At 42.4% G+C, this 72,089-nt stretch overlaps 2 protein-coding genes across 2 annotated transcripts; one reads left to right on the top strand and one right to left on the bottom strand.

The window, feature by feature from the left end:
- Positions 1–5,628: 5,628 nt before the first annotated feature.
- On the top strand, positions 5,629–8,991 carry LOC136503754 (uncharacterized; the record flags this gene model as incomplete). Its single annotated transcript, XM_066498734.1, has 6 exons — positions 5,629–5,714; positions 5,794–5,944; positions 6,106–6,474; positions 7,565–7,693; positions 8,236–8,307; positions 8,833–8,991. Coding segments are annotated over 6 exons (966 nt in total), but the record flags the coding sequence as incomplete, so codon positions are not given.
- A 20,552-nt stretch (positions 8,992–29,543) lies between these two features.
- LOC136502645 (aspartic proteinase nepenthesin-1-like) lies at positions 29,544–30,905 on the bottom strand. The gene has a single exon (XM_066497901.1). The coding sequence runs from the start codon at positions 30,903–30,905 to the stop codon at positions 29,571–29,573; it is 1,335 nt and encodes a 444-aa protein (XP_066353998.1). The 3' UTR covers positions 29,544–29,570.
- Between the last annotated feature and the right edge of the window lie 41,184 nt (positions 30,906–72,089).

Genomic DNA, 72,089 nt, shown 5'->3' with positions numbered 1-72,089 from the left:
ATGTAGGTGAGTCAGAATAGTTCATCATTATAAATAGGAAATGTCAATCTCACCTCATGCGACGGAGACACTGGTTCATCGGCATGTTCTCCTCTGGGATCTCCTCCGCCGCGCGCTTGCCTCGGTTGTCCTCGCCGGCCATGAAAATGTTTGGATCTATGGAAGGGAGAAGGAAAACCACTGTAGGGTTTCGGCAGGAGGAGAAGAGCAAAGGAACAGTTGCAGATGGAGATGTGTTCAAGGCTAAAGCCATTGGCTGGTATTTGAAGACATGAAGCAAAGAGGTGGACGCATTAGGGCGCGCAAAAGGCAACTGCAATTAATAGAAGGCGAAGTGCCACTTCACTAATGCCGATGAGAATACGGCGTTGGGCAACTGAGGGTAGGAGATCGAAGGACTCGCCTAATAAAGGCCATGTTTTCAGACTTGATTGGATTAAGATTAGAAGTCTGAGATCGGCTGTATCAAATCGGCTCTTTAGCCGAAACAAAAGTGTAGTTGAACAACCGAGAGTACGATCGATTCTACACAAGATACGCGTTAACATGCAGCTTTCAAGCCTGGAACATTCTAGATCACTCTCAACACTTCTAGCCGAGTGGCATCAGCTTCTGCAATCCGTTGTTTGTCTTCTTTAGCTGATGCTCTCGATGCTGCTTCAGATGGCTCTACCTGCTCTGGCTTTGGCCAGCGGTTCCTGTTTCTTTTGTTGAATGACATCAGGTATTTGAGCTAGGATGGAATTATGACAATCAATGGCAATGAAATTCTGAAAAAGACTGGGGATGGATTACCCTTGAGGGCCAAGAGCAGAAGAGCCGAAGAATTTGTTAGCCGAAGTCTACAAAATTTTTGTGATGGATGACTTAGAAGACTTGAGTTGCCTTCGGTTGCGTACTCTCGAAAACATTGAAGCCGATAAACTGAGGATTGCAAGGTATTATGATTAAAAGGTCAAGATTAAGCAATTTTTTGAAAGAGACTTAGTCTGGAAAGTAGAATTGCCGATCGAGTCAGAGAACAGCAGGTTCGACGAATGGTCACCTAATTGAGGAGGACCTTATTGGATCAAGCATTGTGCGCCTGGTAATACTTATATTTTGGAGATACTGAGAAAAGAAGAAGAATTCGGCAGAGCAATCAAATGGGAAATATTTGAAGGAATATTATCCTAGCATTTGGATTAATACTTGACAACCAATTTACTCGGTTGTCAACTCTAATAGCCGATACCAGAAGAGTATCGTCACTAGCGTGAAAATAAACCCGAAGGGGTAAAAGCCGATACAATGCGTATTGCTTATAGGAGCAAAGCCAACATAGACAGAGTGATGCGTACAATACGAAGTACAAAGCGAAGGAAAAATCACTCAAGATGAGGAAATTATTTGCTAAATATCACCTATTACAAGTTATGGGTCAGAAAACACTTTGCCTACTATATCATCGGCTAGGGTGTTGAAGGCCACGGAGTTGGCGACGCTAAGGAAGTCCTCAACCAAGCGCTCATGATCCCCAGGGTGCACCGCGTCTGGAAAACCATGAGGAAGAAACCGAAGATTGTAGCCGGAACGGGCCTGTGCAGCAACCAACGCCATGAAGAGTGACCTCCCTGATGTGGTTCGGGATGTCGTACAGGCGAACCACTAGGACGGCGCCTCTGGCGTTGATGAATCCCGTCGCGTGCTCCACAGCCAATTGAAGGCTCTCCAGTTGGGCAGACAAATCTAAAGAATTCAAAGGGGAGATAATCAGAGTCTTGAGGATGAGGTTGAAAGAAAGCAAAGGTTATGACAAATGTCTCACCCGTGATTCTAGCCTCGACCTTGGCCAACCTATCCTCCACCAAGTCGGCCTCAGGAGGTGAACCATGGCCAGAGCTGATTCTACAAGGGAGAGACACTCAGCAAGACCCTGGCCATGCCGATCAATAGAGTCAAGCAGATCATCATTGCCAATCCGTCTCCTTTGATAACAAGGGAGCTAGCGACGAGCCATTGACGAAGAAGACCCTAAAGGCCGAACGGAGTCGGCCCTATCCCCCGAGGTAGTGGAGGCATCATGAGTTGCACCCTCCTGACAGTGAAGGCGCTGACGCGATGATGTAGGTCCGTTGAGGGTCTCCTCAGCAAATCTCTTGATGTTCTCCATAATCTCAAACCTACAAAGAAGCAGGGGCTAATACTAAGGATGTGGAAGGTTTGAGACGAAGCGAGTTGTTTTTCGATCCCTAGCCATGGCCTGTATATATATAGCCCGGGAAGACGAGGGGATAGATTTCGCCAGGGATGTGAAATTGAAATCAGATACGGAAGCGGATCAATGCTCCGGAAATTCAGAGGACAGATAACAAGGAGAATAGCGGATTCGGACTTATTGCTTCCTCAAGTTACAAGAATATTGTGGGATGAATACAAAGGATTTATATTGACCAGCAATCAGCCCACCAAGGTTTCTTTGGATTGAAGAGAGTCCGGATCTCCACAGGGCCGAAAGTTATCATAAGACGAATCACATCGACCCGTTAATAAAATTACAACGGAGAATGGGAAAAGCCACCTGCCCAACAGATATCCGGCTGATTTCTCGGTGACTGGAAAACGCTGCAAAGAAGCTTGTGGCTTCCCCAATGGGCATTTGATTAAGCAAATAAGGGGAAGGTGTCTGCACATGTTAGCCCTTGCAAACACTAGAACAGCTCTGCGAGCATGGAGAGAAGACTCAGGTGATATCACAAGAATTCTTCTAGCCACAATAGTTGATCCTCTTGCTCGACAATGTGCTAGAATGAGCGACACAATCACCCTATGCACAAGAATTCTTCTAACCACTCAAGATCTTCATAGCAGAAGGATAGACCATGGAGGGTCCAGCGGGGCTAGAAGAACTCGGGAAGGCAGATGGAAGAGAAACATAGCTGAATTGTTGAGTTGCTCTCGCCAGGGTCGGATAGGCATTTTATAGCCGGCCTGGAAGGTTGAACCCAAGTGCCCGTGAAGCAATGATGCTCTCGTAAAAGTTGGGAAGCATGGGCTCATGAGCTGACATAGACGACGACAAACAGTAGACCCCAGATCAAGATTCTCTACCCATGACTGTAGACCCATCGGGGATACAGACGCGATAATTTTGGACAAAATTACTTTTATCCCAAAATTTGGGAGCATGTGTTTACACTAAAATTTGGAAGAAGAGTTGCAGGGACTTGAAAGCTCCCGAGATCGTGTCATCAAGGAATCAGTTGCGTGCAGATCAGAACCGGCTGTTCGTACGGCTGCATCGATCTGGTCGACCTCCACTGCGACTCTGGTATAAGTTAGGTATCGATTCTTGCCTAGTTCAAGTATGGCTGCATCGATCCGGTCGACACCCACTACATGAACTAGATCAAGGTCAAGTTATCGGCTCTACATTAGAATGGCAGTCTTTGGTAGATTCATTAAGTTACCGATATTGCTTAATATTGCTTTCATTATTTATCCAAATTACAGCAATATCACTCTGCCCGATTGGGATTGATCTAGATCGGCCTTATATCTTGTTTAGCCCATCGTTTGTTAATCTAAAACTGATCTAATCTACATGTTAAATGATAAGTTTGTTTTATCGGCTGTTTTACGTCAATCTTGATCGTGCATAGCGTGCGGTTAAAGCATGTTGCGTCTTGAGTAGATTTATTGGCTAGCGAGAACCATTCTATGGCCCGTTATCACGGCTTGTGTGATTCTGCCTCACACCCCACTGTTAGCACCGTGGAGTAGGGATCATTATTTGGTAGATCTATTCCTGATAAGGCATGACTTTAACTGTGCGCTATGCCTGAATCGGCTGTTTTAGCTTATATCGAATGCTTCCACGAACAATTCGCATCATGAGACCATTGAAGTAAAGATAGGTTGAAAGATGTGTTAGCCCCATGATCTTATTATTGTATTACGGCCTACATGATTCTGCCTCATGCCCCACTGATATTAGTAATGGGTTAGGGTCGTCGAGTCTATTGTTATTTCTACGGCCTGCATGATTCTGCCTCATGCCCCACTGATCATAGTGATAGATGAGATCTAACATGTTCACTAGATTTATCTTTATTAAATGGTTAAGTAGTGTTGAATTGTTTCTTTATATAAAAAGGGGTTCGGTTACTTGTAATCATTGGCTCAGCATAAACCAATCATTGTTGACATCTTATTGCCATTGATTAATATTTGTTCAAATAATGACATTTATCCTGAATGTTAACCGATTCTTCTTATACCACCCAATGAGCCTTAATCGATTTATTCTTGCGAAGATGTTGGAATTGAGTGTTGAGTCGATCTCCTTTCATATCGGCTCTAAGAGCCGCACATTCGGGACTGTCTGGCAACACCGACACGTTCCGCCCTTAATTACTAATAAACTTTCTCTCCTTGTCAATTATAGGGTCAAATTGACTGGCACATCTCAGGAGTAGTGTGTAGGATCGACCATCCCTGTGCTGAAGCTAGGCGGATATACAGCTCCATCGAGCAGACCCTTCCGGCTTGCTACGTGTGTCCTCGGCACGGGAAAAAAATTCTGTGTCGACAATATCATAAAGATAAAATGGGAGGGCAGTATTAAACTAGAGTTGGTTTTGTTTTATTGCCACTGGTTTGATCCAACACCTAATGGATTGAGGCGCATAGAAGACCTAGGCTTGGTAGAGATCAAGCATGCAGCAAGATTAAAAAGTTTTGACCCATTTGTGATGGCTAGTCAAGTTACTCAAGTTTACTATCTATCGTACCCATGCAAGAACAAGGAGCTGTCACCATGGTGGGTTGTGTATCAGGTTGCTCCACATGGATGTGTACCCCTAAATACCGATAATATCGAGTCAATGAGTTCTGAAGAGCCAATACATGATGTCTATCAAGAGGAAGGATTGGATGGTACCTTTGTTATTGATTTGGGGGATGCATTGGACACCATAATCTCATTGGGCTCTGACGAGATAACTTACCCAAAAGACTTAGAAACAATAGAGAAAGCTGCTGTTGAAGATGAAGGATATGATGAAGAAGATATTAAGGAAGAGTATGAAAGCACAGACGAAGAGGAGGAACCAATGGATGAAGAGGCTGAGGAGACTTTTGATCCAAATGATTTCTGATCTAGTCATAAACTGCAATTTGGAAAAACTTGTTGTTCCAATATATAGTCCTAGTAAAAGCAATGTGATGTAATGCAGTGTGTTATGTGTGACAATAAAAAATGTTGTCAAGGACACTTCTTCTATTGTTCAATCTACTATTATTACCTGTGTGGACTATTCACTTTTAGCTTGTTGTTCACTTTTTCCATTTATTTGTTGTTTATTTACTTGCTGGTTATTCATTTCATCCATTTACCTTTTGTGCAGACTTATTGTATTGATTATTTATTTCCTGTGCAGACTTAACTTTTGTCCTAGTTATTTATTTCCTATGCTAACTTACTATACTTTTTGTGCAGATGACTCATTGTATTCGCCATGTTCGAACCAATCGTGCTACTAGCAGTCGTGGCTCCCATGGCAGTGCATCTCATGGTACTGGTACAACCTCTGCTAGTGATGCCACCCAAAGGACCAGAGGTGCTCCTCCCCAAGAAGAGCCACCTAAAAAAGAGGAAGGAAGCCGGGGCGCCAGACAGAATTAGCACTACCTAAGCTAGGTACCAAGGTGGCTCTTAAACCAAGTGGTGACGAGTGAGTACATTACTAATTGATGGTTCATGTTATTATAAATATTTGAACACTTCAATACACCAAATATTTGTGACTGCAGGCAGTTTAGCTATGTTAACTATGACAACAAGAATCCCCCTTACAAATACACGACTCAACTTGGAGTCATTCTTAAGAGAGAATACCCTAGTGTGGTTGAGGATAGAGACGAGAATGGTGCACTCATTAGGAAGCGTGCAGCACTAGACTGGGCAGATTATTTTTTCTAGATCCTAGGAATCAATCGGGAGTGTCAAGTGCATTCGTGTGCTTTCTGAATTTTGGGTAAGCAACACATTATTTTTCAAGGTAGGAGTAGAACTTGCATAAATAAGTTGCTTTTGTTGATCTAGCTTGTCTTGTACACATGCAGCGCTTGTTTGAAGTCAGTATAGAAGACCAAGGAGAGGTTGATCGTGTTCTTGAAAAATATTTGAAGAAAAGGGTGAAGGACCTGATGTATCAAGCTTGTGTGGATTGTGTGAAGGAGTACTACAGGGATCCCAATGGCAACACAATTGATGATGCACAAGCTCGCCCGATACAATTGCAGTATGTACAATACTTGGCTGGTAGGCTGAAGTGGTGTAGTGATGAGGTGTGGCCTAAGCTATGTGCTTATTGGTGCACAGATGATTTCAAGGTAAAACGAGCGAGAGCACAGGAATGTCTCTTCAAATCACAAGATATTGCTCAAAATCATGGAGGATCTAGGCCATTTACGGAGACACAACAAGTTCTGGTATTCTACCCTTGCTAATGAGTGTCTTGTTATGATATTATGCTAGAAATATAGGCATGGCCATGTGGTGTTGTTGACTAGAATTACTAGCTTATGAATGATCTGAAAATGGTTATTTGGCCACTTGTGCTAAGTAGTCGAGGTGCTGATTGTATTTCTGTATGCCATAATCAGCTGTTTTTTACTAGAAATCTGCATGTCTACTAGAAATCAACTGGTCAGCAAGTTTTGTGTTTCTGTATGCCAAATCTGCATGTTCAAAAATACACCACATGGTGGTATGTGCAGCTCTATTCCTCGCCTTATTAGTTATTTAGGTCTGATAATCATAACAATGATTGTGTAATAACAAGTAAATTATACTGAAAATTAGATGTTACTGACTTAAGGTTGCATACAGGATTGGCACGTTAAATTTACTCCCTATTTTCCGATTCTCTAGCCTAGATAGTCAGTTGAGTAATCAACGGGCAGAGATACAGCAGCTCGACGAGGCGAGTCGGCCCTGCTGGCTTGGCCTTGGCGGCTGCTTCTTCCTCTGCACACCTGCTGCAACGAACCTGAAGGTGAAGGGAGAAGGTGTTGGTACCTGTGCAGCTTCACTGACCTCACTGTCACACTACTAATACAAGCATTGCATTTTTTTAATGTGCTCGACTGCTTACATCTCTTTCTAACGCACCAGCTATCAGGAGGTAGTGCACACTCCTGCAACTTTTTGAACACTACAACTACAAATTACAAACAACGTGCAGCTGCCTCGCAACAACAATCGCTTAGGTTGCACTCATGTCATGGCGTCATATAGTCTGCTGACAAAACATATGCTAGCTAATGATCTTGATATGGCCTCACTACTGCTACATGTTTTCTTCAGTGCCTTCCCAGTTTTCACTATGTCCCGTACTCCCACCACAATATTTCTGCCTTCCTTTAAGATTCAAATATTGTCATACTGGGATCAGTTCTTTTTAGACCCTATTTCAGGAGTAGCCTTCCTTCGTTACGCACTTACAATACATACTTAACCTAAAGTTTTTTTCTATTTCTTTGCTCATGTTTACATTGAAAACCTATTCTATCTTTGTAGGAAAAGAACTTTGGTCCAGCAAAGGCAACACCTATGAGCACATTTGCTGTGATGAAATCTGGTTTCAAAAGTGTGGATAGCACTGGCAGTAGTGGTCCAATTAGTAGTCAGAAAGCACAAAAGCTCATTGTAAGCACACTCTACTTTGATATATGGAAACCATTTACTTTTCAGATTCTCCTTTTATAGTGCAAGTGACTACTTTATGTATAAACATTGTTTCTAGGATGACTATATATGTCAGATGTTAGGAGGGTTGCACTCCCAAATGAAGTGGATGGAGAGCTTGAGCACATGGAAGGGGAAGGGGATGTGGAAGAGGAAAGCCAGCAAATGCATGAGCAAGAATTGAATGGCAAGGTCTTGTATGACCTCTCTGGTGGCACACCCCATGGACGATTTGCCATTGCAAATGGTGCTATTAGGGCAGCTGATATCAGGGCAGTCACGAAGGAAAACAATATCCGTCCATCAAATTCAGTTTCTATGCAAAGCATGGCACGAGAAGTTGCACACCTATGACATGAAAATACAAGCCTACAACATGAAAAGGACACTGCAGGCAAAGTGGCAATAGGCTTGATAGTGGTATGTGCAAATATTTGAACCTATGATTTGTTGTCTCGGACAACATTTGTTCACATTAACATGAGGTACATGTTCGTGTGCAGCGACTTTATCGGCGCCTGGGCGAGGAAGTTCCAGAGGAAGCGCTAAGCATTCTATCAGTAACACAACCAACTGTGAGTATATAAACAATATTCTATTTGCTGCAAACCTTAGGTGGAAAATAATAAAAGTGGAAGGGAATTTTACTCTCCATTGTATGGCATACAATTTAGGCATTTGGCTCCTATGTAAGATTGTTTCAGTTAGCCTAACTAGAGCTTTATGGTATTCAGAATGGCAGTACCCAGTGCACTAGCGAGGAAGTGGCCTTATGTTGATTCTTTTGTAGCTATGGACTTTAGTTGCATAGAATCATGTAACACTAAGATTCCAATGTTCACTACTTGTGGTAAGGTAGACATTCACACTATTTCGGTTTTGCTGCAACACGATTTTCTATTAGCTGAATAGATTCTGGACTAGTGATAGTAAAATAATTAGTAAGCTATTAACATGTCTACCTTGGTCAGCAACACATTGTTAGCTGAACATCTCTTGTTTTCAGTTTAAACCTTTGTTTTCAGCATGTTTTCTAAAATCCATACAAGAGGTAGGAGACTATTGCTAGAATTAATAATTTTGAACTTATTCACATGCAGCCGGTGACTGGATCATCTCATTTGGGTTCCGAATCGACTTACGACGATGTTGCAGCAAATGAGGGACTTCATTGTGGAAGTAGAGTTGCATTGGAAACCAGGAACTATCATAATGAAGCCACATGTGCAGGTGTCGGTGCTTGTGCTAGTCTCACCTAAGACTGAATGGTTGTGTAGCATGTTGCTTGTTTCATCTTTTGAAGCGTTTGCCTCTGCATACACTTAGGTTGGTACTAACCTTCAGCTAGTAATTAGTGGTGTGGATGTTGAGCTAGTACTAACCTTTAGCTAGTAATGGTGGTGTGGCAGACTGCTATGTTGATGCCAAATGTTTGGAGAAGTTATTTTGGGTAGATGGGTGCTAAATATTTGGACATTACCTAAGTTGATGCAAACAAGACATCTATGTATGTAATGGGTTTATGCTAGACTAATCTATCTATCTATATATATATATATATATATATATATATATATATATGATGGCGTATTGTATTTATGTGGGTATATCTCCATGATTTTGTGTATATTATATTAAATATATTTGTTTTAAATTATATGGAAAAGGCTATTATGTCATTTTTCTGTGGATGATAGTTTTCCGGGCGGTTTAACACCGACATGGAAAAAATTCTTCTGATGATCCCTGGCTGGGAAATTATCACCGATAGGAAAAATATGTTTCCCTGATGGTTCGAAGTCGACAGGGAAAAACAAACACCGATAGGGAAAACATATTTTTTTGATGGTTTGACGACCGCCAGGGTAAGTGTCCATATACCTTGTCGGTTTTACACCGCCAAGGAAATTATTTTCCCTGTCAGTTGTCTACGTTTTTTTGACGGTTTTAACCGACAGAGAAAATATATTTTCCCTAACGGTTTTGTAATTGTCCTGTCGGTTCTTCACCGTCAGGCAAAGTAAAATGAATTTCCCTGACGGTCCACCGTCAGACATTTTTCAATTTCCCAATCGATCTAGCCCTGATGGTTATTCCCTGGCGGTGTACCGTCAGGGAAATTAAATTTACATTTTCCTGATGGTTTTTTCAATTTTCCTGACGATAATCGCACCGTCAAAGAATTTCAGCTTTCCAGTAGTTCTCTTAGGTTGTGCCTCGCCATCGTTTGGTGCTCCGCTGCTTACTACATGCAGGCAAGTAGGACAAAGCAACTGCCATCACCTGGCCAATTCTTATTGCTAGGATTTGAAAAAGGAAACCAGCGCAACAACCCAACCAGGTGTCTAGCACCTGAACGACGTGACATGAAACTAACTCCGACAAAGCAAGAGCATCCTCACCTACCCTCGAGCACCCAAACTCTCCTCCTCTGATCAATGTGTGCGCAATGTATCAGCTACATACTGTAAGGAAAATGGACCCTAGGCCCATTTACTTTGGATTTTGGTGTTTGATGACCAACACAACTAAATTGGACTAATGAATTTGCATGTGATTGTTTTGTAGTTCAATAGGGTGCAAGACGTGACTTGGACGAAGGCGATGTGATGATCCGATGATCAACACCTTAAGCAAGACCCTAGAAGCACAAGAGAAGACTCAAGATATCAAGCAAAGACCAAGCATGAAGATAGGAACCAAGCCGGATGCAAGATCGCGAAGAAAACAACTCACAGAGGTGACCGGACGCTGGACCGGACGTTGATAGCACAGTGACTGGATGCTCCGATGAAGAGGCTCAGCAACAGGCGTCAGCAGCAGCGACCGGATGCTGAACAGTAAAGTGACCAGACGCATAGATGGTACTGTTCATCATCACCGGCAACACATTCAGTACTGACCAGACGATGGTGGCAAATCGACCGGACGCAGGACTGCAGTGTCCAATTGAGTATAGAGAGGTTCCAGAGCGGCGAAATTGTGACCGAACGCGCCCGGTAGCATGTGACCGGACACTGGCAGCGTCCGATCAGTTGATCGCAGCTCTAACGATCGGGACGACCGGACACGTCCGGTCAGTAGCAGAAAAGCGGGATTTCATCTCCAACGGCTACTTTCTCAATGGGGCTTATAAATAGACCCCCCAATTGGCTATTTGGTAGTAGTGGAGCTGAGGAAACATATCTAGGGTATTGATACACCATTTTAGTGATCTCCACTTGCATGCTTAGTGATTCATTAGATGATTAGTGTAGGTGCTTTGCGAAGTGCTTAGGTTGATTAGACCACCGCTTATGCGCTTGCTCTAGGTTTAGGCCTAGTGTTTAGTGAGGTTTGCATACCTCTTACCACTAGGTGCTTGCGTGCACCATTGCTGTACATCAGAGGGGCTTGTATTCTTGCGAGATCACACCAACCGCGTTTGTGGTGTGGCCGCCACCATGTACTGGAGGGAACAAGGCCCATGGCATTTCGGCCAGAAGCTTGATAGTGAAGACGGCGGGGAGCATCCAGGATAGGCTTGTCGGAAGGCACGTCAGAGACCCACTTGCGCGTGGGGAAGGCCCGAGGCTATCCACGGAGTTACCCGACCAAGAGCTTGGCCCTTGCGAGAGATTCCTTGTGAGGATCTCCAACGAGTACTAGGGAGAAGCTTGCGCGCTTCTCGATACCTCGGTAAAAACATCAGAGTCATCGATGGAAGTTTGCATATCTCTATCTTGCTCTTTAGCTTCCGCATTTACATTGTTTACATTACTCCTTTTGCGGTAGAGATAGCAATACACTAGCAAAACCGTAGTTGCATATTTAGATAGTTTATCTTTTGCATAGGTTTTGCTAAGGTTAGAAAAGGAGGCCATAGTTTAAAAGTAGAATTTTAAGTTGCCTAATTCACCCCCTCTTAGGCATCACGGTCCACTACAAGTGGTATCAGAGATAGGTTGGCTCAATTTGGACCTTTGGCTTAACCACCGTTGAGCCGACACTATTTAGAGCGGTTGGGATGGATACCTCTAGGCCTCCGCACTTTGACGGCACTAACTTCTCCTATTATAAAGCTAGAATGGCTTGCCACCTTGAGGTGGTTGATTTGGGTGTTTGGAGAGTCACTCATGATGGAATGAAACCCATTAAGAATCCCGATAAACCCACAAAGAGTGAAGAAAAGGAAATTCATTTAAATGCTAGAGCTAAAATTGCTTGTTTGAATCATTTAGCATGGATGTGTTTAACCAAGTGTTTACCTTAAATATGGAACATGAAATTTGGTTAAAACTCCAAGAGCTCCATGATGGCACAACTAATGTCCGTGAGCAAAAACATTGTCTAGCTAAACAAAATTATGATTCCTTTGAAATGAATGATGATGAGCTTGTTCGTGATATGTATTCACGTTTGAATCTAATTATCAATGAGCTCCATTCAATAGGATTAACAAAGCTAGATGATGCGGACATCGTGAGGAAGATCATCTCCGTGCTACCACAAAAGAAATATGCGAGCATCATCACCATCTTTCATAACATGGAGAATTTGAGCACTATGACCCCGGCCATAGTCATTGGCAAGATAGTGGTATTTGAAATGTCAAGCAAGATGGGTCAAGAAGAAGCCTCTTCATCAAGCAAAGGCAAAGCTCTTGCATGTAGCAAGAAAAAGAAGATGAAGGGCAAGCAAGTGGAGACAAGCTCAAGCTCAAGCTCCTCAAGTGAAAATGAAGAAGAAGAAGAAGAAGAGGATGATGGTGATGATGATGAAGATTCAAGTGATGATGATCAATCTTCCTCCTCCACCTTCGACCTTGATGAAGAATCAATCAAACTTATCAACAAGGTGGAGAGGATGATCCAAAGGCTCAATGTCAAGGGTGTGCCCATCCAAATTCAAGATCTCATTTTCACCAATCAAAGAAATGAGCAAAGAAAGAAAGGATGCTATGGATGCAGTGAGTTGGGGCACTTTGTGGAAGTTTGTCCAAACAAGCCCACACCCAAGACAAAGAAGAAGGCGTGCAATAACCAAGCCCTCACATCAATAAATTCATGGGATGATTCTTCAAGTGAAGAAGAAGACCATCACAAGAGGCGAAGTCACAAGCACTCATCATCAAGCTCTTCTCGTATGTGCCTTATGGCACGAGGTAAAGAAAGCTCATCCTCTAGTGAGAGTGATAGTGATGATGAAATGCCTTCTTATGATGAAATTGTGCAACAAAATCTTAACTATGCTAAAGTTTGCACTAGTCAACAAAAGAAGCTCGAAAAATTAAAAGAAAGGCTAGATAGTTCACAAGAAGCATATAAAACCTTGCTTGAACAATATGAGACATTTGCTAATCTTAATATTGAACTATCTACTAAAATTGAGCAACTTGAGGCTAGTGCAACAACAAATGCATGCACAATCAATGATGGGCAACTTGTAAAGAAAAATGAAAATTAAAAGAAAAGTTAGCTAGCTCACAAGATGCTTATAAAAGTTTGCTTGCTAAAATGGAAACCATGTGCAAACATTGTGATGAGGTAACTAATAAAGTTTCTAATCTTGAAGCCATTGGTACCACCCCCACCAAGGCATCTAAAAAGAAAAGTTCTATCTTTAACATGCCTAAAAAGGATGCTTCCACTTCTTGTAATGATTTATGTTTAGACTCACTCTTGTGCAATCAAGTTTGTGTTGAGAAAGTTGTTGTAGATACATGAACACAAGAGGTTGCAAAGGAGAATTAGCAACTCAAGCAAGAAGTGTCTTGCCTCACCAAGGACTTGACTCAAGTGAAAGGCAAGGCGAAGCAAGCCCAACTTCATCAAGATAACACCATCAAGGGAGTGAAGAAGCTTGATGAAGGACAAACCATGGTTTGCTATGTATGCCACAAGGAAGGCCACAAGTCCTATGAGTGCAAGGTGAAGAATGGGGGAGGAGCAAAGAAGAAAGAGAAAAAGCAAACAAGCTAGCTCTCCAACACCTACACCAACAAGGTGGACAAGAAGGCCTCCACACCATACTTGTTAAAGAAGAAGAAAAATGACAAGGTGGTGGCCATCAAGGTGAACAAGCAAGCCAACAATGGGGTCAAACGCTTTTGGGTGCCAAAAGAGATCATTTCAAATATGAAGAGTACCAAGAAGGTTTGGATCCCGAAAGGGAAGTGAGAAGTCCAATGGACATCGGGGAATTTGGAGACTTGGCAAAGTATGGGTGCATTTCATGGGGTGCATCATTATGGACAAAGTCATTGCCAATTGGGTTAGTGAATACTTGGACCCAAATTCCCCTTCCCATGTTAGGTAACTAGATTTAATTTTCTTCAAGTGGTATAAGATTTAATTTCCTACAAGTGGTATCTTTTAGCATCTAGTTACTTTTCATGCCAAGGTTTGCATTTGCATGCTTATTTCTTTCGTCAAGCATACACTAGGTATATCTTATGGTAGGCTTGCTCGGTTTCAGTCTTAACCCTTGGAGCAAACCTACATGGTTTAATTTGTTTAGGAGCACGACAAATAGCTTGTTTTAGAATTATTCATCTAATATGTGCCAAAGTCCAAATTGTAAATAATTTCTCCCGAATATCACCCTCGAAAATGATTCTCACATTCATGTGATGTCATCTTTCAAGTGGTATTTTTTATTCTAAAATCAATGTGCTTGTCTTCTACAAGTATTCCATGCTTGTGTGCACAAATTTAGGGGGAGGTTACTCTACAAGTTGGATGCTTTGAGACTAACGCCTTTTCAAGCTTACCATGTGTGTAGTAGTCTCATTGCAAGGAAAATGGAGTCCCCAGAGTTAAGCATCATATTTCAAATATCCACCACCTATTGCAAGTGGTAGAAATCAAATTGGTTTCCACATGTGATATTTATAAACCAATATCATCATGTTGATTTCATTTTGATATTTATATGCTCTCTCCATGCATTATATAGATTAAACTCCCTTGAGCATCAATTTGCCAATTATGCATAAACTTCATATCCATTATATGTATGCATATATTTAGGGGGAGCTTAGTCTATGTAATGTGAGAGTCAAATTTTGTGATCTATTCCACTCCACATACAAAGGTTCACGAAGTTTGACCCTCCCTTGTGCTATTAAATTCTTTCTTTCTGGTGTTTGATTTCAAAGGAGGAGAATTTAGAGGACCAAAAGCAAGCATTAATTTGTAAGTACCAAAAGCAAGATCATAATAATTTACAAGTGGTATTGGTCTACAAGTGGTAATGGTCCGAGAAAGGGAGGATAGTGGATTATGGATTAGTCTATGTAATGGGGAGAATTTGTAGGACCAAAAGCAAGGCTTAAATCCATAATACCACATGGGGACATTTGCAAGGGCAAGATAAGTTTTCAAGTGGTATCTTTTAGTCTTACAAGTAGTATCTTTTAGCATCATATAACATGGCCTCTTGCATTGCATCCTAGCAAGTAGATAGTTTTTAAATTCCAAATTTTTATTATTTGCTTGTTTTGGTTGTGTTGTCATCAATCACCGAAAAGGGGGAGATTATAAGGAAAATGGACCCTAGGCCCATTTACTTTGGATTTTGGTGTTTGATGACCAACACAACCAAATTGGACTAATGAATTTGCAAGTCATTGTTTTGTAGTTCAATAGGGTGCAAGACGTGACTTGGACGAAGGCGACGTGATGATCCGATGATCAACACCTTAAGCAAGACCCTAGAAGCACAAGAGAAGACTCAAGATATCAAGCAAAGTCCAAGCATGAAGATAGGAACCAAGCCGGATGCAAGATCGTGAAGAAAAGAGCTCACAGAGGTGACTGGACGCTTGATCGGACACTGGTAGCATAGTGACCGGACACTCCGATCAAGAGGCTCAGCAACAGTAGGCGTCAGCAGCAGCGACCGAACGCTGAACAGTAAAGTGACCAAATGCACAGATGGTACTATTCATCATCACCGGCAACACATTCAGTACTGACCGGACGCTGGCGGCAAATCGACCGGACGTAGGACTACAGCGTCCGATCGAGTACAGAGAGGTTCCAGAGCGGCGAAATTGCGACCGGACGTGTTCGGTAGCATGTGGCCGGACGCTGGTAGCGTCCGATCAGTTGATCGTGGCTCTAACGGTTGGGACTACCGGACGCGTCCGATCAGGATGACCTGAGCGTCCGATCAGTAGCAGAAAATCAGGATTTCATCCCCAACAGCTACTTTTTCAGTGAGGCTTATATATAGACCCCCAACCAGCCATTTGGTAGTAGTGGAGCTGAGGAAACATATCTAGGGTGTTGATACACCATTTTAGTGATCTCCACTTGCATAGTGCTTAGTGATTCATTAGGTGATTTGTGTAGGTGCTTTGCGAAGTGCTTAGGTTGATTAGACCACCGCTTATGCGCTTGCTCTAGGTTTAGGCCAAGTGTTTAGTGAGGTTTGCATACCTCTTACCACTAGGTGCTTGCGTGCACCATTGTTGTACATCGGAGGGGCTTGCAGCCTTGCGAGATCGCACCAACCGCGTTTGTGGTGTGGCCACCACCGTGTACTGGAGGGAACAAAGCCCACGGTGTTTTGGCCGAAAGCTTGATAGTGAAGACGGCGGGGAGCATCCGGGAGAGCCTTGTTGGAAGGCACGTCGGAGACCCACTTACGCGTGGGGAAGGCCTGAGGCTATCCACGGAGTTACCCAACCAAGAGCTTGGCCCTTGCAAGGGATTCCTTGTGAGGGGCTCCTACAAGGACTAGGGGGAAGCTTGCGCGCTTCTCAATACCTCGGTAAAAATACCAGAGTCATCGACGAAAGTTTGCATATCTCTACCTTGCTCTTTAGCTTCTGCATTTACATTGTTTACATTACTCCTTTTGCGGTAGAGATAGCAACACACTAGCAAAACCATAGTTGCACATTTAGATAGTTTATCTTTTGCATAGGTTTTGCTAAGGTTAGAAAAAGAGGCCATAGTTTAAAAGTAGAACTTTAAGTTGCCTAATTCACCCCCCTCCCCCTTTTAGGCGTCACGGTCCACTACACATACATTGTATGAGGATGGAGAAAGAGTGGATGTAGGACAATGACGAAGAAACATATTATGGAAAGATAGATAGGCCCGTGAGGGTATTATATGTGAAATAAAAAAGTGGTTTGGAAGAACACTTCTCTCGTGAAAGGATCAAGATGCCCAAGAGGGGGCGGGACAATTGGGGCTAATCTAAAATTCTTGCATAATTAAAACCTATCGCTTAGCCTACTTCACCCCTTGTGCTTAACAAATAACAAGTGTTTCTAGCCTACCGCACAAAGTTTTGCAACCTAGTTCCAATCCTAGTCTATCATGGCAACTCTAGTAATGTAAGAACATGAAAGTAATTGCACAAATGTAAAGGAGAAGAGTTAGGAACATGGTGATATTTTTTCCAAGGTATCACAGAGTCGGCACTCCCTGCTAGTCCTTGTTGGAGCACCCGCTCAAGGGTGTAACTCCCCCGTGATCCACGCAAGGACGACCAATTGCTCTCTATGGGTTGATTATTCACCACTTTGGTGCGGTGAATCAACCACAACCATATACACCAAGGGTTGGGCCTATCACAATCACCTCCAAGATATCACCAAGCTCCCAATCGCCATCAAGCCATCAAGGTGATGCAGATCACCAAGAGTAACAAGTACAAATAAACTCACACTTTACATAATCAAGCCTAATGAGAAGAGTGGATGCACACTTGTTATTCCCTAAATGATAATGGAGTCCTTAATCTTTGATTATGAATTCCAAATTACTCTTGGCCTCAAGCTCTCCCTTGGACACCAAAGAGTGTTTGCAACCATATGCCAAGAGAGCTCCAATACACGAGATGGAGGGGTACATATATATAGGGACAAGCCCAAAAACTAGCCATTGCCCCTCCACTCAGTACAAACATGAGCACCGGAGACCTCCGACGTGTGCCTCAAGTGTTTGCACTAGAGAGATTCAGTGACACTCCAACGTTTAGTTCAGAAACTAGCCATTACTATATGCCATAGCTCCAGTGGTCCACCATAGAGCACCGGTGGGGCCTTATCCCCTTTGCAAATGTCTTTCGTAGAATATTCCAATACACAACTCCCGTGTGCACCGGACAGCTCCGGTGCCTTGTCTTCAACAATTTCAACCCAGAAATCCTCTCTAGCAGAATGCTCCTCCGGTGCACACCAGAAGTCAAGGTGCAACCATTGTTTTTCATCCAAAAATGGATAGTGAATTGTTGCTCTAGTGCAAACTTCGGTGGGCACACCTTGGAGCTCCAACTCCGATGCACTATAATCAACACCAAACTCGTCTGTTTTGAACACCTTTGAGTTTGGTTTTGATTATTCCATTAATCCTTGGGCATTGTTTGTACTACCTAGTGTTAGTTTCACAAGTGTGCATCACATCCACTCACTAGACACCACTAGGTCAAGCTACCCATTCAAACCCCCTTAATAGTATTGCTAAATGAGAAAACAAAGATCCTATCACTACTTTAAGTGTCTCTCAACCCCACTGACACTTCGAACTAGTCAATCCTTAATCTTGTTTTCATCTTTGAAAACCGAACAGAAATCCATTCATAGAGGTATATGAAAAACATTAATTGCCCATTAATCAATCATCATTGTTACTAACTTAGAATGTCTTTGCAAAAACACATGTTAGTCACAATGATTGTATCATCCTTAATTGCCAAAACTGAATTAAAATCCTAGATGCTTTTAGTCTCCCCCTTTTCATGATTGATGACAAGATAACCTCTTGAGCATGTGTGTAAAGGTAGGATTTGAGGTTTTCAGATTTGCATGAACATGATACAATAAGAACAAAGGGGTTAGAGCATGTTCATGTGAACCAAGTCCACAACATATATGAAATAAGCGTGTGTATGAAAGAAAGGTAGCTCGTTAGACATAAAATTTAGCAGAAGCATAGAAAACGAGTAACACAAGTGATGGGACAAATTTGGATGGTTCGAACGATAATTTGGATGAGGAGTGACAGGTATGATGGTTCGAGACAATAAGTTGGATGAGGAGTGCCAGGCAGATGGTTCGAGATGATAATTTGGACGAGCAGCACAAGTGTTAGGCATGATGGTTTGAGATGATAATTTGGATGAGGAGTTAGCTTTGTTTACGTTAAGATATTCGGAGAAAGAACTTACTACAATGACGAGACAAATTTGCCCTTACAAGAATTAGAATAGCTCCGGACAATAACAAGCATTGCGAGTTAGCACTATTTTAGAAAATGGTTTACTAGAATCAAGCTATTTCCTTCTATGTGATTTACTAGAACACACGCCATACTAACTTTATATGGCCACATAATAACTTATTCTATGGCCACTTTGACTTACCATAATGATTGTACTAATTTACGATATTACTGGAACTCCTAAGTGATTGACTATAACACATTATGGTAAATATCATCATAAGATATAATAACACATGTATCGTAAATATGTATTCACTTTGTGGTAAATAAGTACAGAAACATTGTCATAAATAAAGGCAGCCATAGAATAAGTTATTTTATGGCCAGCCATAGAATAAGTTAAGATAATTCTTATAGCTTGAGGTGATAATTGAGTCACAACGATTTGACCCCATGATATCTAGAGGAACCGGTTATCAGTGTAATGATGTATGAAATTTACCATGATTTATTTACGATAGTTCTCATAGTTTGGTATAGTTACAACAAATTAATGTCACGATGTTCTAAGGATTCTGTTACTATATTGACTTGACTAATTTACCATGAATTAATTATGATAATTCAAATTGTTTGAGGTGATAATTAGAATGAAAGAGTTACCACACTTGAAAATAACGATGTTTCAATGAGCAAGTTACTATTGACAAGACCAATTATTTACCATAATAATAATTGTGGTATATAGTTGGACTTGCTTGAGCGACAATGCCTATGTACTATAAACTATTAACAACGGGAATTTGAAAAACCGAGCTGATAATTAGAATAGAGAGTTACCACAATTAGGCATATCATGTTGTTATTATGAGATGATAATTACTTGCAAGACCAATTGACTATGAATGTTCTCTATAGGAGTCTGCCTTCGTGCCCTTGGAATTTTTCATAGCTATCATTTGTGGGAATTTTGTAAACGAATTATTAGAGAATCTATGCTAATGAGTTGGTTTGATTTACTAGAATTTATGCCCTGCTATCCTCGTGCATTCAAAATTAGGATTTACGAGAATTGTATAATCGATATTACTAGAATCCTTGCCCTTGAATATCATTATTTACTACTCTCTTCTTTTCAAATTATAAGACGTTTTGGTTTTTATAGATAGATTACTTTTACTATATACCTAGACAGTGTATATCTAAGTAGGTAGTAAAACTTATGTATCTAGATCCTGGACAGGGTCAAAACGTCTTATAATTTGGAACGGATGGAGTAGAATCTAGGCCTTTCTTCATCTGTAATTACTGTGTATATCACTATAATTTGCCTTTGCTGGGAATTTTGTAAACGAATTATTAGAGAATCTATGCTAATGAGTTGGTTTGATTTACTAGAATTTATGCCCTGCTATCCTCGTGCATTCAAAATTAGGATTTACGAGAATTGTATAATCGATATTACTAGAATCCTTGCCCTTGAATATCATTATTTACTACTCTCTTCTTTTCAAATTATAAGACGTTTTGGCTTTTATAGATAGATTACTTTTACTATATACCTAGACAGTGTATATCTAAGTAGGTAGTAAAACTTATGTATCTAGATCCTGGACAGGGTCAAAACGTCTTATAATTTGGAACGGATGGAGTAGAATCTAGGCCTTTCTTCATCTGTAATTACTGTGTATATCACTATAATTTGCCTTTGCTGGGAATTTTGTAAACGAATTATTAGAGAATCTATGCTAATGAGTTGGTTTGATTTACTAGAATTTATGCCCTGCTATCCTCGTGCATTCAAAATTAGGATTTACGAGAATTGTATAATCGATATTACTAGAATCCTTGCCCTTGAATATCATTATTTACTACTCTCTTCTTTTCAAATTATAAGACGTTTTGGCTTTTATAGATAGATTACTTTTACTATATACCTAGACACAGTGTATATCTAAGTAGGTAGTAAAACTTATGTATCTAGATCTGGACAGGGTCAAAACGTCTTATAATTTGGAACGGATGGAGTAGAATCTAGGCCTTTCTTCATCTGTAATTACTGTGTATATCACTATAATTTGCCTTTGCTGGTAGCCTAGGCGGCCTGCCTGCTACTTTCCAGATTTTAATTAATTTGTAATATTTGAACAACTGATTCATTGATATCATGCAATGGTCAAAATATGATGTTCGAATGAACAAATTACATAGGACACGGAATGCCATGGCCAAGGCAACCGCAGACAAACAAGTACGTATACTGTAGTAGTGTATGGCATTGCTGATAGGGACATCGACGTACAATATAGAAGCGTCTATCAGTGCAATTGCATAAGCAATTTGGATAGTGCGATACATATATACACACAAAAATAGTACGGAAGATGTACACGGCAATATATAGGGAGAGTATATTTAGTAGCCAGCTACAAAATAAGTTATTCCATAGCCACCTCCATTTACGATAATTTTATATACTAATTTACGATAATATCAATACATATTTACGATAGTTGGGTTACTATAACGCATAGAGATATTTACCATAACGTTATATTAAACCACTTAGTATGGAGTTACTATAATCTCATAAATTAACATAGTAATTATCGTAACTTAAAGTGGCTACAGAATAAGTTATTTTGTAGCCAGCTATGGGATAGTAGGTATATATATATATATATATATATATATATATATATATATATATATATATATATATATATATATATATATATATATATATATATATATATAACTACTGTTCTGCAGCTGGCCATAGAATAACTTATTTTGTGGCCACTTTGAGTTACGATAATTACCATGCTAATTTACGAGATTACAGTAACTCCTTACTAAGTGATTTACTATAACATTATCGTAAATATCACCGTGAGTTGTAGTAACACGAGTATCGTAAATGCATATTCATGTTATCGTAAATTGGTATAAATATTATCATAAATCAAGGTAGCTATAGAATAAATTATTCTATGGCCAGCTGCAGAATAGCCTTACCCTATATATATATATATATATATATATATATATATATATATATATATATATATATATATATATATATATATATATATATATAGACACACACACATGGGAGTAACTACTCATTGGGAGTGCATTTTATATACTCCCAGGAGTAATTACTTCCATAATCAATAAATCACGTTGTGTATGTGTACATACTTATTTATCAGTATGAGAATGCTGACATACTAATATTAAGATACTCTAGATCTTTACTATGTGATTTTTTTTTCAAAAGAGTATATTTTTTAATATATTATATAATACTATGATAGTAGCATATAAAATAAGTATAACATAAATACTTGTCATTCATATTACCATATATGGTCTAGTACGATGATATACTCCATCTACGTACACTTCGTCGGACTATATACGCCCTAAATCTAGAGATATACACATGGAAGTAGGAAATAATTTCCATATATATAGACACACACGCAAGTCATCATATATGTTCATATATGGAGCTGCAGTCCGCTGGCTGGAAGGCCGGAGTGCACTCAGCTGTCTGCAGCCAGCTGACAGAAGAAGACGCCCCAGAGCAGGCTGAAGCTGGAGGCGCGTCCTCCCGGGCTGGGTCGTCCGCTCCCGGATGCAAAAGCGCTCGCAAGCCCAACGTCCGCACCGCTGGCCCAGAGTGGCATATCTGATGTAATACAGATAGGCTGTGATGGGAAAGGAGAGGGTAACATGTAAGAACCAAAACTCGAATTGAACTCTCCTGAACTTGGCCGTCAGCCGTCCTCGCCTTCTAGCTGCTGCCTTTCCCCAATTCCGTTCTTACTGCCTGCTCTGATTCTGTGCTTCCCAAACCCTTCCAATCTACTTCTGGTTCTTACACGCTCCTCCGGCGAGGTCGTAGAGCACGTGCATGTTCTGCTGCATGTAGTTGCCGATGACGGTCGTCTCGTTCATCGGCAACGACCTGCGGGCGACCGAGCTGACCACCACCATGCACGCCGTGGCCGTGTCCACGGGCGCCCAGTACGTAGTTCGCCGGCGACACCACCAAGTCGGCGCCGCCGCTGAAGTGCAGCACCCGCGGGGGCACCAACCTGTCGGCGTCTTGCAGCGCCACGCAGTCACGCACAGGTCGAACGACCCTGTCGTCCCGGCCGGCGGCTGCACGAGGCTGGTGCCCAGCTTGCCGCGCCAGCTGCGCCCTCAGCGCGCGCCCGGTAAGCCACGTCGACGAGGCTCGTGAGCGGGGCGTGCCCGCCCACGTCGCCGCCGCGACCTGCCGGAGGTCGAACGCGGCCGAGGGGACAGCGAGCTTGGCTTTTCCAACCCCGGCCCAATAGATGGGCGCGGTCACCCCGCCCATGGACGCCAGGCGGCGGTGGGTGCGCTCGGTGGCACGGCGCATGCATGCGCTCCTCCACGGTGCAGTTCTCCTTGGCGTCGACGTGGATGAGCTCCAGGCGGATGCCGGCGCAGGTGGTGAAAAGCCATGGAAGCGAACAAGAGCGTAAGGAGAGCAAGGTTCTTGACATTCTGTGTTATTATGTGAATCAATTCTCCTTGGAGACGTACTGTGGATGCATGACGAAGTGCAGGGAGGGTATATATAGCATGCAAATGAGTGAAATTATTGGATGGGATAGTCGAATTTAATTTCTCATTTGGACATTTCAATGTGCAGGTGGGTTTATATTTGAGTTTAATGTTTTTGTAAATTCTAAATTCAAATTTTTGTGTGGATCGGATAGGATTTTATGCGATGGATGAAGTATCCAGTTACGTTATTGACTAACTTGATCTTAGCACGCGGATTTAGTCATCATGCATCTCTTCCGGGATGAATCAAGTTGACCAGACATAAAGCTATCTATACATTACTACATGTGGAATAAATCAATGGAACAATTCAAATTTTGTACTCCAATATAATATTTCTCTAGCTTCTCGTGATGCCACATCATCAAATGTTTATCTTCTCTGGTCTTCAAGCTTCAAGCCTCCACCTCATTCGCCGTGCACAACTGCAAAAAGAACGGACACACTTAGACGCGGGCGTTCATCCTGTCCGGACGCGTCTTCCCACTCCGCCTCACCCGCCTCTCATAAAAAAATTTCCTGACCGCCTCGCGCCGTCACGGCTTCACCGCGCCGTGCCGCCGTCCGCCCGCCCCACTCCACCTTACTGCCGCGGCCATCCCCCGTGGCGCGCCCCCATCCCGCGTCGTGTCGCGCCCCATCCCCCACCACGCCGCGCCTTATCCCCCATCGAACCCCAGTCTGTCTCGCCCGTCGCGGCCACGACGTTCACTGCACCACCACCACCACCCCGGCAACACTACGAGGAGGTCGTCTCGTCCCTGGTCCGGACAACGTCTCCCGCGGCCGGCCGAAGACAGGCCTACGCCTGCGCCTGGGTGTATGCTAGGACGTTGTTCCCAACGTCCTGCCTGACCTGAGCTTGCTGGCTACCGCAGTTCCCATCCAGGTAGGCCGTGGCCTCCGGCGATGCCGTGTTTCAAGTGTTTCGGGCGTTTCAGACTTATGTTTCAAGTGTTTCATCTGGATATTGCAAAAGTAGATCAAGGATGTTGCGTATGTTGCAATGGTTATATACGTATGTTGCAACCCTATGTTTCAAATGTTTCAGTTGTTTGAAACCTATGTTTCAAGTGTTTCATCTGGATGTTGCATATGTTGTTATGGCTATACACGCATGTTTCAAGTGTTTCAGGCGTTTCAGACGTATGTTGCAAGTGTTTCATCTGGATGTACTAAAAATAGATCTAGATGTTGCATATGTTGCTATGGCTATACATGCATATTTCAAGCGTATGTTTTAAGTGTTCATCTGTCTTCAGACGTTTGTTGCAAGTGTTTCGTCTGGATGTTGCAAAAGTAGATCTGGTATTGTGTTTCGTCTGGATGTTGTAAAAGTAGATCTGATGTTGCACATGTTTTAGCTGAAAGGTAGCTGGCCACGAAGAACATTAGGTCCTCTGAGAAGTGAGAAGGCTTCCTAGCTCAGCATTGGTCTGCACCTCCTCCACGGTGGTGGCTGGAGAGAGCGGGTAGCTTCAGCCGACGGCCGGCCGAGCGGCCTCCAGCCTACCGCAGCGGAGCGGTGGCCGAAGAGCGCGCGGAGCTGCTGCAGCCAATGGCCAGCCGAACACAATGTCAGAGGGGGATGGAGGCAGGGACGCGTGGCCCCATGTGCATGCAAGCGCGAAGGTTCTTGGACGTGGGCGCGGGAGGGAAATGGAGCAGTAGACGTGGGCATTCAGACGCGGGTGTCCGTCCGGACGTTCGGGCGCTAGCCACTGCGCAAATAGAAAGCCAATAACACCATCATCACAGGTGTCGCTATACTATGTCGTGGTTCAACTCTGAGCAGGAGCCGTCTACAGCTGAGCGCCGAGCATGATCTCATCTGGTAATAGGATCTCTTGATTGTTTATTCAGGACCGTTTGGCACAGCTCAACTTCACCAATGAAGGCTTTTTTTTTTGGAGGGGTTTAGCTTCATGACCATCTTTCTTGGTGAAGTTATGCCAAACAGGCCCTTAATCTTATCCATTCTTTGTTTCTTATTAATTGCTTATTGTTTGATTTTTTTTTTGTTCAGCAAGCACCCAGCATTAGCTTAATATTTTTTTTCAGGCCTTTTGTACCATTTAATTGTAGATAATTAATTTAATTAGAAATATCGGTTCAATTGTTGTCTACACTGATCTCAATTTTATTCCATCTCTCTGCCACTGTGGGCGTACGAAAGATCATTGTCTAGCCTTCTTTTATCTAAAAATCAGCGTGGATGGTAATGCTACGGTGCTTCCTTCCTCTGGGTGGATCTTACTATTATATGAGCGGTGCCCACACTGTTGATCCACACGCCACTTTTTTTTTTTTTGTCAGATGAACCACCAGAATTTGTCGACAATCCCAGCGATGAAGTACGGATTGAGAATTGTTTATTTGCTTTTTCAATTGAATGTCATTTGCTGGCTTTGCATCACGTAAATGGTTTTTGATCAATCTTTCAAGTTTCAAAATTTTAGTTAGTAACCAAGATGCTTGGGCTGCACAAGCTGTATGTATACTGATTAAATCGAACTTTTGCTTGCCCGAACCAGTTGATTTCATTGGTGCGAGGGATTTGTAGCTTGATGCTTCTTACGTACAATAATTTCCTCTTACGTAGTATATTATAAAATTCTGACAGCAACGCCGCAGGGTATTATCTTAGTTCTTTTAAAGTAGATGTCGTATACGACACTGATGTCTATGTTGTTGAACTGGAACTCAGGTCTACAAAGAGCAAATAAAAAATTAAATGCCATTTCTTATATATAAACAAAATTGTGTAATTGGACATTGTTTTCAAAGAGTAGGTAGCATTTTAGCAGTTAGTAGCTCCGTCGTCCAAACTCACGTATCAAATTCTTCAACAATTGGATGGCAATTCCACATTTACCCTCCAAATGTCAAAGCAATAATATCTTGAATATTTCCTATAATGAATTGCTCGTTGCTGAATATGTACAAGATATTTATTATTGTCGTGTGTATTATACATAGAAGCTCAGGAACAATTAGTCTCTATCCCCAAATATATGTGCTGCAGTAGTGCAGTTGGATGGATATACATGATCAAAACAATGTGGTTTTTATTAATTTAGGAGTAAAAAAGTTGCAACAAAAACAGCTCAAGATCGAGTTTGATGCTATACACGCACATTCATGTTTAGCTTGCACGCAGCCCATATACAGCATATAAGTGAGCGAGTCGCTCGCCCTAGCGCCGCTGTCGCTTCCGCATCCACCACCGTTGGTCCCCCTCCCTTGGGATCCATCGTTTTTTATAAGTTTTCTAGTAGATTGAGTTATCTAGGGTTAGAGTCTCTCCATGCCAAGTTTCTTGGTACTAGGGTTTATCTCCTCCTCCTCCTCCCCGACGACGGCGAGGGGGCAGGGTGGATTCGTTTTCTCCATGGCGGCTTTGTTGAAGATGAGGGCGACATTAGCGTCAGCAACTTCATCAGCTTGACGACATGGAGACTTGGCTTTCCGGATGGCGACATCAAGGCAGAGATGATGTCGCCATCATGGAATAATTTTCTCTGGTCTCTTCTCCGTTTTGTTGTGGTTAGATCTGACCACAATGAAGGACTAGGGAGAATAAGTTTTAGATCAGTATTTCTTATTCTTCGGTGGCAGAAAGAAGAAGAAAGAAGAAGTTTCTCCACTTCACCTGCAGGAATGTTGGTCGTCTTTCGTTGGGCATATGTTCTTAGGCTTTTTGCTGAGTGTTTGCCTGTGTGGTCATCTATACGAATCGTCATACAGATTTGGAGTTGAGATTTCGGGCTATACAAAGTGTGGGTACAATTTAGATGATCAGGTTCTAGATATACGTAGTGTATTCTGGTGTGCTTGTAACGTGATGATGTAATCAGCTATGATCTAATATAATTCTTCTTTCATCTAAAAAACAGCATATATATTAAGTGAAAAAAGAGAAGAAGGTAAATGCAAAATGGTGAAAGGTGGGATAACAAAAAGGCTGATAAAAAGTACAAGGCAAAAAACATTGCTACACAAATGCCCTTCTTCACTGCATAAATAACCCTTGCCTTCATCATGCTTTGAAAGCCACAAGGAACATGTAAGATGTAACACAACCCTTCAAGGCATTAGCACGTGTGCCCTCTGCGATTAGAAATCGGAGATGACTGACTACTTCGGTTGCCCCAAAAGTAGGGGGTTTGGTTCAACGTGCTTAGGCCGTCGGGATAGGGAGCAGGAAGAAGGCACAACTACAAAATGATGATTTTGGATTAAAGTATCCCAGTCTCTAAAATACTAAATGATTTTTAAAGGCAGACGACTTATTTACATACAGAGACAAAATAATCTATCACCTCTAAACATCCAATAGTAGAGGCAAGCCTTTTAAGATGTCCTGGTCCATTCGAAGCCCTAGCTAATAAGCCTCTAAACATCCATTTTTGGGAGATAACCAACAGAGACGGATTAAAAGTCTCTCTCTCTCTCTCTCCCTGAGAGAGAAGTTGGCACATTTGAAAAACTTTTGAGAGAGATGTTAGGAGGGTTTGGTATGTAGGTCACCGAATTTACCCGGTGCCTAGCCCTCGGGGGCACCGGAGCAAGCGCTCAGGCCCCCCTAGCCCATGACTTCCTTGACTCCGTGTGTTGAGCAAGGGGTCACTGGATTTCTCTGGTGCCTCTAGGCCACCACCATTGGAGCAAGCGCTCCTGGGTGGACACGTGGAGGTTGGCGAAGTTAGCGCCAGAAATTTCAAAGGGTATGATCCTTTCTTCGGTGACGGTATTGGGGACCCACTGGACTTTTCCAGTGGTACCCAGGAGCTCTCAGGAAGTTTCTGCAGAGAGCTCCTAGAGACCCACTGGATTTCTCCCTTGGTGTCCCTAGGCAGCATCGGAGGATGCGCCCGAGCCTTGTTCTTCTCTCTTGAAATTCCATAGACCTTGGGAGCCCACCAGATTTATCCACTAGTAGCAGATAGGCACCAGAGTAAAGAACACCTCAATTTCTTGTTTGACCGTTTGAATATAGCCGTTGGATGACCCTTGGAGCTTTCTAGTGATCCCGCAGAATGCCCACCGATAGTGTAATAGCTAGTTTCTTTGAGTGGATTATAAATAAAGGGGTGACTCAGCATTTTTGGTCTTTTAGCACACTTAGCTTATACTTGCACACTCATAGCGCTCAAGAACACACTCCACTCAATAAGGCTTGCTTGTGATTACATTTGGGTGAGATTAAGGAGTGATCTAGTGCATTGTTTAGTTGGATTGCATCTTGTGGCACTAGAGAATTGTTTAGTTGGATTGCATCTTGTAGCACTAGAGAAGCGTGGTAGCTGTGGTTTTCTTGTTACTTTTGGTGGTTGCCACCACTTAGATGGCTTCGAGCTGGTTATGTTGCTGAGCACCATGTTGGTGATTGTTTGGTGGCTTAATTCAAGTGATTGTGAGGGGTTTTGTACTCCCTCATGGGAGATCGCAAAGGGTGACTAGTGGATATCTCAAGGCAAGTTGGAGTGCCTTCATTGGTTGGCTCCTCTTGCGAGCACCCACATTGATCGAGGGTCAAGCTTGAGGGCTTTCCTAGCTTTTACGAAGCAACGGTCAAAGGACTCGCTTTAACGGGGACATAGGTTGCCAGCAAGCAACCGAACCTCAGGGCAAATCTTGTGTCACTTGGCCTCGTTGGTTCACCTGTGTAAATGACTTTAGAGTTTGTTGCCTCAATATCTGCATGCTATAAATATATACCACCCAAAATGCAAATGTCTCAACATTTATCTGTAGAAATTGATTTTCAGCCATGGCCCGTTAGCTAGGTCTCTTTACAATCATATTTAGGGATGACTAGAATTATAACCCCATATATAAAATAATGACAGAGTGCCTCTAAAATTGTTTATTTTATGTATGTGTATGGTATAACACGGTTGATCATATAAGAAAATGCAGAATCATACTATCATAGTACAAAACAAATAAATAGGCATATATATAGCCACCATGCACCCCGTGGTGGTCTACAAACGACATATGGCGAGCGCACGTACCAACAGGTGTGTACGCTCTATGTAAGACCGGCTGGTGGCATGGCATCATCACACGGAGCTGCAGTCCGCCGGCTGGATGGAGAGCACGCCTTGTTGGAGGTCGTAGAGCAGCTGCATGTCCTGCTGCATGTAGTTGCCGATGATGGTCGTCTCGTTCAGCGGCAGCGTGCTGTTCGGCCCTCCCGTGCTAAACACCACCAAGCACGCCGTGGTGTCGTCCACGAGCGCCCAGTAGTTCTCCGGCGGCACCACGACGTCCCCGCCGCCGCTGCCGCTGCCGCTTCCGAAGTGCAGGACCAGCGGGGGTACCAGCTTGCCGGCGTCCCCGTGCGCCACGCCCACGCACAGGTTGAGCCCTTCCGCCTCTGCCGGCGGCGGCACGACGCTGGCGCCCAGCTGCCGCACGAGCTCATCTCTCAGCGCCTGGTACGCCACGTCGACGAGGCTCGTGAACGGGGAGCCCGAGTCGATGAGCGTGCCGGCCCACTTCGCCGGCGCGACCTCCCGGAGGTCGAACGCGGCCGCGGGGACGGCGAGCTTGGCTGTCCCCACCGTGATCCCGGTGAGGGGAAGGTAGTAGAACGTGTCGAACGGGGCCACGTCGGGGTTCTTGAGGAATGGCACGGACGTCACCGGCGGGCCGCTGCTCAGGCCGGCGGACGCGCCGACGAACAGGCGGCTCGTGTTCTCGGCGTCGCTGAAGTAAGGCGTGAGGCAGTAGGAGAACCTGTTGTCGCCGAGCTGCGACGGCAGCGACAGCTTGCCCCTGCCCAGACCGATGATGCCGGACGCGCCGTCCAGGGAGCCCGGCGTGAGCCTGCTCGCGGTGATGCACCCGAAGGCGAGGCTCACGTTCTCCGACTGGCCGAACGTGAACACCTCGGTGCCGAGCACCCCGCTGATGACCCCGGCGCCGTAAGCGGTGAGCACGGCGCACGCCTTGTTGTCGCGCGCGCACCGGGTCTCGGAGCCGAGCGCGCACGCCGTGTCGTTGCACGCCACGGGCTTGGCCGTGCGCGACCGGGACGGGTCGTAGAAGGAGAGGTTCTGGCTGAAGCAGCCGGCCGCCCGGCAGGTCGAGCACTGCGTCCAGACGAGGTTGCTGCCGGTGTCGATGATGGCCGCCGCCTGCTGCGGCGGGTCGCCGATGAGGTACTCAGCGATGTACTGTGACTCATTCCAGTGAACGGGCGCGCTCGCCTCGCCGCCCGACATGGACGCCAGACGGCGGTGGGTGCGCTCGGTGGCTCGGCGCATGCGCTCCTTGGTGGTGCAGTTCTCCTTCGCGTCGACATGGGTGAGCTCCAGCCGGAGGCCTGCCGCGCAGGTGGAGAACGCCAGGGCGGCGCACAAGAGCGCGAGCCAAAGCAAGGGTCTCGCCATTTTTGTGTTATGTACTGAGCTCCTTGGCGTCTGTGTGCGCATGGGGAAGTACAAGGAGGGTAAGAGTATATATACATGCGTGCAAATGAGTGAAGATTTATTGGATGGGAAATAAAAGAACCAAATGTCAATATGTCGACATTGGAACCTTTTAATTTGCAAGTGGGTGTATTTGAAATTTGCATTTTTTTGTAAATTCGAAAAAAAGTTTTGATAGGATAAGCACAAGGTTTTATATATACACGATTATTGATGAATTAGCTATATATGTTATTAACGAAGTTTATCTTATCACGCGGATTATTTGATCATGCATCTCGTCCGGAATGAGTCAAGTTGACTAGACATATCTATATGTTGCTAAGTTAATGTTTAAATGGAACAATTAAGATTACATTTTCTTTTAGAGCAGATGTCATGCATGACAGTGATGTTTACGTTGGAATTCACGTCTAGCAAGAGCAGATGGCAACCTTCCGATGACACAATTACGTATTGGGCGATGCTATCAATGAGTAGGTAGGAGTAGCATTTTAGCTGTCAGTGACTTGGTCATCCAAATAAACCAACGTATAAATTAAGATTCTTCGGCGAGTGGCTGAGCACGGCGGACAACCGGAGTGTCCTAGATCACAGGTTCGATTTATGAATCCGGAGGACAACCGGAGGAGAAAAACCTAAGGGGAGGAGAAAAACCTAAGAGCTTTGGGCGGTCCGCGATAGCTTTGGGTGCATCGGCGTCGCCCTGACCCGCCTCCTCTCCTCCCACCGGTGGCGCGGTGCGCGGAACCGAGGAGGAACAGGGGGGGCAGCTTGGAGTCGAAGACTCGGATGGAGTGGTGGGGCTGGCTGGCGTGGTGGTGGTGGTGGCCGGTGGGGGACTTGGAATGGACTAGAGGAGGGTGGAGGGGAGAGGCAGGCAGCAGAGACGTAACAGTGGAGACCAGCCTCGTAGCTGTGCTTTCGGGGTGTGTGAGTTATAGTATAGGAGCTTTGCCGAGTGTCCTACATCTGACACTCGACAAAGCATTGTTTGTCGAGTGCCAGATTAGGGGCACTCGGCAAACTTACTTCTTTGTCGAGTGTTTTTTTTCAGCACTCGGCAAACAGTTTATTTACCGAGTGCAATTATTTTGCCAAGTGTTTTTTTCGCAGCACTCAGCAAAGAGCTTGTTTGCCGAGTGTCCGAGGAAATGCACTCGGCAAACATGAAAACACTCGGCAAAGAGCCAGTTTCCGGTAGTGTGGGTGGCAAATCCACGTCTAATCTCCAAATGTCAAACATTCGTTCTTTGATGTATAGAAATGCTCCGTGCTAAATATATTAATCAGTTATTACACTTTTGTATCAGTCTACTGAAACGCTTCCATTGTTCAGTCGACGGTTTGTCCGTCTGATCTCGTGCCGTAGTTTTGTGCTGCTACTGATGTATTCTCTGTATTGGCTCGCTTTACCGTGGGATCTTTATAGAAGCCTGCTAGCTGGACACGGGATTTATCAGCTCCCTCTTTTTCTTTTGTCTAGCCTAATTTTTTTAGTCCTCTTTTGATATGCCCTCTTGTAGTTTGTCCTTCTTGTAATTTGTCCTCTTGTGGTATGTTAGTAATTTGTTATAATTGTTTCTATGTCATAATATATCAATTTTATTGTTCTTTGACTATAGAAATAATTTTTAATTGTTAATTATTTTTGTGCCAACACGGATTAAATTTTGTGGGGTTTGTTGTTTTATCTAACATATTTTTTATTCTCAAAACCAAATATTGCACATTATACCCATAAATTGCAGGAAACTAAAACTATGATTTTAGTATAAAATATATGCAATATAACCGTCGTTTGAAAGAAAGCTTAAAATCATACACCTAAATTTTAGCAATTCCCTAATTCTTGCATTGAACGTACAAGCTCCGAGATTGAACTTAATCACTTTTGTATCTCTCCAAGAGGACAATCAGGTGGCATCATGTTCGGTGTTAACCTCCAACTGTTTGATATATATTGGTAACATCACTCTAGGAAATTTCCACATTTGGCATCATGTTCGGTGTTAGAGTAACTCTAACAGAAGAGTTATCCATGTTGTGTAATCTATATTTGACTATTTTGGGGAAAAAGAGAGAGTGCAACAGATATTGTATCTAGCTTTCTAAAATAGTAAGTCATCACCTCATCCTATTGGAAAGGTTGTTGGAGTTTTCTGTTTTTTGGCTGGGGTTTCTATTTTAGAGGTTGGCTAAATCATGAGTTTAGCCATCTATTTTTACAACATTGTTGTAGTTGCTCTTAACCTCCAACTGTTTGGATATTGGTAACATCACTCTAGGAAATGTCCACATTAAGTTCAAACTGTTTGATATTGGTAACATCACTTTAGGAAATTTCCACATTTGGCATCATGTTCGGTGTGTGTTAACCACCAACTATTTGATATTGGTAACATCACTCTAGTAGTGGCATGGTGTTAACCTCCAACTGTTTGATATTGGTAACATCACACTGTTTGATATTGGTAACATCACTCTAGAAACCAACTGTTTGATCACACTATAAAAGAACGAGTTTTTTTAGGGGGCTCTCCCTCTATAATAACCGTTCGATCTATACACCGTGCTACATGAACCCTCCGTCATGCGTAATCTTACTCTTTCTGTATAACAACCGTTAGACCTACACGTCGTGCTATATAAGCCATCCGTCATCCGTGATCTTACATGTAAAATGTAAGACTTCTATTAATCTCAAATACGTCTTGTACGTGTCTATCCTTAACCTGCACCATCTTTTTTTTCCTTGGACTCCTGAGTCCTGAAGGCACGTCAAAACGGCGTCACCGCGCCTCCGTGGCCAGCATCGCACGCTTGCCATATCCTCCCGTGCATAGTCTGGCCCTTCCCCTTTTCCGTTTTGGAGCCTGAAAATTTCCTTAGATCGTCTCCTTATTTCCTCCGTTTTGCCGCACGAAAATTACCGAGATCATCTCCGTTTTCCCAGTGTCATCCTTGAGTCCGCCCAGATGATAAATCAGCGCAGGAAGCAGGAAACAACAGGGATGCTGCAGCTTCATTGACGTCCTCGTGATGGTCTCCATACAAGCGATGAAACAACACAGGGAGCATCAACTGGAGCCTTCGTGATTCACTTGTCCGATTGAAACTTGTTAGCATCTGCACGTACTGTGCACCTCATCAATGGCGTCATGGCGATCCATCGGCACGGCAGCAGCGCCTCGGCACGGCAGTAGCGACGGCACTGGAGTACTACGGCGGCACGGCGGCGTGGTGGAGCGAGTACTACGGCGGCACGGCATGCAGCGTGGTGGAGCGAGTACTACATCGATCGGTAACGGATGAATACGAAACCGAGGGTAATGGGAGGGCGGTGTCGCTTTCATTAAGCTATGCATACGAGGCGTGGTCCGTGCGGAAGACCGAGAGAAAAACGGGAAGAGCACTTGAAACGATGCCGATTCTTGGAAAACTGAAATTTGCTCAAACGATCCCGATTTATGGATGGAAAGAGTAATAAATAAATTACGTGAAAACATAATGTTACGTTGTTTATGGGGCCAAAAAGAAAAAAATCATAAAGTTAGGTTTAGATGGACCTGCTAAATAAATTATTACTACTTTATTTATGTCATAATTATTTTGCATCTACATGTGCTTGTTTATTTATATTATGTTAATTTATATCCGTTCATTTAGGCACAATCTTATTACATCATTAGTAAATCATTAATAAAGTCATAATCCCTCACATTGTTTGTACGTAAACGTTGGGTAGCCAAGTATGGAAAGGATAACTGCTGAAAACATATAAGTAGTAAGCTCACTCCAAGATGAGTTCTCTCTTCTCCGACCTCCCTAGAGCCTCTGGTAGCACAACTGAGACTACGACAGATTCTCCACCCATACAAGGATTAGGGTTCTCCACCAATATGAGGATGGATGGACAGAAGTATGCAAATAAGATAAGATAGGGGCAATACGAGCCATTTAAAATGGTTACACGACCCGACCAAATCGAACAAGCACTTGACATCTCGCACGTGCATATTTGCTAGTATCGGCAACATCACACTGTTTGATAATATTTTCGTCCTGGCTTCGTGTAAAAGGATTAACCCGGAGGTGCTACGTTTGGAATACCAAGGCTTATAAGCTGCCCCTCACTCTCCTAAACTTCTAGTACTAAACCCACCAACCACAGCCACACATAAGCCTCTTGGGCCATATGGGCCAACTTCACAACTACTACATGATATTAATGGGCTGGCCCCGTGGACCAAGTGGCACATGTGTAATTGTTGTTGGTGGATTTAGTACCACCTTAGAAGTTTAAGGGGTGAGGGTCAGCTTATAAGCCTTGTTGTTTCAAACGTAGCACCTCCAGGTTATTTCTTTTACACGAAGCGAGGACGAAAGTGTAAGAGATGTGCTACACGTATGCAGGCCCGTTCCACGTGCAGAGAAGTTTTGGACGCGGGGTGTTACATTAACCTAAAAAAACAAAAAAGACGGCTTTGAATGAGTTCCAATTGATATTTATGGAGCATTTTGCAATATAGAGACTACTACGCCTATATTAATAGGATGAGACTTTATTATTATTAGATTAGAAGCATAACAAAAAATATAGTACATATAATGATGGACGGTCTTTTTCTTCAATGCATGTCTTGAGAGTCTAGATTTGAGAGATTAGATCTCTCAAACTATCATTTTACGTGGGTTAACTCTCTCCAGAATCACCAACTTATAAAATGCATTTGTGAAGACGTTTTCTTAGTAGCATGGATAGAGTGTTACTAACACTAATACAAAAAACAATTGTCCAACTTATAAAAAGAGTTTGTGAAGACGTTTCCTTAGTAGTGTGGATAGAGTGTTACTAACACTAATACAAAAAACAATTGTTGAAGCGGTCAAAATCTATTTGTAGGTAACTCTTGTGTTGATTGTGAACGTAAATGAACAAAGATTTAGGAATAACTATTGTGTTTCATTGATCTCGTAGAATATATATATGTGAAGGGGTATGTCCAAAGGACACAACCGATGGGAGAAGTTACATCTCGTCACCAAAAGACATGTCCCTTCTGTGACACAGTTAACTACTAATCTAATCTCTAATCCTAACTACTTGTACAGACGCCGTATGGATCCGTACGGACGGATGAGATCATCTGTGGAAGGACGCCTGTTGGTGTACTGGCGTCGTTTCACAACACTCCCCCTTGATCAAATATTCCTTGAGATCAATGCACTGTAAGCTGAGATTCCTCGAAAAACCATATGAAAAAATTTTGAGGAATATATATGTATAGATATGCTATAAAAACTCCTTTAAACCTTATAGGAAATAAGGAGAAAATAGCATATGTCTGTGTGATTTAAATAAACCACTATGTCATTGGTATCCCATTAAAAACCCCAGTGGGAAAAAAATATTGGAGATACGACATATAGATAACTCCTCTAAAAACATTTTCAGGAAAAAATATGATGAGCAATATAAGGTGATATGCCGCTAAAACTCCTGTAAAAATCCAGTGGAAAAATTAGGAGAAAATATGACGACATATTATTGGTATTGCCTCTAATATACCTCACATGAAAAACCTTTTCAGGAAAAAACCATGGATGAGTTGTGAGGACAATATGTGTCTTTGATATTTCCCACAAAACCCCGATAGGAAAATAGAAAATATAACACATGCTTATGTTAATATTCCCTCACTAAAAACTTTAACAAGAAATTTTGTGAGTAAAACTTGTGAAAGAAAAGAGTATAATATGATGCTGGTACAGGTCAACATTTAGGAGATGTGTCCCCCTAATTCTGGCAAATCTCGAAGTCACCGCATACCAATTCCATGTATCAATTTTTGAAACACAAAAGCTGGTAAGGACTTAGTAAATAGGTCAGCGAGATTATCACATGACTTGATTTGCAAAATGTTTATTTCCCCGCTTTCTTGTAATTCATGGGGATAAAACAGTTTAGGAACAATATGCTTAGTGATATTACTCTTTATGTAACCTGTTTGCATCTGTGTAACACAAGCGGAATTATCTTCATAGATAATTGTATGTGATTCAATTGAACCAATACCACATGACTGTTGTATGTGGTTAATCATTCTACGAAGCCATACACATTCTCGTGATGCCTCGTATAGAGCAATAATTTTAGAATGATTAGTAGAGGTCGCTGTTAGAGTCTGCTTAGAAGACTTCCATGAAATAGTTGTACCTCCATGTAGAAATATAAATCATGTTTGGGATTTTCCGTTATGAGGATCAGATAAGTAACCAGCATCAGTATAACCAATCATACTGGGATCATGTTTTTTCTTGAAGAATAAACCAAGATCCTTTGTGCCATTAAAGTATCTGAGGATACACTTCGCTCCCGTCCAATGACGACGAGTTGGGTCCGCACTATGCCTAGCTTGTAAGTTCACTGCAAATGCGATATTAGGTCTGGTGCAATTTGCAAGATACATAAGTGCGCCAATAACACTGAGATATGTGATTTCTGGTCCCAACATCTTTTTTTCCAATATCACGTGGTCTAAATGGATCTTTCCCTATTTCTAAGGAACAAACAACCATCGATGTTTTATTAGAGTATGATTTATCCATATTGAATTTCTTTAATATTTTCTAGATATAGGCTGATTGATGCACTAAAATCCCTGAAGGACGATGCTCAAGTTGTAAGCCTAGGCAATATTTGGTCTTACCCAAATCCTTTATCTCGAATTCTGTCTTTAGGTGATTGCGTGCTTCTTTTATATCCTTTGGACTGCCAATGATATTTAAATCATCAACATATACGGATATAATGCAAAATCTCGTTCGAGATTTCTTAATGAAAACACATGGGCAATCATCATTGTTAGTGTATCCTTTCTTTAGAAGGAATTCACTCAGTCACTTGTACCACATTCGTCTCGACTACTTCAAGCCATATAATGACTTTTGTAGTTTTACACAATACATGTTGCGATTTGCGTTTGGATTCAGAATTTGGATTCCATCAGGAACCTTCATGTATATGTCTGAATCAAGTGACCCATATAGATATGCTGTCACCACATCCATCAACTACATAGATAGATGATTTTGTAATCAATGTCGGGTCTCTACGTGAACTCTTGTGCTACTAGCCTCGCTTTATATCTCACCACCTCATTGTTCTCATTCCGTTTTCGGACGAAAACCCATTTAAAGCCTACAAGAAAGACTTTGGAAGGTGTAGGTATTGCAGATGTGAATACCCCTCTTCTAGTGAGTGAGGCTATCTTAGCTTGAATTGCTTCTTTCCATTGAGCCCAGTCCGAGCGCTTTTTGCACTCTGCCATAGTCTTGGGATCTAGATCATTGAGAAAGATTTCTACAATTGCTATGGAGAAGTACATGTTGACAACAGTAGTCTTACGATCGTATGACTCTCCAGAATCGATATAACTGATGGAAATTTCTTTCACCCCATTAATTGACTCGTCATTTCCAAAAATTATGGAGTCCGGGTGTTCCGATGTCCTAGGATCAGAATTTGGATGCACCGTTGATCCGAGTTGTGGATTTGGTCCTGGTTTTGGATTTTTATCCGCTATTGGGTGACTACCAACTTGAGGTTGGCTTGGATTTATTGATTTGGAGGATTTAGGCCTTGATATCCTTGAACGCTTACTTAGAGCATTATCCTTAGGAGCGGCCGTACTTCTCCCCTTCTTTTTTGGAAGTGGGAGTTAAATAGTTTTTATTGGTACCTCCACTCTTTCGGGCGTATTACGAGCAGGATAAGAGGATTTAGTGACACCCTTATAATCAGTAAATGCTTCTGGCAGGTTATTTGCAATATGTTGCAAGTTTATGATTTTCTGAACTTGTTGTTCAGTCTCTTGAGTACGTGGATCTAAGGAGGAAATGCCTTGGGCATTCTAGTTGATTTCCTGGCATTCACTTTGGTACTTGAAATCTCCCCCTAATACCGGGAAGTGGTCCTCATTAAATATGCAGTCAGCATACCGGGCCGTGAATAAGTCCCCTGTAAGAGGCTCGATGTATTTGATAATCGATGGAGATTGATATCCCACATAGATACCAAGTTTCCTATGTGGGTCCATAGAGGTACGCTTAGGCAGTGAGATCGGTACGTATATAGCGCAACCGAATTTTTGTAGATGGGAAATATTTGGCATATTCCCATGTACTAATTGCAATAGGGAGACAACGTGATATGTAGTTGGTTGCAATTGAATTAAGTCAGCAGCGTGTAAGACTTCATGACCCCAACATGAAGTTGGTAGGTTGCAATTTTGTAATAACGGTCTTGCAATGAGTTTAATTCTCTTAATAAGAGATTCTGCTAAATCATTTTGTGTATGGACATATGGGATAGAGTGCTGAACTTGAATTCTCAAAGTCATACAATACAATAATCATTGAAAGCCTTTGAGGAAAATTCAGCAGCATTGTCCATTCGAATTGATTGAATTTGATGTTTAGGATTATGTGCTCTAAGTCTAATAACTTGAGCAATAATTTTTGCAAATGCATGGTTACGTGTGGACAAAAGACACACATGAGACCATCTAGTAGATGCATCTATTAGAACCATGAATTACCTGAATGGTCTAGATGTTGGTTGTATGGGGGCCACAAATATCTCCTTAAATACGTTCAAGAAATTTGAGTGGCTCATTTTGGATTTTAACGTGCGAGTGCGAGGGACGTAAAATCAATTTCCTTGTAGCACATGAAGTGCACATAAAATCTAAAGATTTTGAGAATTTAGCAGCATTTAACTCATGACCATTAAAATTGCTGATAATTTTCCGCATCATCCCTATACCAGGATGGCCAAGGCATTCATGCCAAGTTTGGAATGTATCAACATTCTGAAAAATTACCTTGTACGCAACATGTGGTACGGGTTTGATGTATGTGTAGTACAATCCAGACGGAAAAAGAGGGAATTTTCTCAACAATTCATTTGTCATATCCGCTATTTTTAGTAACAAGGAGAATTTCCTCATTATTGTTATCATGGGTTTCTATATGAAAACCATTTTGACGGATATCTCTATATCTTATCAAGGTACGCTTTGAATCGGGATACAATAATGCATCCTCAATTATAATTTGGGTACACATAGGGAGTACGATATTGGCATGACCAGAGCCAACTATCGTAGCATCATGCCCGGCGATTGTCAAAACATTTCCTTATCTTTTTGTAAGAGTTTGGAAATACTTTGTTTCCCTAAGTATAGAATTAGTGGTGCCACTGTCCACTAGGCATCATTCCTCCTCCATCAGATCGACCCCTGTAGAAACTATATATAAATAAAGAATTTAATATGAAACTCTTTAATGATATATAGAATACATACTTTATTTATTGAATATCAAATATGGGCAATACATTTATTGGATATCCAAACTAAATAGTGATGACATAATTAAATATTTACAACACATAGGACATAAATTGTGTTTATTATTACAATCACTAGGACATAAAGACATTAGAATCTAAGGGATTGGGAGCCTATTCAAAGTCTCCAAATATGTCGTTGGATGCATATTTCACGATCATATTCCTTGTATCAGCAAGATCCTCGCCTCCGCGTATGTTGTTGTTGCTTGGTTCCATTGGAACTTGTTGTGAACAACCAGCCTCATTCATGGTGGTGTCAAGTCGAATGTTGATGTAGGCTTCATACTTCTGTCCTAGTGCAGCACGTCCGCGACCCATAGACTTTAAGTAGAGATCAACAAGATGACTTGGGGTACAACATTTCTTTGTAACATGGCTATAACAACCACACTTCTAACACACAGGTTTGTCATTCCTATGTTTGCAAATGTTCTAACCATTATTGGAAACACGATTTTACAATTTCTTGTTGCGTCTACGTTTGTTTTTACCCTTCTTAGAATTTCCCTGATGATGGGTCTTAGAAGGTCCATCATTTAATTTGGGTTTATTCTGAGTGTAGGCATGTACTTCAGGCAATGGAGCAGACCCTATGGGGCACTGCTGATTATTCCAAACCATAATTTTAGAATGTTTTTTGGCCTCAAGTAAAGTTTGTATAAGCTCAGCATAAACCTAGAAACGCCTTTCATGGTATTGTTGTTGAAGAATCCTTTCAGAGGGAAGCATAGTAGATAGTCTTTTCTATCTTAGCCGCATCTGTAGGTTCTTTCTCGCAGAATTACAACTTTGAGCAAATCCTATGAACAACATGATTGTAATCACTCATAGTTTTGAAATCATGTAAGAGAAGTTGCGTCCACTCATAGTTGGCCACGGGCAGGACAAGTGCCTTTTGTTGTTCATAGCGTTGCTTAAGAGAGTTCCATAAATTTCGTGGGTTTTCTTCCAATAAGTATTCAGCCTTAAGGTCAGGATGAATATGGCTCCTAATTAGATATAGGGCCGTTTATACATGTTGATCCTCAAGTGGTGCAACACCCTCTTCGGGTGGTAACACGGCTCGATAAAGTTCATGGGATGCAAGACTAACTTTTACGTCCAAAGCCCATGTGGGATAATTGTGGCCGTCTAGGGCTAACAAATCAAACTCTTTGACGGTCATTGATCCTACACGAGATAAACCATCAAAACATTTTAAGTTATTAAAATGTTGTGGTGTGTTGTAATTTTGGGATGCAAAATAGAAACAAGATAAATCTTGTATTATTAATGGTGTAAAGATCTGTGCATAAATTGTAAAATGGAGGTAGTCATCATAAGGTGTAGACCTCAAGTAGGGTATAATATGTGTTAATAGTAGATGCCAAGTAATTTATGCAGGTTGTATGAACGCGTCTTAAGGTAGTCATCAAGGTTGATGTAGACTTTAGTTAATTCGCAAATGAATTGGGTACGCACGTTGAGGATAGTCACTAAGTTGTGGACTTAGTGTAGATCCCGCAGTAGCAACTATGGTGCTACCTTGTGTATGGCCAAAAGAAATGCGAATTATTGGTAGTCATCTTTGCAAAAAGATGTAGACCAGATGTTCTAATTTGTGATGTTACACGTTGAGGATAGTCACTAAGTGTTTACTTACTCTAGATCCCGCAGTAGCAACAGTGGTGCTACCTTGTGTATGGCCAACAAACAAATAGAGAACATGCGCATTATACAATTGCTAAGAAAAATACACATAAAATGCCGCATCCATATTTAAGCGCGTAGTGCTTTAAAGTTGAAAAGCATAAAAGGGCCTAAATAAAATGATCGATTACGAAATAAATATACAAATAAATATATTGCAAGATCAATGGTCGTAATAACAATGATAATATTTATTGGATTTGCCATACATACCGAGACAAATACTTTGAATAATATCACGAACGGTTGATAAAATATCACAAGTACAACATATAATTACTAACGACTAAACAGAGTCTTATCCGAATTAATAATGCTGAAAATTAAATAAAATAAACACAGTCTGCTGGACCGATTGGAACTAGAAACTAAACCAACTTCAGATTCAGGCCTAGAAAGACTCATGCGGGCAAGCACAGTAGGAGAGGGAGAGGGTTAGCAGGGCATCAGCCTTGGGCTGGCCCATGTGAGGGCGCAGGCCTTTTAAGAGTGGTCAAGCGGTAGTTGGGGGCTGCAACCCTAACTGCACGCCGCTGCCTGTGAGGCCGCCGCCGTCGCTTGACTGGAGGGCGCCGCCGCCGCAAAATCACCTTGTCGCTCCTCTCCACTGCGCCGCCCGTGCTCGCCATCTTCAGGTCGAGGAAGACTCCCCCTCGTCGGGGGAGTAGAAGCCGCTGCCGCCGACGGCCATGTTCAGCACCTCCGCGCTCGGGAGGCCAAGCGCCGCCAGGCTCCAGGTTCCCCTGCGGATGCCAGGGTGCCTGTCCACCGCGGCCACCCTGCGACCCAGGAGTCGACATAGAGTCAGAGGCGTGGTGGTAATGCCCTCGGCCGGAGATGGAGTCGCAACAGTTGTTGGGGTCGCCGGAAGTGCCGTCGCCTTCATTCAGGCAGCAGCCTCAACGCGCGTTGTAGCCGGAGGCAAAGTTGTGGCTAGAGGCGCCAACAAGCCGGCGTGCGCGCCGAGGTTTCTCCGGGGAAGGGGCAGCGCCGCTACCAGAGGAGGCGCCGAAGGGCCAGCCGCGTCGAGGAAGGTGTACGGCGGGACGCCGGACCTAGCTACGAGTGTGCCGCCAGGATTGAAGAGGCTGTCGATGCCAGGGGCAGCCACCATCTCCTCGTCCTTGTCCTTGGTCTTCACTTGCTGGAGCATCGGCGTGGCGATGGTGTTGAAGTACCATGGATCGAGGGCATCACCGGGGATGCTTCTATCAGCCGCCACTTGAGTCTCCGGGACCGACGTGGGCGATGGCAGTGAGTAGTTGTACTCCGGCGTGTGCGGCATCAGCGTGTACTCCTTGCAGAAGTTGCACCAGTAGCGAGGCTGTGTCGGTGCCGGCGACATCGGCTCCATGGGGACGTACGTGGGTACAACGACGGGCTCAGGAACCACTTCATCAACGGGTGGTGCTGGGGCTTCAATGACTGGTGGCGCCGGTGCTTCATCGACTGGTGGCGCCAGGGCTTCAGCCGCTAGAGGCGCAGCGTTGCTTGGGCCGGCACCGTCCACACCAAGGCGAGGGGACAGTGGCTGGCTCTGCAGATGGAGGATGCGCGGAGAAGCATGGCAGCCACGACGAATCAGACTCCATTGACGGCGAGGAACGGCATCTGCACGGAGTCCACGAACAGAGGAGTCGAAGAGGCGGTCGAAAGGACCATGGCCATGACCATGGGCAATGTTGTGGCGAACGTGAGGCCCAAGGCACTCGAAGTACCTGAGATGGGGGAAACAAGCGTACCAGGTCTATGGAAAACTTCAGCAAGCAAACTGCTTCAACCAAGTTATTTAAATCACAGTTTGATTAAGCATCAAATTTAAATCACATAATAATAGAGACATCAATTGCTTTATAGAAATATAAATATACTTCCAAGTGCAATGCAAATGATGCAATGCATAACTTCACTTCTACCCACACATCCCAAGGAGGGGGAGTGAGGGCCACAACCACATTGCTCATCAACGTGCATTGCTGTACCGGTACTTACCGCACCAATTTAGCTACGGTTTCTTCAAATGCATATCAACAAGAAGAGTGCAAATGCAAATGTTGCGATGTTTGCACTTCATATACTTCATATATAACTCATAATTCATAATTTAGAAAGTAATACCACAAGCTATGAAAAATAGCATACTTCAAAGTAAATAAATAACTTCAATTTCAGATTATCTATCTAGTGTGAGAAACTAAAATTTAGTGGAGGCAATTCAAACAACAAAGCTAAAGCATGTGGACCACGGCGCCATGTTTACTTGCCTTTACCGACGACCAAGCGAAAGAGCTAGGCGCTTCAAAGGCAAACCACCTAATCACAAGCCAATCTCAGTACTAACATCATGAGACCAACAAGTACAAACAATAAATAACACTAGAGCGTCCCCAAACCCGCCGTTCAAGCATCTACCGTTTCACTACCGATCGTGACAACAGCACTGTCTCTTCTCTTTTTCATATACATTAAACCAAACACTAACATACTCAAAATCTACCAGATGGAACAAAACTTCATTATATACATTTTTGGTATTATAAGATTCGGCATAAGAGGTCTCCAAGATAGCATAAACATCCTCTCAACTTAACTGAATTTTTCTGACGATCAAAACTGGATAGCAAACTTATAAAATTCATAACTGGAGATGTACTCATCCAAAAAAATGTGATCTATAACAAACTGGAAACATTATGAAACACCATACAACTTTTGTTTGGATCACACATTCAAATTCGTCCATTAAGAGGGCCAAAAACTGAATGAATCCAAAACTATCCAGATTCTCGTCACTGCAAAACAACCTTATTAAAACCATCATATCTCTAAAAATACAGAGGCTATGAGGGTGATACTAGTGTCAAATGGAAGGTATTGAAGTCCTCTACAACTTTTCCCATAGTGATAAAATTTATTAAAGTCACTAACATACCCTAAAATGGCGATGAACTAAAACTACTCAGTCTGACGGAAATTCAGAACTTGAATGAGATCAATTTCGGGAATTACTCTAACTAAACCCTTTTCAATTAGATGATTCAATCCATGAAACATGCTCCAAAGAAGGGAATTAACATTTGGCATGTCACCTAGGTCAACCACAGCAAACTTGATGATAAGTTCTCAGCGATCCACTCCTTTCCTCCTTTTTGGCGATCTACGCCGCTATGACCATCTCACCGTTCCTATCTATGGCGAACATGATATATCCATCATGAACAGCGAGGGAACAAGGAACTTGAGGGCAAAACGAGGAGAGGAGATGATGCCTACCCCAAAAATCCATGGAAGAACGGCACCACGGACGGCGGCGGCGGCAGACGACGGCGGCGACAGATGACGGCGGCAAGCCCTAAAACCTCGCTTCCTCTCCCTTCTCCCTCTTCTTGTTTTTTTCCGTGAGGGTGCGGCAGAAAAACGATGACTCTCAGGAAGAGAAGAAGAGGCACGACATCTCCTAGTCTGGGCCAGGTACGTGGGCTTTTTTATTTTATTTTTTCTTCTTCCTAAAACTAACAATTAACATAAGTCCATCATCTGAAGTCTGATTAAAACGTATTGGTAGTCAATCGGAAAGCATTCGACGAGCTCTATGCATTGGTGGTCTTCATTCATCCATCTGAGCAAAGAATCAAAAAGTCAAAATTCTAGCCTCCATTTAAAGCCGGTCAACAGTCACTAAAAAGTTACTTAATCCATATTAAAAAAAACTGAACTTATGCAATGTATTCTAGGATATTACAAATCAACAAACTTTTAAATTTAAATTATGTTTGTTATTATGGGAAGGGTTATATGAACATGTTACAAAGGTTTGGAACAATGAAAATGAAAAAAGAGGGGCTAATTCACTAAAAATGGCATTTCAAAATAAGGCAGACACATTAATACTGAAGAGGTTGGGAAAATATATAGTAGAGGAAAATTAAGAAAGAAAAAGAAGTAATTAAATACATGATTAACAGACAAAAAGGTAGAATTCTCAACTCTTTCTCCAAATATACCAGAACAAAAATGGTCAAGTTGTAAACCTAAGCAGAATTTGGTTTGACCCAAATCTTTCATTTCAAACTCCGTCTTTAAATGGTGACGTGCTTCATTAATACCAGGTTCATTGTCAGTGATATTAAGATCATCAATGTACTCCAAAATAATGCAAAATCATGTTGAGGATTTCTTAATGAAGACACATGGGCAGTCATCATTGTTTTTGTGTCTCTTAAGAGTAAGGAATTCACTTGATCGATTGTACCACATTCGGCCCGATTGCTTCAAGCCATACAATGACTTATGCAACTTGATGCAGTACATGCTGCAATTTTCTTTGGAATTTGGTATACTAATGCCCACATGAACTTTTCTGTATATCTCAGAATCCAAAGACCCATACAAGTACGCGGTCACTACGTCCATCAATTGCATAGATAGATGATTTTGTACTGCCAGTGATATTAAATATCATAATGTTACGCCATTCAGTACTAGCGAATAAGATTCGTTGAAATCAACACCACATCTTTGCATAAAACATTGTGTCATAAGCCTTGCTCTATATCTCACCACTTCATTGTTTTCATTCCGCTTATCGATGAAAACCCATTTGTATCCTACAAGGAAGATACCTAGGGGCGTTGGCAATATGACCAAAAACACTTCCCTTTTATAAAGCGAGGCAATCTCTGTTTCAGTTGCAACCTTCCATTTGTCCTAGTCCAAGTGCCTTTTGCACTCAACCAGAGACTTAGGATCCAAACCATGTTGAAGGATGTTTGCAGTTTGTTCAGGGAAATAAATATCGACAATTATGGACTTAAGATCACAAGACTCTCCAGTCTCTATGAAATTGATAGCAATTTCATTAACCCTTAAAGATTCATCGTAATTTCTCGAAACAATGGATCTAGGGTTTTTCAATGTTCCAACTTCAGCGTTTATGCGCATAACTAAGTTAGGTTGTGGATCACATCTATCCACAGAATATTGAATATCCTCAATGTGTCTATCAACCAAAAGTTGATTTACATTTACAGTCTTTTTTTGCTTGCCAACAATCACACCTTGCCTCTTGAAAGTGCTTCTCCCCCTCTTGTTACAAACTAGGGGTTGAGTTATTTTATTTGGTACCTTCACTCTTTTTGGAACATTCCTTACATGATGGAGACTTTTCACTTTTATAATTTGAAAAAGCATCTGGCAGATTATTTGCAATATTTTACAAATCAATAATCCTTCAGTTTCTGTCGAATGTGGATCAGAAAAGCAAATGCTTTCTCGATTGCAATCAATTTTTTGGCATTCTTTTTGGTACATTTCTCCCATAATGCTAGAAAATAATCCTCATTAAAATGCAATTAGCTTACCAGGGTGTAATAGATCCCCCATTAGGGGTTCTAAGTACTTAATGATTTATAGAGATAAATATGGTGCATAGACTCTAGTTTCCTATGAGGGCCTATTGAGGTCTGCTAAGGTGGTGAGATGGCTACATAAACAACATACCCAAAGTTACGCAAATGAGATGGGTATATATACCCCTATTGGGTAAAACAATTATTCAAGCATCAAAATTTGAATACAAACGAAAGTTGTATTCATTTCATGATCGTACTGTAATTGTCAAAGGGGGTATTTATAGAGGTCCTAGTCTTCATATCTCACATAAAATGACCATTTTACCCCCAACTCTCATAATTACAACCCTTTTCAACTACAAGGGTGAAGTGGTCTTTTTCTCTTTCTGAGCCTTCATTCTTTAACTTTTGGTTATCAATCTTCTTGATGTCTTTGTCTTTTGGACTTGGCTGTTTTTCATTTTATCTTCTTCTGCCTTCAAAATGTCAAGCGAAGTCAAATCCTTGTCGTCGCTTAATCTTGATTCCTCCTTTTTCTCTAGCGAAGACGAAGTTTCCCTAGCGAAGATGAACTTTTCTTAGTGAATTCAAACTTTCATCTTCGCTCCATTTTTTCCTGTAGGTAAACTCTATTATGGAAATCACAATTTCAACTCCAAAGTTCCAGGGGCTGAATTTTCTCGGCGAAGTTAAATCCCCAATGGCAACCCCTCGCGGGCGAAGGCCTACTCCAATGGTCTGAATCCCATGAAGTTTTGATTTGAAATGAAGACAAAAATGTCGTCCCAAACTTTGAATCGTAACGGTTAATTTTGATTGGCTGAAGTCAAACTGTCAGGTTTGACCCAAAGCCGCCTATATATACTACGCCCTTCCCCTCTTATTTCTTCACTTCATCGAAGACGGGGAGGTGTTGTTGAAATTTTTCTTGAAGTGAAGATAAATTTGCGCGAAGACAACTTTCTGTGCGAAGACAGGTTTAAGTTTGAAAAAAGGATTTTTCACTTGATTTGTTAAGGCGAGTTTTAATTTTTTTTTGTATTTGTTTTACTTGTTCGAAATTTTGATTTGTTTTTCCTTCTTTTGTTTTTCATGTTTTTAGATGTCTGATCAAGAAAAAGTTGCTTCTATAAATTCTCCTGTTGGATCAAATCATTCTGGTACGGATGTAGATTTATCAGATGTTTCTACGTCTAAATCTGAATTGGTGGGTGATGACACCAAATCTTTGAATTTTGGAAGATCATTGATGGATGACAATGAATTGGAGTGGATGGTTACTAATAGGATGCCAGAGAGGGCTTATGTTCGTTTGCCTGGAGATGATACAATACCTAAGCCGAAGCCTCATGAGTGTGTTGTTTTTCGAGATCAATTTACTACTAGACTTCGTACGCCATGCCAAGATTTTTTAGGAAATTTTGAAGTCATACAACATTGAGATGCATCATTTGACTCCCAATGGGATAGCAAAGATTGGTCTTTTTATTTGGGCAGTGAAGTCTCAAGATGTGAACTTGGATATTACAGCTTTTTGCGAACAAGATGGTGGAAGGGAAAAATGTTGTCAAGTACTTTGGTTGTTGCAGTTTCAAGCCTACACGTTGTGCTAAGCAAATTTCACCAGCTTCTAAGAACAAGTGGGTTGAAAATTGGTACAGACATTGGTTTTATCATTTTATTCCGCTGGTTGAGGAGAGGGATGAATCAAGGAAGATTGTTAGGCGATACCCATTGGCCGCGAAGATGGGTAAAAATGCTTTTTATTGCAAGCCTGAGTTCACTAGTATGAGGAATTCTAAAATCTATGAGAAGGCTTACAAGTTGGCTACTAGTTTGCAAAGTGCGTGTGATCTTTGCGAAGAATATCCTACAGCTCGTGTTTGGCATCTTAACAAAAGGCTAGAGTTTTGTTTGATTTCACAAGATGGTTGTTCGAGGAAATAATTATTTGTATCCGGATAAAGAGGTTACCCGTCCGAAGAAGTATTCAAATGATGAAGATTTTGTCTTCGCTATTGAATTGAAGGTTGTTGTAATTCTTGGCAAATTATTGAAGAAAGAGAAAGATTTGATGGATAAGTTTTTGGGAAAAGAATATAAATGTCTGAATAGAATTTTCAAAATTGCTCAGATCAAGTATGGTGAGAGGCCACCACCAGCTTACACTCGTGCTGCGAACCCAAGTATAGAGAATGTTACAAAGAAAAAGAGAGCTGGTGGTCAACTTGCTAAAAGTTGACAGGAAGAAGAAGACTTCTGCTTCTTCTGGTTCTGAAAAGAGTGGAGAGGGTGATGAAGATTTTGGTCAGGAAACTCTTAGCCAACAAACTCATGACGAGGTGAGAATGATTAGTTTAGTTTTTAATTCTAGTGGCTTGACTCCACCGATGTTGACTCCGCTTGATGACTATTTCTAGAATTTGGGGACCACCTTTCACTATGATGTGGACATTAGCGAAGCTAGTTTGTCTTTGCCTTAGTTGAACATTGGCGAAGACACTTTGCCTTCTTCTCTGGTTAATCCGGTTTCTTCCCCTACTCTTGGTGGAGCTGCTACTGCTGGTGCAAGTGCTACTGTTGAGGCACAAATGGAAGAAGGTGAGGTTGTAACTGTGGCTTCGCAGGAAACTACAGGGCCATCTTCTCAAAGATTTGTAGCTGAAACTCCACAAGAATCTGTAGGAGATGTTGGTGCTAATCTTCATGCTGCGTCACCCCCACAAGTTGAAATGCAAGATAGTGATTTGGGAGGTGGCCCTGTGGAAACTGACGTTTAAAAAGCTAAGGCTCGCAAGGGTAAGGGTGCCACTACTCTTACCCTTGATTTTGATGTGTCTAATGGTGATGTTTTTTATGAAGAAGCTGAGAATGCTCGTGCTTCTCGTCTTACTGAATCTACCATTAATGTCAATACTGGTGAAAAAGTTTCATGTTGACTTGAGAACGGTGTTTCTATAGGTAAGTTTTTTGCTTTTTGTCTTGTATCTTCTTTTTTGTTGTTTTTTTACTTTGCTTTATAATATTTGTTTTTAACTTTGCTTTTGTTTATTCAGAGGAATTCTTCCCTGGCCCTTCGTCTCAAAAAGAGACAACCGTGGATATTGAAAAGATGAAGGACGTGGCTTAGAAACCTGCTACTCCTACTGAAGCCTTGGAAACAATTCCTGATGGGGTTGATCCTGAGGCATATAAGTGTTGTCTAGAGTACTGCCAAGCTCAAGGTGTGAATTTAGACACTTTTAAATTTATTGGGATTGGCTTGGTGAAAGCCCTAGTTTGGTTTTGGCTAATTGATGAAACCTATTTGGACTAATCCTTACATCTAAGTGTGTGACTAGATAGGATGGTCCAATCCAAGTGGTGGAGCAAGATGAAATCCATGGTGTTGTTGGTGGACATGTGATGAAGGTGATCAAGCTCCGAACTTGGAAAAGAAGAAAGAGAAAAACAAAATGGGCTCAAGGCAAAGGTGATATCCATAGGGCCATTTTGTTTTCGGTGATTGAGACACTATAGAGAGTATGATTACATTTAGGATAGATGGTCATACTATTAAGAGGGGAGCTCTTATTGGACAACTCGATCATCTAGTGCCACTTGGTGTTAAAATACTTGCATTGCATTTTAGGCCTAGTGCACAATTGGTGAGAAGTGAATAACCTTTGAAAAATGTTTGTGAAAATGCTCTCACAACTAGCTACACTAAAGAGCTTGACAACTAGTTTGCGGTAATGTAAAGAAAGTGATCAAGAAGGTTATACCGCCGTGTAGATGAAGGAACCAATCAATCACAAGGATGAATAACAATGAAGACCAATCACCTCGGAATCAATGATGAACACAATGATTTTTTACCAAGGTTCACTTGCTTGCCGGCAAGCTAGTCCTCGTTGTGGCGATTCACTCACTTGGAGGTTCACGCGCTAATTGGCTTCACATGCCAAACCCTCAATAGGGTGCCGCACAACCAACACAAGATGAGGATCACACAAGCCACGAGCAATCCACTAGAGTACCTTTTGGCTCTCTGCCAGGGAAAGGTCAAGAACCCCTCACAATCACCATGATCAGAGCCAGAGACAATCACCGCTCTCCGCTAGACGATCCTCGCTGCTCCAAGCTATCTAGGTGGCGGCAACCACCAAGAGTAACAAGCGAATCCTACAGCGAAACACGAACACCAAGTGCCTCTAGATGCAATCGCTCAAGCAATGCACTTGGATTCTCTCCCAATCTCACAAAGATGATGAATCAATGATGGACATGAGTGGGAGGGCTTTGGCTAAGCTCACAAGGTTGCTATGTCAATGAAAATGGCCAAAGGTGAGAGCTTCAACCGGCCATGGGGCTTAAATAGAAGCCCCCACGAAATAGAGCCGTTGTACCCCTTCACTAGGCACAACGCGGGGTGACCAGACGCTCCGGTCCGATCGACCGGACGCTGGCCCTCAGCGTCTGGTCACGTGATTCATGCCACGTGTCCCCTCTCTTTGAATACTGTTTGCATGATCTCAACAGTCGTCAGTTGACCAGACCCAGTGCACAAACTAACTGGACGCTCAACCTCCAGCGTCCGGTCGTTTCCAGTAAGGTTCCAGAAACAGATTTCTTCGACCGGATGCGTCCGGTCATGCTTGACCGGACCCTGCCAGTGTCTAGTCATGCTATGACTTCTTGCTGCACTGCCCGACAACACGACCGGACACTAGACTTCAGCGTCCGGTCAGTCCAAGACCTAGCATCCGGTCAGAGACCGACACTGGCGTCTTCTCTGCCACACTTGACCGGACGCACCGGTCCCTCTGAGACCAGCGTCTAGTCACCTTGTGACCAGCATGACTAACTCCTTTTCACCTCTAACTTCTTCACCCTTGCTCAAATGTGCCAACCACCAAGTGTATCACCTTGTGCACATGTGTTAGCATTTTTTCACAAACATTTTCAAGGGTGTTAGCATTCCACTAGATCCTAAATGCATATGCAATGAGTTAGAGCATCTAGTGGCACTTTGATAACCACATTTCGATACGAGTTTCACCCCTCTTAATAGTACGGCTATCAATCCTAAATGTGATCACACTCTCTAAGTGTCTTGATCACCAAAACAAAATAGCTCCTACAAATTATACCTTTGCCTTGAGCTTTTTGTTTTTCTCTTTCTTCTTTCCAAGTCCAAGCACTTGATCATCACCATGGCATCATCATCATCATGCTATGATCTTCATTTGCTTCACCACTTGGAGTGTGCTACCTATCTCATGATCACTTGATAAACAAGGTTAGCACTTAGGGTTTCATCAATTCACCAAAACCAAACTAGAGCTTTCAATCTCCCCCTTTTTGGTAATTGATGACAACCCTTATACAAAGATATGAATTAAAGTTCAATTGAATCCATGTTGCTTGTCCACGCATATTTACCATTAGTAAAAGGATATGAACAAGTTTCATGAACTCTATATGGTAGCAATTGCTCCCCCTACATATGTGCTAAGAGTTTGGATTGTAGCTTGCACATATGAGTAGATAGGAAATGTAGGAGACAATGTCTACCAAATGATGCTAAGGTATAAAAGATGGACCTTTGAAGTGTGATACCAATCGGAGTGCACCATTATACCATCCTTAGCATCATGGTTAGCTAGATACCACTTGAACACTTGATAGCTAGATACCACTTGTAAAAACTTACTTGGAAATGAAAGTTATCTAGTGATTTCATTTCATCATTCAATCTTACAACAAGCATACATCACACAAGCATGGATATTTTAAAATTTAGAACTTATGCCATGCAAGCAAACATATGAAATGCACATTCAAATGCACCATATAAGTTCATGAGCTTGCTCCCCCTACTTGTGTGCTCAAGATTTTAATTGATCCCTTTCCTTTGTCATATCTCTCCCCCTATATCAAGTTCTCCCCCTTTGTCGTCTTTTCACCATCTTAGTACACTTCTTTCTCCTCATGTACTAATATCTTTGTTATTTCTCCCCATATTTCTTATATCTTTGTTTCTCTCCCCCTTTGTCATCAATGACCACAAAGGCTTAAATTATAGATAGGTTGAGATTATCAATGTCAATCAATGGGGTGAGGATCATATTCCCAAATTTGGTCCAATCTAGATCATTTACCAAAGATATTTAACTCGGTTTGATCCAAGGACAAGCTTCTTCACACCTCCAAATAAGGGTTATCTTGTACCATGTTGAGTTAAACACTTAGAGCTCATTTTCTAGATCAAACACTAGATTTACAAGCCCACAAACATGTCATATGCTACCACTAGATCACAATAAGCATAGAAGCAATAGTGGTACCATATAATCATCAAATTCATTTGAGTTTCATGAATGAGCCTAATAAAATTGAACCACTAGAAAGGTCCTAATAAAATTGAAAATGAGACTAGATGCACTAAACATGTCCTTAGCAAGGATGTATGTGTTTACACCAAAATTTGGAAAATCACGGGGACCCAGAAGCTTATAGGATCGTATCATCAAGGGATCAGTTGCGGGCAGATCAGAAACAACTGATTCAGATGCAAAATCTAGGAATCGGCTTTCTTCGGACAGCGCCAGCAGATAACGACAGAGGCTACATTCGATGCTAGGTTGAAAAAGTGTTGGACTCTACAAAAAGGGAAAGATTAGAGTCCAAGTTATCTTAAATTAGGAATGTTTTCATTTTTTGCCAAAGGTTGTAACAAATCGTGCTCGAGTAGGATTCATGTTTAGGCTCCGGGTATAAATACCAAACCCCGGCTATTGTAAAAGACATCAATCGATCAAATACAAGTCAATTACTTTTTTTGGCTCCGGCCACCCCTTAGGAGTAGGAGTAGGAGTAGATCTTGGCGAGTTCTTCGGCAAGTATGGCTGCATCAATCCGGTCGACCTCCACTGCTTGTTGTAAGTACCATCATGGTTTATACCTCTATTCGTATGGCTGCATCGATCCGGTCGACCCCCACTGCGGCTCTGGTATAAGCTAGTTATCGACTCTTGCCTAATTCAAGTATGGCCTGTGTGATTCTGCCTCACACCCCACTGCTTGAATTAGATCAAGGTCAAGTTATCGGCTCTATCTTAGAGTGGCAGTCTTTGGTAGATTCATTAAGTTACCGATATTGCTTATTGCTTTCATTGTTTATCTAATTACAGCAATATCACTCTGCCCGATTGAGATTGATCTGGATTGGCCTTATATCTTGTTTAACTCATCGTTTGCTAATCTAAAACCGATCTAATCCACATCTTAAGCGATGAGTTATGTTTTTATCGGTTGTTTTGCGTCAATCTTAATCGTGCATAGCGTGCGGTTAAGGCATGTTCGATCTTGAGTAGATCTATCGGTTAGTGAGAACCATTTCATGGCCCGTCATCACGGCCTATGGGATTCTGCCTCTCACCCCACTATTGGCACCGTGAAGTGGGGATCATTGGTTGGTAGACCCGTTCTTGGGAAGACATGACCTTAACTGTGCACTATGCCTGAATCGGCTGTTTAGCTGATATCAAATGCTTTCATGAACAGTTCACATCACAAGATCATTGAAGTAGAGATAAGTTGAAAGATGTGTTAGCCCCATGATCTTGTTATTGTATTACGGCCTGCATGATTCTGCCTCATGCCCCACTGATATTAGTAATGAGTTAGGGTCGTCGAGTCTATTATTATTTCTACGGCCTTCATGATTCTGCCTCATGCCCCACTGGTCATGGCGATAGATGAGATCTAACATGTTCATTAGATTTATCTTTATTAAATGGTTAAGTGATGTTGAATTGTTTCTTTATATAAAAAAGAGTTCGGTTAATCGTAATCATTGGCTCAGTATGGACCGATCATCATTGATATCTTATTGCCATTGATTAATATTCGTTTAAATGATGTTTATCCTGAATGATAACCGATTCTCTTCACACGACCCCATGAGCTCTAACTGACTTATTCTCATGAATATACTGGAATCGGCTATTTAGCCGATTTTCTTTCATATCGGCTCTCACGGCCATACATTTGGGACTGTCTGGCAACACCGGCAAGTTCCGCCCTTAATTACTGATGAACTTTCTCTCCTTGTCAATTGCAGGGTCAAATTGACTGGCACGCCTTGGGAGGATTGCGCAAGATCGACCACCCCTGCGCTGAAGCTAGGCGGATCTGCTCCATCGAGTGGACCCTTCTGGCTTGCTGCGTGTGTCCTCGGCACGGGACAAAATTCTGTGCCGACACACATTTCTGACACGCCCGGTGGGACACCACAATTGTCTTGGTGGTTCACAACAATGACAGCATCCTTATGGTACATCATGAAGACCTACCTGACGAAGATAAAGATACCATCAACAAAGCTACAAAAGAATTTCAGAAGAAGTGTTTGCTGTCCTACACCAAAACATGTGACAACACAATTATTCAAAAATTTCCACTACCAAGAGTTCTACTACAGGGACAGATAGATACAGTCAAAGCTGAAGAAAGGTGTTTCTTTACGGAAGCCATAGACAAGTCTGTTCGTGATGCTCTATCAAGCCGCAATGAAGCTTTCGTTGACACATTTCACAACGCCATGAAAGAGGCGATTCATGGAATTCTAGTTGGTCAGGTTGGATTGACTTGTTATAATATTCCTGATCCGTCGACCCAAGGGACTAATCAAGTCGGTACCAACCATCAAGAAGCAGCACCAACTGGTAATGGTGACATCTAGACACTACAAGGTTCATCTAAACAAACTCTGGGTACTGCTACAAATCAGATACAGTACAATCCTAGACCGTCAGTACAGCGCGTGCAGCAGCTGGTGGGGCAAAGTCAAAACTAGATGATCAATTTTGGCACATCAGGCCACATACCATCGTCGGCTCAGAAGATAGCACCATCAATTCAAAGGATCCACAGAGATATAGATCCTTATGTCTATAATCAGAGACTTCAAGCAGCAAGCCAGCAAAGGACCCAACAGATTGAGATTCCACAAGGCTATCATTATGGCATGGATTGTAACACCCTCCACATGATACCAAATCCAGGATATCAAGGCACGTGGGATTTCAATCCATAGATGGGTCAGCAAGTACCGAGAAATCCGAATCCGCAAGCTAACGAGTTGCTGCTCAAGGTGACCGAGATGATGAAGAATCAGTTCGGTCTAAAGCCAAAAGGAATGACTTTTTCATATAAACGCCCATATCCAGAATGGTATGATTTGGTCACCCTTCCTACAAATTACAGGCTCCCAGAATTCGCCAAGTTCACTAGTCAAGACGGTACATGCACAATAGAACATGTCAGTCAGTATCTTACATAATTGGGCGAAGCATCAGTTGAGGATGCCAATCGAGTTCGTTTCTTCTCCTTGTCCCTGTCAGGGCCGGCCTTCACTTGGTTCTCGTCACTACCAGTCAACTCTATTGCCAATTGGGCTGATCTGGAGAAGAAGTTTCATACATATTTTTACACTAGGACTGGAGAGAAGAAACTAACTGATTTGACAACCATGAGACAGAGGACTAATGAATCGGGCACTGAGTTTCTTCAGAGATTCTGAGAGACTAAGAATCTGTGTTTCTCGTTGAGCTTGGCCGATGATCAGTTAGCTGCTTTAGCCATCCAAGGAATGCTGCCGATGTGGAAAGAGAAACTGCTGGGACAAGAATTTGACAACTTGGGTCAATTGGCTCAACGAGTGACAGCACTTAATGGCCAATTCTAGAGCATACGTAGAGATATCCGATTATAGAAGAGTACCTCAGTGGCCGAAGCTTATGATCCATATTCAGTCGATGATGGCTATGAAGATGAAGAAGAAGAGGTTGCTACAGCTAAATGGAATTGGGGCAAGAAGACAGTGATGGTGCTAAATCCTTGGGGAAGAGGAGTTGAGGAGAGTTATGACTTTGATGTTACCAAATCGGACAAGCTCTTCGATTTTTTGCTTGAGAAGGGGCAGATCAAGTTGCCCAATGGTCATGTCATGTTGCTCCCTGATCAGTTAAGGAACAAGAAGTTCTACAAATTCCATAACGCTACTTCTTATTCCACTAATGAATGTAGAATCTTCATGCAGCATATACAGAGAGCTATTCAGCAAGGGAGGCTCAAATTCGATACACCTCGGAAGATGAAAGTCGATGATAATCCTTTCCCAGGAGATCAGAACATGGTTAATGCTGGGCTGTTCAAAGGAAAGACCAAGGTCCTAACATCGACCAAATCAAGAGAAGCTAGAATAGTCGATCCTGAAATGCAAATATCGGCTGATGAGTACAGAGAGATTAGAAGACGTCGTGCCAAACAAAAGAGCCGATACGATCAGGGGAAGACGTCGAAAGCAGAGACATCAAAGCCGCGGGTCACATCTCAGATTCTATTGAATAAATGGCAATGGTAGAAGGAAAAGGATTATCAGCATTGGTTAAAAGATCAAGCATACCAGCATCAATTAGAAGAAGAGAAGTATGAAAGGGAACAAGCTGAATTACATTGGAATTGTCCCTTCTTTAGGCATTGCTGGAATGAAGGTTTGAAGTTGCCTACCAGACACGACTATCCAGAATGTAGCAATCAATATCGGGAGTATAGGCAATCTCAAACCAACCGCCGGTCTATCCATGCTCAAGATGCATATCATTATGACAACATGGATCGGCGCTTAAAAAACAAAAGAGTTCATGATCGGTTGGGAAAAAGAGTCATTGGATAGAACTAGGCCGATCATGGAGAGGGAGGCACTGAAAGAAGATACACGTGGCAAGAAGGCCAGTGGTGCCCAGGAGATTGGACGAGAAGCCAAAAGAGGAGGGTGCAGTGCCTAAGGAACAGAGAGATGGAACAGGCTCAGGCACCCGGTAAAACTCAAGCATGGCATACCAAGCAGATAGCTGATAAGATGCAACCATCGGCTAATATCCAAATGGCTTTTCTGTTACCATCAGAATTCAGAGCTCCGGCAGATCAGGAAGTTTATTCAGACTTCGACGAGTCAGAGTATGAAGAGATGTTTGCCAAGTTAACGGTTGTGCAACAAGCAATATTTGATAAGCCAATCAAGCATCAACACTTAAAGGCTTTATACATGAAAGATTTTGTTGATGGGAAGCCGATGAACAAGATGTTGGTGGACGGAGGTGCTTCTGTCAATCTTATGCCATACACCACTTTCCGTAAGCTTGGCAAGGGACCAGGATATTTGCTTGAGACCGACATGATGCTTAGAGACTTCGGAGGAAATACATCCAAGACCCGGGGGGAAATAAACGTCGAACTGACAATCGGGAGTAAAACTCTGCTCACCACGTTCTTTGTTATTGATGGGAAAGGATCATACAGTTTACTCCTCGGTCATGATTGGATTCATGCGAATTGCTGCATACCGTCGACCATGCATCAGTGTTTGATTCAATGGCATGGAGATGATGTCGAACTGGTTTGTGCTGATGAGTCTGTAAGCATCGCGATAGCCGATCCAGTCTTTTGGGAACTAGGAGATTTCGAGTGTTTTTCTAGCAAGTCATTGGAAGGAGGCTTCATTAAGATCAGCAATGAAAGCCAACAGCCGATGCAAGCAATCAGCTCTGAGAGTTTATTTTAGTAGAAAAGGTTACGGCTTCACATCGGCCATTGGAATAAAGGAAAACAAGTATTAGTTATGAGGTTTAGGCCGATATATGAATGCTATATAAGGTGGCAAATTTGGAGTTAATGGATTTGAAGAAGTCATGTTTCACTTAACAGGATGTTCGACCTGGGTTGATTGCGCGTTCGACTTTTGATGTGAAAGTTCCTATGGTACGTTATCCTGACACCCGGGCAATGTTCGATAGCTGATTCATTCTCGGCTCTAATAGCTGGTACCGTAAGGTTATCGCCTCTAGTTCAAAAATGGAAATCTTCAAAGGCAATAAAAGCCGATATGATATGTATCGCCTATAGAGCAAAAAAACAAAAGATAGAAACAGTCATACACAAGAGCATTGTACCAAGCTGCATCCACGGAAAGAACAGGAGTCTTTGTTCATTAGGGTTACCCAAAGTACAAGATATTCAAAGACCTTGTTCACCACATCCTACGCGGATGTGATGTCCACTATGGTCTCCGCTACCATGATGAATTCTTTGAGCAGGTCTTCGTGCTCCTTAGGGCCATCACCAATCGGGAAACCAACCTCCATAGTATGAAGATCGTGCCTGGTCTGGACTTGCGCTGCAGTTAGAGCCACTGATGCGCTATGGTGAATGCCGTGAAGGGCAATCTCCTAGACACGGGCCGGGATATCTTGGAGACGAATGTCGGTGGAGGAACCCCTGGCATTGACAAATCCCGCCACATGGTCTGTAGCTGATCGAAGGCTCTCCAGTTGAGCAGACAGATCTAAAATGGTTCAAAAAGAAAATGATCAGAGTCCTGAAGATGAAATAAAGAAGAAGCAAAGGTTATGATGTCTCACCTGCGATTCTGGCCTCGGCTTTAGCCAATTTATCCTCCATAAAATCAGCCATAGGAGGTGATCGGCATTGAGCCATGGCTAGGGACGATTCTGCAAGAGAGAGACATTCGGCAAGACCCTGGCCGTGATGGTCAATGGCTGCAAGAAGGTCGTCATTGTCGATCCACCTCCTCTGATAGCAGGGGAGTGGGCGATGAGTTGGTGCTACAGGGAACCCCAAAGGCTGAACAGAGTCGGCCCTCTGCTCTAGAGTGGTAGAAGCATCCGGGGTTGTACCTTCTTGGCGGCAAAGGCGCTGGCGCGATGATGCAGATCCGGTGAAGACCTCCTCAGCAGACCTCTTGCTGTTCTCCATAGTATCAAATCTACGGGAAAGGCAGGGGCTATACTAAGGATGTAGAAGGTTTGAGACGAAGCGAGTTGTTCTTCGGTCCACAGCCGTGGCCCATATATATAGCCTGGAAAGGCAAAATCAGTTTCACCGGAGATTTGAGATTGAAATTAGAAACAGAAACGGATCGACACTCCATGAATTTAGGGGACGAATAACGGAAGGGTAACAAATTCGAACTTATCGTTTCCCCAAATTATGAAGCATTGTGGGACGGATACAAAGAATCTACATTGACTAGAGATCTACCCACCAAGGCTTCTTTGGATTGAAGGGAGTCCAGATCCCCATAAGGCCGAGGGTCATCGGGAACCAAGTCACATCGGCCCATTGATAAGATTGTGCATGAGAAAGGGAAGAGCCACCTACCTAACAGATACCCAGCTAATTCCTCGGTGATTGGGAGACCGCTGGAAAGAAGCTTGTGGCTTTCCCGATAGGCATTTGATGGTACAAACAAGGGGAAAGTGTCCACATATTCTAGCCTTCACAAAACACTAAAATAGCTTTGTGAGCATGGAGAGAAGACTCAGGTGATATCACAAGAATTCTTCTAACCGCGATGGCTGGTCTTCTTGCTCAACGGAGCACTAGAATAAGTGACACAATCACCCCATGCATAAGAATTCTTCTAACCGCTCGAGATTATCATAACAAAAGGATAGACCATGGAGGGTCCAGCGGAGTCGTGAGCACTCGAAAAGACAGATGGAAGGAAAACATGGCTGAAGTGCTGAGTTGCTCTCGCCAGGGTCGAATAAGCGTTTTATAGCCGGCCTAGGAAGATGAATCCAAACACCCGTGAAACAGTGATGCTCTTGTAAAAAGTTTTGAGGCATAGGCGCGTGAATGGACGCAAGCGGCGACAAACAGTGGACCCCAGATCGAGGTTCTCTGCCCGTGACTATGGATCAATTAGGGATACAGATAGGATAATTTTGGAATAAAATTACTTTTATCCAAAAATTGGGGGCATGTGTTTACACCAAAATTTGAAAAATCACGGGGACCTAGAAGCTTATAGGATCGTATCATCAAGGGTTCAGTTGCGGGCGAATCAGAAACAGCTGATTCAGATGCAAAATCTAGGAATCGGCTTTCTTCGGACAGCGCCAGCAGATAATGACAGAGGCTATGCTCGACGCCAGGACGAAAAAGTGTTGGACTCTACAAAAAGGGAAAGATTAGAGTCCAAGTTATCTTAAATTAGGAATGTTTTCATTTTTTGCCAAAGGTTGTAACAAATCGTGCTTGAGTAAGATTCATGTTTAGGCTCCAGGTATAAATACCAAACCCCGGCTATTGTAAAAGACATCAATCAATCAAATACAAGTCAATTACTTTTTTTGGCTCCAGCCACCCCTTAGGAGTAGGAGTAGAGTAGATCTCGGTGAGTTCTTCGGCAAGTACGGCTGCATCGATCCGGTCGACCTCCACTGCTTGTTGTAAGTACTGTCATGGTTTATACCTCTGTTCGTATGGCTACATCGATCCGGTCGACCCCCACTGTGGCTCTGGTATAAGCTAGTTATCGACTCTTGCCTAATTCAAGTATGGCTTGTGTGATTCTACCTCACACCCCACTACTTGAATTAGATCAAGGTCAAGTTATCGGCTCTATCTTAGAGTGGCAGTCTTTGGTAGATTCATTAAGTTACCGATATTGCTTATTGCTTTCATTGTTTATCTAATTACAGCAATGTCACTCTGCCCGATTGAGATTGATCTAGATCGGCCATATATCTTGTTTAACTCATCGTTTGCTAATCTAAAACTGATCTAATCCACATCTTAAGCGACGAGTTATGTTTTTATCGGCTATTTTGCGTCAATCTTAATCGTGCATAGTGTGCGGTTAAGGCATGTTCGATCTTGAGTAGATCTATCGGTTTGTGAGAACCGTTTCATGGCCCATCATCACGGCCTGTGGGATTCTGCCTCTCACCCCACTGTTGGCACCATGGAGTGGGGATCATTGGTTGGTAGACTTGTTCCTGGAAAGACATGACCTTAACTGTGCGCTATGCCTGAATCGGCTGTTTAGCCGATATCAAATGCTTTCACGAATAGTTTACATCATGAGATCGTTGAAGTAGAGATAAGTTGAAAGATGTGTTAGTCCCATGATCTTGTTATTGTATTATGGCCTGCATGATTCTGCCTCATGCCCCACTGATATTAGTAATGAGTTAGGGTCTTTATTAAATGGTTAAGTGATGTTTAATTGTTTCTTTATATAAAAAGGAGTTCGGTTAATCGTAATCATTGGCTCAGTATGGACCGATCATCATTGATATCTTATTGCCATTGATTAATATTCGTTTAAATGATGTTTATCCTAAATGATAACCGATTCTCTTCACACGATCCCATGAGCTCTAACTGACTTATTCTCATGAATATACTAGAATCGGCTATTTAGCCGATTTCCTTTCATATCGGCTCTCACGGCCGTACATTCGGGACTGTTTGGCAACACCGGCAAGTTCCGCCCTTAATTACTGATGAACTTTCTCTCCTTGTCAATTATAGGGTCAAATTGACTGGCACGCCTCGGGAGGATTACACAGGATCGACCACCCCTATGCTGAAGCTAGGCGGATCTACTCCATCGAGTGGACCCTTCCGGCTTGCTGCGTGTGTCCTCGGCACGGGACAAAATTCTATGTCGACAGTATGTCATGCCATCAACCTTTACCTTGAATAGCTCGAAGGAGAGGCATGTCTATAAGTGGGGGATGCATCAACACATATTTGAGAAATCCAATATGTTCAACTCATTCCTTAGCTTGCAAAACCTTTTCTCATCCAATGACTTGGTGAATATATCGGCAAGTTGATCTTCGGTGCCTATACTCTCAATGCAAATGTCCCCTTTTTGTTGGTGATCTCTTATGAAATGGTGGCGGACATCAATGTGCTTTGTTCTTGCATGTTGAACTGGATTGTTGGTCAACTTGATTGCACTCTCATTGTCACATAGCAATGGCACTTTCTTGAACTTGATTCCAAAGTCATTCAAAGTGGCCTTCATCCAAAGTACTTGTGCACAACAACTATCGGCGGATATGTATTCGACTTCGGCGGTTGATAATGCAACACTATTTTGCTTCTTTGATGACCATGAAGCAAGTGATCTTCCCAACAATTGACATGTGCCCGAGGTGCTCTTCCTTTCAACCTTGCATCCCGCATAATCCGAGTCGGAGTAACCAACTAGCTCAAACTTTGCTCCTTTGGGATACCACAAACCAACATTTGGTGTATGCTTCAAGTACCTCAATATCCTCTTTGTAGCCATCAAATGACTTTCTCTTGGTGAGGCTTGAAATCTTGCACACATGCATACACTAAACATGACATCCGGCCTTGATGCGGTCACATAGAGTAGGCTTCCAATCATAGACCGATACAACTTTTGATCCACCATATTTCCACTTGCATCACTATCCAAGTTGCCATTGGTTCCCATTGGTGTACTAATGGCTTTGCTATCATTCATGCCAAACTTCTTGATCATGTCTTTGATGTACTTGCCTTGACTTACAAATATACCATTCTTCAATTGCTTGATTTGAAGACCAAGGAAGTAACTCAACTCTCCAATCATGGACATCGCAAACTCATTAGCCATCATCTTTCCAAACTCATCACAAAAATCTTGATTGGTTGATCCAAATATGATATCATCAACATAGATTTGCAACACAAACAAGTCTTTTCCAATCTTCTTAATGAAAAGAGTAGTATCAACCTTGCCCATTGTGAACCCTTTAGAGAGTAGGAAGTCCCTCAATCTCTCATACCATGCTCTAGGTGCTTGCTTCAAGCCATACAATGTTTTCTTCAACTTGTATGCATGGTTGGGTTTCTTATCATATCTTCAAAACCAGGAGGTTGCTCAACATATACTTCTTCATTGATGTAGCCATTGAGAAATGCACTCTTAACATCCATTTGATAGAGCTTGATGTTGTGGGCACAAGCATAGGCTAGCAAGATTCTAATTGCTTCCAATCTAGCAACCGGGGCATATGTTTCTCCAAAGTCAAGACCTCCAACTTGTGTATAGCCTTGTGCTACCAATCTTGCTTTGTTCCTTACAACTATCTCATCTTGATCTTGCTTGTTTCTAAAGACCCATTTGGTTCCAATCACATTGTGTCCCTTTGGTCTTTCTATTAACTCCCATACTTGATTTCTTGTGAAGTTATTCAACTCTTCATGCATAGCATTTACCCAATCAACATCATTCAATGCTTCATCTATCTTCTTTGGTTCAATGGATGACACAAATGAGAAGTGTTCACAAAATGATGCCAATCTTGATCTTGTTTGTACACCTCTTGAAATATCACCAATGATAGTGTCCAAAGGATGATCTCTTGCAATATTAGTTGGTTGGAGCATTGATTGCTTGCACTTGCTTGATCATTTGGTTGAGATAATGTACTAGCCACTCGATCTTGTTCATTATCATGAGATCCACTTGCACTAACTTGACTTGTATCATCTTGCACATTTGAGTTAGAGAGCACTTGCACTTGATCATCTCCATCATCATTCACTTGCCTAGGCCTCAATTCACCAACATTCATGTTCTTCATGGCATTTGAAAGTTGAATGCCTCTAACATCTTCCAAGTTTTCATTCTCTACTTGTGAACCCTTGGTTTCATCAAATTCAACATCATGAACTTCCTCAAGAGTACCACTATCCAAATTCCAAACTCTATATGCTTTGTTTGTAGTGGAATAACCAAGTAGGAATCCTTCATCACATTTCTTGTCAAATTTGCCCAATCTGGTGCCTTTCTTCAAGATATAACATTTGCAACCAAAGACCCAAAAATATGCAATGTTGGGCTTTCTACGATTTAAGAGCTCATATGGTGTCTTCTCTTTCAATCGGTGACAATAGAGGCGGTTGCTACAATAGCAAGCCATGTTGATAGCTTCGGCCCAAAAAGATTGACTCACATTGTATTCACTAAGCATAGACCTTGCCATATCAATGAGTGTTCTATTCTTCCTCTCAACAAGTCCATTTAATTGAGGTGTGTACTTGGCCGAGAATTGATGTCTAATTCCAAATTCATCACACAACTCATCAATTCTAGTATTCTTGAACTCACTACCATTGTCACTCCTAACTCTCTTGATGGTTGTTTCAAACTCATTATGAATGCCTTTGACAAATGATTTGAATGTTGCAAATGCATCACTTTTGTCCACTAGAAAGAATACCCATGTGTATCTAGTGTAGTCATCCACTATCACAAAGCCATATTTGTTTCCACCGATACTAGTGTATTGTGTTGGCCCAAACAAATCCATGTGCAATAACTTAAATGCTTTACTAGTGCTCATCATGCTTTTTTTAGGATGGGTGTTTCCAATTTGGTTGCCGGCTTGACAAGAGCTACAAAGATTATCCTTTTCAAACACAACATCTTTCAAGCCTTTAACTAAGTCATGCGTAACCAATCTATTCAATTGTTTCATTCCAACATGACCAAGCCTTCTATGCCATAACCAACCCATGCTAGACTTAGTGAACAAGCATGTAGATAATTTAGCTTCACTAGCATTGAAATCAACCGAGTATAGATTCTCATATCTAAAACCTTTGAAGATCAAATTAGAGCCATCTACACTTATGATTTCTACATCATCTACCCCAAATATGCATTTGAATCCAAGATCACATAATTGAGCCACGGATAGCAAATTGAAATTCAAGCTCTCAACTAGCAACACATTGGATATGCTCATGTCATTGGATATTGCAATCTTACCAAGCCCTTTGACCTTGCCTTTGCCATTGTCACCAAATGTGATACTATCATAACCATCATTGTCATTGGTGTTGATTGAGTTGAACATTCTTGCATCACCGGTCATGTGTTGAGTGCACCCACTATCAAGAACTCAATGCCTTCCTCCGGCTTTGTAATTGACCTACAAAAGAAGATCAATTCTTTTTAGGTACCCAAACATGCTTAGGTCCTTGAAGGTTAGTCACTAAGCTCTTTGGTACCCAAATGGCTTTCTTCTTTGAGCCCATCCATGGATTACCAATGAACTTAGCCTTTACACCATTTGTACCCCTAGTAAGCATGTAGCATGAATCAAGCTTTATGAAGGATACATTAGCATTTTTGCTCTTGTTGTTGCATTCTTGCTCTACATGACCAACTTGCTTGCAATTTGTGCAAAACCGACCATTGTTCTTCACAAAACTAGTCTTGTGAGGAGCAAAGGCCGCCTTGCCTTTCTTGGGGGTATAGCCCAATCCCTCTTTGTAGAGAGAAGCTCTTTGGCTACCCAAGCACATAAGCAAGCGGTTCTCACCACCATAGGCCTTAGCCAAAGTGTGAGTGAGCTTATTAACCTCCTTCTTGATATTCTCATTCTCAACCATTAATGAGGTATCACAAGTGAGACCATCACTACTAGATGAGGTAGAAGTGGAAGTACTACAAGAAGGGTTAGTGGGAGGAACAATGATAGGCATAGATAGTGATTCATCAATTATATCACAAGTTAAACCTACATTGCAAGTTTCAACATGCTTCTTTTTATTTTGCTCATCAAGCAAAGAGGAATGAGCCTTTTCAAGTTTTTTGTGAGCTTTGCCAAGCTTCTCATTGGCTTCCTCTAGCCTCTCATGAGATGCATTGAGCTCATCAAAGGCTTGCTTAAGGGCTTTTAGTTCCTTACGCAAGCTTTTGCATTCTCTTCTCTTAATGTCAAAGTGTTCTCTAGCATCTTCTAGCATGTCAAATAGTTCATCTTTAGTAGGTTCATCATCATCACTATCACTATCATGATTATTTTCATTTTCATCATCATGTTCTTCATCGCTTTCATCATCACTAGTTTGTACCTTAGTGGCCTTAGCCATGAAGCATGATGAAGATTCGAAGAGAGAAGGCTTCTCATTGATAGCAATGCTTGCAAGAACCTTCTTCTTGGTGGTCTTGTTATCATCACTATCATCATCATCATCACTTGAGGAAGCATCACTATCCTAAGTGACTACATATGAACCACCCTTCTTCTTCTTGAAGGCCATCTTGTCCTTCTTCTCTTTCTTTTCCTTCTTGTCCTTCTTCTTGTTCTTCTTGTTATCATCATCATTGTCGCTATTGTATGGACATTGAGCAACAAGATGATCTTTGCTTCCACACTTGAAGCACCTTCTTGACTCTTCTTTGTTCTTAGATGAAGATTTCTTTCTTCTAGCACGATAGCCCTTCTTCACCATGAACTTGCCAAATCTCTTGACAAATAGAGCCATCTTCTCATCATCATCATCATCCCATAAATCATCTTCTTCACTAGATGTTTCTTGCTTTGCTTTGCCCTTGGATGATGTGGCTTTGAATGCCACACTCTTTTTCTTCTCATCCTTCTTCTCATCTTTCTTCTCCTTCTTTTCTTCCTTCTCATCTTAATCTCTATATGTATCATCGGTCATGATATCTCCCAATACTTGGTTTGGTGTCATTGTGTCCAAACCACTTCTCACTAGAATAGTGACCAATGTACCAAATCTTGAAGGTAAGCATCTCAAGAACTTATGGAAGAAGTCCTTGTCCTTCACCTCTTCTCTAAGTGCTTTGAGATCATTGATAAGTACTTGAAGCCTATGGAACATCTCCGGCACACTCTCATCCTCCTTCATCTTGAAGCTTGCAAACTTCTCTTTGAGGATGTATGCCTTTGCACCCTTCATGGCTTGAGTGCCCTCAAATGATTCTTCTAACTTTTTCCATGCTTCATGAGCCATCTCAATATTCTTGATTTGCTCAAATGTTCTTTCATCAATTGCATCATGAATAGCACTTAGAGCGATATCATTGTTTTGGCGAAGCACTTCTTCGGCCGTGGTGGGATTCTCTGGATCTTCAATCTCAATTTTGGTTTCTACCACCTTCCACACTCTTCTATTGATTGACTTGATATGTGTGGTCATCTTTGACTTCCAATATGGATAATTTGTGCCATCAAATTGGGGTGGCTTCTTAGTGTTGTTGATTTGAGCCATTTTTATACCGAATGTTGTTAAGCCTCAAATCATGGTGACCTTGGCTCTGATACCACTTGAAAGGTCCTAATAGCTAGAGGGAGGTGAATAGCCTAATAAAAAATTCTACAACAACACTTAACAAAATGGTTAGACAATTATGAGGCAGAGCAAGTGTTGCGCTAGCCTACACAAAATGCAAGCCACCTACCACAATTCTAGTTTAGATAGTATCTAATCACACAATAGCTATGACACTACCCTATGTTAGTGTGCTCTTAAAGGCTAACTAAAGAGCCACACCAACCAACCAAGCAAGCTCTCACAACTAGCTACACTAAAGAGCTTGACAACTAGTTTGCGGTAATGTAAAGAAATTGATCAAGAAGGTTATACCGCCATGTAGATGAAGGAACCAATCAATCACAAGGATGAATAACAATGAAGACCAATCACCTCGGAATCAATGATGAACACAATGATTTTTTACCGAGGTTCACTTGCTTGCCGGTAAGCTAGTCCTCGTTGTGGCGATTCACTCACTTGGAGGTTCACGCGCTAATTGGCTTCACACGCCAAACCCTCAATAGGGTGCCGCACAACCAACATAAGATGAGGATCACACAAGCCACGAGCAATCCACTAGAGTACCTTTTGGCTCTCCGCCGGGGAAAGGTCAAGAACCCCTCACAATCACCACGATCAGAGCCGGAGACAATCACTGCTCTCTACTCGACGATCCTCGCTACTCCGAGCCGTCTAGGTGGCGGCAACCACCAAGAGTAACAAGTGAATCCCACAGCGAAACACGAACACCAAGTGCCCCTAGATGCAATCACTCAAGCAATGCACTTAGATTCTCTCCCAATCTCACAAAGATGATGAATCAATGATGGAGATGAGTGGGAGGGCTTTGGCTAAGCTCACAAGGTTGCTATGTCAATGAAAATGGCCAAAGGTGAGAGCTTCAACTGGCCATGGGGCTTAAATAGAAGCCCCCATGAAATAAAGCCATTGTACCCCTTCACTGGGCACAATGTGGGGTGACCGGACGCTCTGGTCCAATCGACCGAACGCTGGCCCTCAACGTCCGGTCACGTGATTCACGCCACGTGTCCCCTCTCTTTGAATACTATTTGCACAATCTCAATGGTCGTCAGTTGACCGGACCCAGTGCACAAACTGACCGGAACGCTCAACCTCCAGCGTCCGGTCGTTTCCAGTAAGGTTCCAGAAATGGATTTCTTCGATCGGACGCGTCTGGTCATGCTTGACCGGACCCTGCTAGCGTCTGGTCATGCTGTGACTCTTGCTGCACTGCCCGACAACATGACCGGACACTGGACTTCAGTGTCCGGTCAGTCAAAGACCCAGCGTCTGGTCAGAGACCGACACTGGTGTAACACCCCTGGTGTGTAGCTTCCACCATTTGCACTACATTTCATGAACATGAGCATCATGCATCCCTTCATGAACTTATAGCACATGAAACATAATTTCGAAACACTGCAACGTTTGTATATTTCATGTGTGTTGTTCTTTTATGAAATGTAAAGTGTGCAACACTTAAGTGCAACATGTGCCACTCACTTAGTGAAACAAGAGTAGTTAATACTATGCAACAAGATCATGAAAACATGTGAAACATGACTATGAACATTTGCAACATTTCTTATGTTTTTCATTGTTTCAGTGTATACCTTGATTGATTCTTATGTGACCAATGCATGGTGTGGCTAGAAATGCTTGTAAGTAACTTAGTTACACTAGAATGTCTTTTGGAACATTGTTCATGTTGGTCACTTTGACTAATTAGTTTTCCAAGTCATGGTTTGACCAAATTTGACCCCTGAACCTTTTTGTTTGACTGTTTAAAAAGTGTGGCTTAGGATATTTGCATGTCTGAGCAACCTAAATCAAAGATGTAGAGAATTATGTAAGGAACAAAAGTTATTTTGTGACCAACTTGTGAAAATGTGCACAACATGCCCAAAAAGGTCCCACAAGTCAGCTTTGAAGGTGGATTCAACACTTGAAATTATTTCTAAGTCCTAAGTGCAATTTCAGTTTCATGTACCCTAGTTTAGAGCTCTGTAGTTCGCAAACAAAGCCAAATCAGCTCGAGCTCCAATTGTAAGAATTGTAGTTCACATGTAGACGTTCAACTTTGTTAACTACCTCTTGAGCTAGATCATCACGGTTTAGGAGATAATCATCGTTGAAATTTGCCTGTCAGTCCGGGACTGTCGAAACTGAAATGAAATTTCAGGACTCGCTACAGTGACCGACCGGCGTCAGGCCGTCGCCGCCGCGTGTCCGCCACGCGCTCAGCTCGCTCTGACCCACGACCGCGCGCCTGGCCGGCTTGAAGTGGACGACGCCTGCTGCCTCTCCACTCACCCGCGCGCGCTCTGCCTTTCCCATTCACTCTCCTTCCTTCTCCGTCGTAGCCGCAGCAGCACACCGCCGACGCCATCAGGCCCGCCGAGCTCGCTCGAGCTCGCCGTGGCACACACAGCCACCACCGTCCCGCCCAGAGCTCTACGAGCACCCCCCAAACCGAGACGCCACTCTCTCTAAACCAGACAAGCGCTAGGTATAGCGGCATTGCCGAACCGCGCACCACCGTGGCATGGCCGCCATGGTCCGCCGCCGGTTGACCTCCCGTGGCCACGCTTGAGCACTTCACCTCAGCCTTTAGCGGTAGCATAGATAGGTCCATCGTGATCCCTGGAAGCTTACGCGCACCTTGTCCGGTCACCGAATGCCGGGGTTCGCCGGAGCTCCGCCATGCGCCATGGCCGAGCCGCCGTGCGCCATGGCCGGCATGCTTAGGGGCCGCTAGGGTCTAGGCTTAGGGTATCAATCGATGCGGGGTAGCTTGGGGGACGTGCCGGTGCCTTTAGTCTCACCGGAGACCTCACCTGCCGACGAGCTGCGCCGCCTTCTGCACATCGCAGCCGCCTCCCCTGCTTTGCTGTCGCTGACCTGTGGGGTCGGCTGACAGCCGGGTCCCACATGTCAGTGGCTGTTATTCTTAAGGATAGTTCAAAAATATAGTTTTGAATGCTTATTTGATATTTTTGTATCTCCTGTTATGTAGATCCAAATTGAGTAATTCCAATTTTGTTAGACTCACAGTTAGGTCTAGTATTTAAGAAAAATATGTCTTGAGCACTTTATGTAGAAATTTTGGATGAATTAAATAGGAACTTGAAATGTGTTTTTGAATGCATGCAAACTTGTTTAAATCATATCTTGAGTTTCCTTGATCCAAAAATTGTGAAATTTTGTGGGTAAGCTAGTATTGCTTAGTAGAAGCTCTGGTTAAAATTTGAGAGTTATTGCATGTGTAGTTTTTGAGTTATAGATTTTCTTTTTATCATTGGTAGATACTTGGGTGAATTTTAGTAAATTAATTATGAATCCTATGGCCATGAAACTTGGTAGGTAGTATCTTGGTACCTTATAGATGCTAGGAAAAAATATGAAATCTATTGCTTGACACTTTTCATTAGGGTTTCCTAATTATGCCATTTTAAGCCATTATGGCTTATCATTTTTGTGTAGACTTTTATTCTTGCTCAAATGGTGTGAAATTTTTATGGTAGTCTACTTAGGGACATGTAGTGTCTACTGTAATTTTTGTAGAATTAATGGTGTAGTTTTCATATGTGTTTACCATTTCCTCTAATTAATTAAATAAATTAAGAAATGTAGTAAAAGAAATGTTTTGGTGATGAAAACCCTACTTTCTGGTGTTCTTGTGATATGTGTGATATATCAGTAAAGTTAGTT

The sequence above is a fragment of the Miscanthus floridulus genome, chromosome 14, assembly GCF_019320115.1.
Source record: "Miscanthus floridulus cultivar M001 chromosome 14, ASM1932011v1, whole genome shotgun sequence".
Taxonomy (NCBI): Eukaryota; Viridiplantae; Streptophyta; class Magnoliopsida; order Poales; family Poaceae; genus Miscanthus; species Miscanthus floridulus.
The sequence above is the reverse complement of the archived record's forward strand: the minus strand, read 5'-3'. Positions and strand labels throughout refer to the sequence as shown.

What these genes read in the sequence shown, in the direction of transcription:
- LOC136502645 (XM_066497901.1), bottom strand. Translation starts at nt 30,905, where the DNA reads ATGGCGAGACCCTTGCTTTGGCTCGCGCTCTTGTGCGCCGCCCTGGCG.